The 66,378-nt window shown below is 34.9% G+C and overlaps 6 protein-coding genes across 6 annotated transcripts; 1 reads left to right on the forward strand and 5 right to left on the reverse strand.

Annotated features, from left to right (window-relative positions):
- Positions 1-3,443: 3,443 nt before the first annotated feature.
- On the forward strand, positions 3,444-21,603 carry LOC133338509 (angiopoietin-2-like). The gene is made up of 16 exons (XM_061546676.1): positions 3,444-3,647; positions 3,711-3,889; positions 3,965-3,985; positions 4,187-4,264; positions 4,552-4,629; positions 5,049-5,126; positions 5,530-5,607; positions 7,210-7,230; positions 8,085-8,458; positions 16,338-16,474; positions 16,544-16,743; positions 16,819-16,839; positions 16,945-17,019; positions 17,525-17,611; positions 20,978-21,403; positions 21,474-21,603. The coding sequence occupies exons 1-16, from the start codon at positions 3,444-3,446 to the stop codon at positions 21,601-21,603; spliced, it is 2,187 nt and encodes a 728-aa protein (XP_061402660.1).
- A 3,036-nt stretch (positions 21,604-24,639) lies between these two features.
- On the reverse strand, positions 24,640-25,128 carry LOC133338510 (uncharacterized). Its single transcript, XM_061546677.1, has 3 exons — positions 25,038-25,128; positions 24,832-24,964; positions 24,640-24,757 (listed from the first exon to the last, which is right to left on the reverse strand). The coding sequence occupies exons 1-3, from the start codon at positions 25,126-25,128 to the stop codon at positions 24,640-24,642; spliced, it is 342 nt and encodes a 113-aa protein (XP_061402661.1).
- Positions 25,129-30,680: 5,552 nt separating this feature from the next.
- LOC133338511 (uncharacterized) lies at positions 30,681-31,509 on the reverse strand. Its single transcript, XM_061546678.1, has 3 exons — positions 31,467-31,509; positions 30,824-30,998; positions 30,681-30,759 (listed from the first exon to the last, which is right to left on the reverse strand). The coding sequence occupies exons 1-3, from the start codon at positions 31,507-31,509 to the stop codon at positions 30,681-30,683; spliced, it is 297 nt and encodes a 98-aa protein (XP_061402662.1).
- A 3,405-nt stretch (positions 31,510-34,914) lies between these two features.
- LOC133338512 (fibrinogen-like protein 1) lies at positions 34,915-38,867 on the reverse strand. Its single transcript, XM_061546680.1, has 4 exons — positions 38,856-38,867; positions 35,751-35,866; positions 35,127-35,657; positions 34,915-35,041 (listed from the first exon to the last, which is right to left on the reverse strand). The coding sequence occupies exons 1-4, from the start codon at positions 38,865-38,867 to the stop codon at positions 34,915-34,917; spliced, it is 786 nt and encodes a 261-aa protein (XP_061402664.1).
- A 5,944-nt stretch (positions 38,868-44,811) lies between these two features.
- On the reverse strand, positions 44,812-45,560 carry LOC133338516 (GTP-binding nuclear protein Ran). The gene is made up of 2 exons (XM_061546685.1): positions 45,103-45,560; positions 44,812-45,031 (listed from the first exon to the last, which is right to left on the reverse strand). Exons 1-2 carry the CDS (start codon positions 45,535-45,537, stop codon positions 44,816-44,818), a joined length of 651 nt encoding a protein of 216 aa, XP_061402669.1. The 5' UTR covers positions 45,538-45,560; the 3' UTR covers positions 44,812-44,815.
- Positions 45,561-57,200: 11,640 nt separating this feature from the next.
- Positions 57,201-59,469, reverse strand: LOC133338513 (protein Vago). The gene is made up of 3 exons (XM_061546681.1): positions 59,382-59,469; positions 59,073-59,205; positions 57,201-57,531 (listed from the first exon to the last, which is right to left on the reverse strand). Exons 1-3 carry the CDS (start codon positions 59,464-59,466, stop codon positions 57,201-57,203), a joined length of 549 nt encoding a protein of 182 aa, XP_061402665.1. The 5' UTR covers positions 59,467-59,469.
- Positions 59,470-66,378: the final 6,909 nt, after the last annotated feature.

A 66,378-nucleotide genomic window follows, 5' to 3' on the forward strand; every position in this document is an offset into this window, starting at 1 on the left:
AAATGTACACAACAAAAAAATGTTGCCTGAAGATTCATTGATAATTGAAGAAAAAGTGAGCAAAAAAGAGGAAAATATTTAAAGAAGTCCCAAAAGGTCCCCTTATATGAAACGCTATAGGGTTAATTATATCCAAAAAAAAAAAATCACCATAATGTTAGTGATAATATTGCGGAACACACCTTATACCTAAAATGTACACAACAAAAGAATTCCCTTTGAAGATTCATTGATAATGGAAGAACAAGTAATCAAAAGGGGACATATTTTTAAGAAGTTCCGAAAGGTCACCTTAATTGATACGCTTAGTTGGACAAAAATATTCTCCATAATGTTGTAAAAAATATTGCCGAACACACCTAATACCAAAAATGTATAGATCAAACAAATAAGGAAAGAAAACAAAATGACTTGACCTTGAGAATTTTTAAAATTTGAAGTCATTCTTAATTGTGGTCGCTGTTGTAGTTGTTGTTGTTGTGCAATGATAAGAACCAAGGCATAAATTCTGAGATTGCAAAAAAAGCCAACAACAAATGTTGTACAACAAACAAATATTTATAGAAGAAAATATTTTCCCAGTTAAAAATTCGTATTCCATAATAATATGGGTTGGTCATCCATCAATGGGCAGCTGCAATTCGATCGAAGAGTCTTGTTTTCGCCCTCCCATGGATGGATGATAAACCAATGGAGTAAATAAGTTTTTTTATGCCCTCCCCTACAACATGGAGTGTATATTAAATATCTCATTCCATTTGCCAACATCTTGATATACTTATTTCCGATCCTATCCTAAGTATGCATATATATTCCTGATCAGAATAAAATTCCATGTGGATTTAGTCATGTCCGTCTGTTCAAATCTCGATGGAGCCGGAGCAATATTTAAGATAGAGTTTTGATATTTTGCACATATATTGCTACTGGTCGTAGGATGTTTGGTATTGGAAATGGGATATATCAGATCACATTTTGGTATTGCCCCCATACAACAGGACCTCCCACAATATTCGGGGTTATTTTTTTGAGGATTTTGGGCACGTTTTTCAGCTGTAATTTGGTATTTTGGGTAGAAAATCTTCCAACAAAATCTATTTTAATATTGATCCACTTTTTAGGATGGCCTCCATAGAGCGGTATCCCCGATATTCGGTATTTTGAAATGTTTTTGGGCACATTTTTTAATAGAATTGGTTCTTAATTGATATTCTCAAGTAACAAGCAAAATCTCCCAGACCGTTTCTCATTAGAAGGAGCTGAAATTTGGAATATCTTCCTGCTAAAAATTATCATAATTGGTTTACTTTTTAGAGTAGCCCACACCCCTGTATAACACTGCTTCGCAAATTTTGATATTTTGAGGAGTTTGAGGTTGAGCTTCAACCAAATTGTTGGCAATTTTATATTTTGAATGATTTTTGAGTAGAAAATCTCTCTACCAAAAATTCTCAATATTATCGGAAATTTCCGGGTAGCCCCCATACAATGGTACTCTACATTATTCGTTGTTTTGGCGGGGTGATTGGACACGATATTCCATCCAATTGGCTGTAATTGGATTTTTCAGCTTCTCAGGGGGTGTCACATCTCACTACCGACAATTTTAAATGTTGGTTTAAGTGTGTGTCCCGCCTATTATTCGGTACTTTGAAGGCTTCGACTGCATTTTCACATCTCTGTGGCTGTAATTTTGTACCAAAAGGTTCTTGAAGGTCCATGATTTGACATGGCCTCACATATACTGGTAGATCTCAATTTGTCGTATTTTTGAAGATTTTAAATGTATTTTTTGCATCGAAGTGGCAATAATTTGCCATTGGAGGAGGGATATTGAGGGGTAAAAAATTTAAATGGCAATAAGAATTTTATACTTTATAGGGTCTACGAAGGATCCTTCGAGGTTGTTGCAAAGGGAATAACAAATTGAAACACTACCTTTTGGTGGAGGGAATACAAAGAAAAAAAAACACTAAGGAAAGTAGTAAAGTCGGACTGGGCCGATTATATGATACCCTTCACCACTTTGGGTATATTCTAGATATGTCTCCTAACAAATGTCGCCATTTCGAAGGAACAATGACATGAAATTGAACGAACTGGAATATGTGATCTTTATGGCTTTCTAGTTCGAATTAGAGCAAACTTGATACACGCTATTCGGTAGGCCACACTCTTCAAAATTTAATCTCAATTAGACACCCGTTTGAAATCTATTTCTGAAAGCTGCGTCTGCATCTGCACCAGTTGCAACAATACGCAATAACGTCATTCTAGTTTCAATTCGATAGGTTGTGCAGAATTTCGTGTCACTCGATGCACCGTTTATCTAAAATCCAACGAAAATATATATGGGAGCTATATCTAAATCTGAACCGATTTTTACGTAACTTTGCACACATCATTCTAGACTCAATTCAGTACGCTGTGCCAAATTTCCTGAAAATCGAAAGATATATAGGAACTTTGGTGCACCATTTCCATTAAATCGGACGAAAATATATATGAGAGCTATATCTAAATATAAACCGATTTTCACGAAACTTAACACACTTCATTATGGACCTAATTCAGTACTCTATGCCAAATTTCGTGCAAATTGTAAGATATATAGGGACTTTGGTGCACCATTTACCTTAAATCGGACGAATTATATATGGGAGCTATATCTAAATCTGAACCGATTTTCTTGAATTTCAATAGGGTTCGTCCTTGGGCCAAACAAATGAGCTGTGCCAAATTTCAGCCAAATCGAATCATAAATGCGACCTGTACTTTGTTTACAATTTAATATGCACCGCCAGACGGACATGCAGATATCGTCTCAGAAAGTGATTCTAAGCATATTCTCAACAGGAACCATGGGTCCATCTCGTTTCCTTTGGCCTATATGCACAAAGAATAATAATACCCTGTACCACAGTGTGGTGAAGGGTATAATAAGAATTTTATACTTTATGGGTGCTACGACGAGGTGTTGCAAACGGAATAACAAATTGACACACTACCTTCGGGTGGAGGGGATACATAAAAACAAAATAAAATAAATAAAAAAAGAAAATTGTGTTGTTTTTATTTTTGCGGAATATTTGTTTCTGATCAATGTTTACTCATACGATTAACAAGAAGGCGAATTCAAAATCTTCATTGACTTTCTTGTTTGAAGAATAAATAAACAAACAGTATTTTTATTCGAAACAAAATATTCGTGTACAATCTTATCAATAGGCTTTGTTGAAATATATTTGGAATTTGTATCCTGTTCTGCTTTGTATTTCGCGATTAAAAAGTTGACAGCAAGCGAAGACTAAGGCTTGCCGGTTAACCTTATGAATAAACTTTGTTTCTGATAAGCCTGCCTGCCAATAAGTCAACAAGCAATGTTCGAATTGCCTCAACTCATCAGTTTGCATTCGAACCTCGATCGGGATAGAATAATCAAAATGAAAATCAAAGCAATTCTTTTATTCGTATTAATTGTATTACAAATACTAATTGGAAATAAGGCAGACGACAATGTCGTTGCCTCCACCGTCAGTACCCTCCTCAAGAACGACACCACAACGGCCACCAATGACGACACAGCCATCCCCGAAAACACCACTATCATCTCCGACGACGACACCACTACCACTGAAGAATATTATGTAATTATAATTTTAGAATCTAGAATTAGAAATATTTCAATAAATTTACAATCAACATTTTAGAATCCCTATGAAGACGAACAACAACTGTTTCTGTGGAGTGATTTATTTCTAAAAGTGAATGACCTATTGGTGGAGTCGAAGAACATGAACAGTGAAACGAAGAAAATGTACAACGAAACGAAGGAAATGCACAGCGAAATGAATAAACTAAACACCAATCTGTTGGATGTGACTCAGAAGTAAGTATTTGGAACCGAAAATTAAGTGAATTAAATTTTAAATTATCTTGATTTGATTCTCCTATTTTATTTCAGAATTGATGATTTGACCAAAAGGTAAGATACTCTACCCCACGATAAACTTTCTTAGGACACTAAGGGTGTTCCAAAAATCGAACCACATCCACCCATCCTATCCTCAAAAACTTCCAACTATAAAGAAACCAAAAATATCCAATCCTTAAAATGATTTGAGTATTCAATATCAAAATTTTATTCGAATAAGTTGACGATTAATCACATTTGTTTTATTTCCAGGCAAGGGGAACTGGAAGGGAACGTGGCAAAAATAGTGGAGCAACAAATGTCATCGATGAATGTCACCCTGATGGAGAGGTATGTATTAAAACTATTTTAAGAGACCAATGTACTTTAAGGGTTTAGGGAAAAAACAATTCAGATTTAGATATAGCTCCCATATATATTTTCGTCCGATTTTATGTAAATGGTGCAACAAAGTTCCTATATATCATTCGATTTGCACGAAATTTGACATAGCCTTCTAAATTGAGTCTAGAAGGATTTGTGTAGTTTAGATATAGCTCCCGTATATAATTTCTTCCGATATTAAGACCCATAGTTATGAATATGTTGACGATTAATCACATTTGTTTTATTTTCAGGCAAGAGGAACTGGAAGGGAACATGGCAAAAATAGTAGAGCAACAAATGTCATCGATGAATGTCACCTTGATGGAGAGGTATGTATAAAAGTATTTACAGAGACCAGTGTCTATTAAATGTGTCACTCCGTTTGCATCACCTCGAAATATTGATCGGAAATCCAAGTAGATTATATACATCCATGATCAGAATAAATGTATGTTGTCTCATCATGAAGATGGCCCGCTGGTGACATGAGAAGACACCCAGTATTCTGGCAGGTCTGATTATTGAAATGAAAGCCTCCGTTCTATGGTGGAGGGGACACCAAACAATATTTGCGTTGTTTTTTTTTTTTGGAATATTTGTTTCTGATAAGCCTGCCACGAAGTAACATGTAATGTTCGCAATGTCACCACCCATCAGTTTGCATTAGAACCTCGATCGGGATAGAATATTCAATATCAACATTTTATTCGAATATGTTGACGATTAATCACATTTGTTTTATTTTCAGGCAAGAGGAACTGGAAGGGAACGTGGCAAAAATAGTGGAGCAACAAATGTCATCGATGAATGTCACCTTGATGGAGAGGTATGTATAAAAGTATTTACAGAGACCAGTGTATATTAAATGTGTCACTCCGTTTGCATCATCTCGAAATATTGATCGAAGATCCAAATATGATCAGATTAAATGTATGTCGTCTCATCATGAAGATGGGCCGCTGGTGACATGAGAAGATACCCAGTATTCTGGCAGGTCTGATTATTGAAATGAAAGCCTCCGTTCTTTGGTGGAGGGGACACAAAAAAAATGCGTTGTTTTTATTTTTGTGGAATATTTGTTTCTGATAAGCCTGCCACGAAGTCAACATGTAATGTTCGCAATGTCACCACCCATCAGTTTGCATTAGAACCTCGATCGGGATAGAATATTCAATATCAACATTTTATTCGAATATGTTGACGATTAATCACATTTGTTTTATTTACAGGCAAGAGGAACAGGAAGGGAACGTGGCAAAAATAGTGCAGCAACAAATGTCATCGATGAATGTCACCTTGATGGAGAGGTATGTATGAAACTATTTTAAGAGACCAATGTACTTTAAGGGTTTAGGGGCACTAGGTGTACGTATATTTGACTATTCAGGCTTGAAGAACCATTTATACAATATTACAGTCAAAGCGTTGCTAAAATTCAGCCAAAGACTTCAAAATATTGAAAATTGTTCGGTAGCCTTATCTGGAAGCAGTATCAGAAAATGAAGTGGCATTTAATTTTTGATTTTGCTGAATCCCGGTTTGTTGTTTTTATAGAAAATTAACCATTTATTAGTGGGAAATGTATGGCATTGTCCGCCGATTTAATCATTTTTTGCAGGAAGTGGATATATATATATACCTAAGGGGGTCTCAGGTGAATATTTCGAGCTAATTACAAATAACCAGAACCTAGATAGTCTTCTTCGATTATAAAAGTTCGAATAGTGTCGGCAAAATAGTGGTGTTGCTAACTTAGACTCTGACTAGAATCCGATCTTAGTTAGACACTTTTTCTGGGATTCCTTGTGGTACTTATGGTAAATAAATTTTGGTTAAAACTTGACTCTGGAAGATCTACTTTTCTAACTTTTTCAAGAGTTAGTTCAAGCCGATATATTCTGAAAAGGTTGCTTGCCACTTACGATTGGGGACTTTGCAGGACATGGCAACAGATTATATATCTTACCTGGAGAACTGGCATAACTGTGCTCTACAGAAAATTGATTTACACAAATGGCGCCCAACATTATATTTGTCATCGATGACACAAAACAAAAAATGATATCACGCCTGTAGAACCAACATCAAATATTTTAAGCTATTAGAAACATGAAAATGTCTATGCTGTAGAGAAAAACAAATCCTTAAAATGCAGACTTATATAAATGGCGCCCAACATGACCAACTATTTTTATACCCTTCACCACACTGTGGTACAGGGTATTATGTCTTTGTGCATGTGTTTGTAACAGGCAAAAGGAAACGACATAGATCCATGGTCTCTTTTGAGAATATGCATAGAATCAGTTTCTGAATGGATTTATGCATGTCCGTCCGTCCGTCTGTTGGTATTAAATTGTAAACAAAGTACAGATCGCATTTATAATTCGATTTAAATGAAATTTGTCACAGCTCACTTATATGGACCAACGATGAACCCTAATGAAATTGGGGAAAATCGCTTCAAATTTAGATATACCTACCATATATGGTTTCGTCGGATTTTATGTAAATAGTGAACGAAAGTCCCAATATATCTCCCGATTTGTACGAAATTTGGCATATCGTACTGAAATGAGTCTTTTATCATGTGTGTTAAGTTTCGTGAAAATCGGTTCAAATTTAGATATACCTACCATAAATAGCTTCGTCTGATTTCAAGTAAAGGGTGCACTAGAGACCCACAGTTTGTCCGGCTGGCACACAATTTGTACAATCTACTGAAGTTAATAATAAATCAAACTGTGGCAAGTTTAGTTGAAATTGGTTCAGATTTAGAAATAGCTTTTATCCGATTTTAGGTAAATGGTGCACACAAATTCCTGGTATTGGTCGGATTGATACGAAATTTTGCACCACCAAAAATTGTTAAATAAATGAGTTTTTTCTCTTTTCTAATTTAATTTCAGAATTGATGATTTAACCCAAAGGTACGTGATATATGACCATATGGGAGATACACTAAACTAAACGATTTCTTCGAATTCCTTCGAACTCAATTTTCATGAACGTCTTCGGAATATTATTCGCAAGTACCAGGTCGTCCATTAAATTCCATGTCTATTTTATTTTGCAGGCAACAGGATCAGGAAAAGAGTATAAAACAAGTACTGGAGCACTTGTCCTGGATCAACAGAGACCACATGTATGTATGAAACAATTTACAAGCAATCACGCAAGTATCAATCGACTATGCCGATCCATGTATATCAACAGTCCCAGTAAAGGCTAACTGTATGACGCATAGATACTTGTATTGTTATGCTCATCTTTGGATTCAGACACCTTTATTTTCATACATTTTTACCATTCTATTCGCATACCCTTCACCACGCTGAACGGTACTGGATATGTCTTTGCTCCTATGTTTGTAGCAGACAAAAGGTAACGACTAGGAGCCATGGTTACCTTTGAGGATATATACAGAGAATCGTTTTTTGAGTCGAATTATGCATGTCCGTCCGTCTGTCCGTCGCACATAGTATTTGATGTTATCATATACGAATGGCAAAGAAATGATTATTTTGACTTGAACTTGACTCTGGAAAATTGCCAGACTATCTCGCTTTACCAAGAGGGAGTTAAAGGGGAGTTATTCAGAAATTATTGCTCGTCTCATGCCATTGAAAACTTCGCATGGCAGGGAAGTTAATCTGTTTCCCATTTTCGTTTCAATTGTTCGTCTGGTTTTTCGCCCATTTTTCAATGATCTGCAAGAATCAGCATGACATGCCTATGCCGTTTTCTAATGAAGCAACATTTATTTTTGATTTAATTTTCCTAGAAAACATATTGAGACTTTACGAAATTGGACAACAATTGTCAGGCGCATGAACGGCTATGTCAATTTTACCAGGAACTGGCGAGCCTATAAAGAGGGTTTCGGTAATCCACCTCACGGCGAATTCTTCATTGGCCTAGATAAATTGCATGAATTGACGACAGCCGTTCCAAACATCGAACTTAAAGTGATTTTAAGAGATTCGTATGGTGTGGAACGTTACGCCCTCTATGATGGCTTTAACATCGGAAATGAAGCCGAGAAATATCAACTCAAGGTACTGGGCAAATACAGTGGCACTGCTGGTGATTCCTTGGAATATCAGAAAGGTATGAAGTTTTCTACCTTCGATGAGGATAATGATAAAATAGATTATGGTAATTGTGCCGAGAGTTGGAAAGGGGCTTGGTGGTTTGATAGTTGTTCCCTGAGGTATAACAATCATTTTCGATTACATATTTTTTTGTTTTGTTTTGAATTTATTTTCGTAACATTTCTTTGCAGTCATCTATTTGGACCATATAAATATGGGGAGGATGAAACAGCAGGGGGCATTTTATGGTTTCATTGGAAAAATACGTATACTTATTCATTAAAATATGCCGAAATGCTCATTAGAGCAAAACCGGAATAATTATATATGTCTTAATGTATCTAATATTGAATATTTTAAATAAATAAATAAAAATATGACAATTTATTTTGACTTTCTCAGTCTACTTGCAAGAAAAACATATTTCCATTTTTCTATATATTTCGTAAGAAAAGATGAATTTTTTCAAGAATATTTTGATGTAATCAAAGTAATTGCAGCGGGGTATAAAATACTTCTGGCCCAAGGGGTTTAACGAATTCAAATCCAAATTTGTTACACGTTTGTTTTAGAATGGGGAATCCAAACAATGAAATTCACGTATGGAATTCAGGTACATTCAAAAAAAGTTCAAAAGTTCAAACAAAAAATTAAGTATACTTACTTAATTATACCCTTCACCACACTGTGGTACAGGGTATTATGTCTTTGTGCATATGTTTGTAACAGGCAAAAGGAAACGAGATAGACACATGGTTCCTTTTGAGAATATGCATAGAATCACTTTCTAAGTCGATTTATGCATGTCCGTCCGTCCGTCTGTCTGTCTGTCCATGTTAAATTGTAAACAAAGTACAGGTCGCATTTATGATCCGAATTGGATGAAATTTGGCATAGGTCACTTATTTGGCCCAAGGACGAACCCTATTGAAATTGGGAAAAATCGGTTCAGATTTAGATATAGCTCCCATATATATATTTAACCGATTTAATGTAAACGGTCCCTATATATCTTTCGATTTGCACGAAATTTAGTACATCCTAATCATTTAGGTCTAGAATGATGTCTGCCAAGTTTCGTGAAAATCGGTCCAGATTTAGATATAGCTCCCATATATAGTTTCGTCCGATTTCATGTAAATGGTGTCCCAAAGTCCCTATTTATCTTTTGATTTGCACGAAATTTGGCGTAACGTACTGAATTGAGTCTAGAACGATGTCTGCCAAGTTTCGTGAAAATCGGTCCAGATTTAGATATAGCTCCCATATATATTTTCGTCCGATTTCATGTAAATGGTGCCCCATAGTCCCCATATATCTTTCGATTTGCACGAAATTTGGCATAACGTACTGAATTGAGTATAGAACGATGTCTGCCAAGTTTCGTGAAAATCGCTCCAGATTTAGATATAGCTCCCATATATAGTTTCGCCCGATTTCATGTAAATGGTGCCCCATAGTCCCCATATATCTTACGATTTGCAAGAAATTTGGCATAACGTACTGAATTGAGTCTAGAACGCTGTCTGCCGAGTTTCGTGAAAATAGGTCAAGATTTAGATATAGCTCCCGATTTCATGTATATGGTGCACGAAATTTGGCATAACGTACTGAATTCAGCCCGATTTCATGTAAATGGTGCACGAAATTTGGCATAACGTACTGAATTGAGCCTGGAGTGATGTCTGCGTTGTTTCGTGAAAATCGGTCCAGATTTAGATATAGCTCCCCTTTTTTATGGATTGATTTTAAGTAATTGACGCACAAAGGAACCAATAGGAACAAAACTTTCTGAAATTAGTATAACCTAACCTGTGAAAAGTTTGTTTGAAATCGCTTAATATTTGGATAGAGCTTCCATATATATTTTCCGATTCCCGATTTCAAGTAAATTGGACATCAAACTCCTCATTTTAGTCATATTGACATCAAATTTTGCACAACGTACAAAATTGAGCATAGAATTAGTTGCGTTTTCTAGAAGTACAGACATAGCCCAACGGATGAACTATTTATATTTGTTTGAAGTCTATTTTACATACTTAATGGATAGATCTAGGTAGATTCACATTTAGATAAATACCACATATTTTATTTCATCCAATTTCATGTTAATAGTCCTGTTTAATATACCCATAGTGGTGAAGGGTATCATATAGTCGGCCCCGTCCGACTTTACTACTTTCCTTACTGGTTTTTTGTTTGTTTTAAATTTACATTGGCTATTGATATAAAAAAATCGACCTGTTTGCAGTTCGCTAGATATAACCATTTTCCCGCCCGGTCCGATAAATGGTATCAGCTGACAGCCCGTCATTTCTCCATCGCCACCCACCGATTTCATCATCCCTGAACGCCAAGAATTCCAGCGCTTTAGAGAACTTTCCATTCATTCTGATGCACTGGTAGCAGAAAGGCAGAAATTGCGGGACATCATTGCGGATGCAGCCGTTAAAATTATACCGAATACCAAAGATGAGACCTAATTTACCAGCAGAGGCTATTGGTCTAGCTCAGGGAACTCACGTTGGAAATCAGCAGATTCGTCGTGGAGCACACGCGAAATAAATGATTGGAACATCTGAAGAGTTGCAACATCGGTACCGGTGTCAGTTAACGGTGGGCAACGGTTAAATCGCTCTCAAACCCTGCTATGAAGAATGATGATAGGAACTTAGTCACATTAAACGACGAAACTTGGGCTGATTCGAAGAAATGTGCCAGATAGTTGTTGCATGCTTATTTAATTTAAATTAAATTCTATAACAATACCGGCAGCAACTTTCCGACTTGATATGCTTGCTTGCTGCCGGTCAGGAAAAAATGAGCCGGATACGGTAAGCTCCGAAGTGAGTTGCATATGAACAGTTGCCAAAACTGATAGCACAGTTAGTGGCGATAGTCACGTAACGTGCATCTATACAACTCTGGGAATGTGTAATAGGTTTGGGTGTACATCAAAATAAAATAAATAAACGTCGGAAAATGTGGCGAAAACGTAGAAAGGAGGGAAAATGTTGCGTGGTTTTGGCCATATAAAAAGAGGTCAAGCTAGAAAATCGCTATGGTTATTGGTGTTAGCTAGGCGTGTAAATTTTGGATTTTCCCCCAAAATAATATGAAGTCAAACTAAAAATAAGACAAATTATTTGCGATAATTTGTTGTAATTTTTATTCAATTTAGTGTTGTGGTGCATACACGAGCTTGTGCGTGTACAAATATGAAAGTGTTATTTATTGTTTTGTCAATACATTGTTTTGTTATGATGATTGTGAATTTTGGTGTTGAAACGTTATGTTCTTTTTCGTTATATTCAAGTGAACGCCAAAACTAAACTGCAAGATCGAAATAAATATACTATGCTTTTGGAAGAGGTCAGCGAAAATTCTGGGGAAACGAAGGAAGGCCCAAAGATCTGGGTGAGAAAATTTTTGCCAAGAATCCTCCAAGAATATTCCGTCTGCCATTCTGCTCCTTGGTCTACATAAAAAGAAATGGTGCATTCCTGTAAAGATTACAAAAAAAAAAACCAGTAAGGAAAGTAGTAAAGTCGGACGGGGCCGACTATATGATACCCTTCACCACTATGGGTATATTAAACAGGACTATTAACATGTAATTGGATGAAAAAAAGTAATATTTATCTAAATGTGAATCTACCTAGATCTATCCATAAAGTATGTTAATCGACTTCAAACAAATATAAATAAGTCCGTTGGGCTATGTCTGTACTTCTAGAAAACGCAACTACGTAATTGTATGCTCAATTTTGTGCGTTGTGCACAATTTGATGTCAATCTGACTAACATGAGGAGTCTGATGCCCAATTTACTTGAAATCGGTCGAAAATATATATGGAAGCTCTATCCAAATATTAAGCGATTTCAAACAAACTTGTCACAGGTTAGGTTATACTAATTTCAGAACGTTTTGTTTCTATTGGTTCCTTAGTACGTCAATTACTTAAAATCAATCTATAATAAAAGGGAGCTATATCTAAATCTGGACCGATTTTCACGAAACTTAGCATCATTTTAGGCTCAATTCAGTACGTTATGACAAATTTCGTGCAAATCGAAGGATATATAAGGACTTTGAGGCACTATTTACATGAAATCGGACGAAACTATATATGGGAGCTATATCTAAATCTGGACCGATTTTCACGAAACTTGGCAGACATCATTCTAGACCTAAATGATTAGGCTGTACCAAATTTCGTGCAAATCGAAAGATATATAGGGACTTTGGGGCACCATTTACATGAAATCGGTCAAAACTATATATGGGAGCTATATCTAAATCTGGACCGATTTTCTTGAAACTTGGCAGACATCACTCTAGGCTTAATTCAGTACGTTATGCCAAATTTCGTGCAAATCGAAAGATATATAGGGACTTTGGTGCACCATTTACATGAAATCGGACGAAACTATACATGGGAGCTATATCTAAATCTGGACCGATTTTCTCAAAACTTGGCAGACACCATTGTAGGCTCAATTAAGTACGTAATGCCACTTTTGGTGCAAATCGAAATATATATAAGGACTTTTGGGCACCATTTACCTGAAATCGGACGAAACTATATATGGGAGCTATATCTAAATCTGGACCGATTTTCTTGAAACTTGGCAGACATCACTCTAGGCTTAATTCAGTACGTTATGCCAAATTTCGTGCAAATCGAAAGATATATAGGGACTTTGGTGCACCATTTACATGAAATCGGACGAAACTATATATGGGAGCTATATCTAAATCTGGACCGATTTTCACGAAACTTGGCAGACATCATTCTAGGCTCAATTCAGTACGTTATGCCAAATTTCGTGCAAATCGAGAAATATATAGGGACTTTGGGGCACAATTTACATGAAATCGGACGAAACTATATATGGGAGCTATATCTAAATCTGGACCGATTTTCTTGAAACTTGGCAGACATCACTCTAGGCTTAATTCAGTACGTTATGCCAAATTTTATGCAAATCGAAGGATATATAGGGACTTTGGGGCACCATTTACATGAAATCGGACGAAACTATATATGGGAGCTATATCTAAATCTGGACCGATTTTCACGAAATTTGGCAGGCATCATTCTGGACCTAAATGATTAGGCTGTACCAAATTTCGTGCAAATCGAAAGATTTATAGGGACCGTTTACATTAAATCGGTTAAATATATATATGGGAGCTATATCTAAATCTGAACCGATTTTTCCCAATTTCAATAGGGTTCGTCCTTGGGCCAAATAAGTGACCTATGCCAAATTTCATCCAAATCGGATCATAAATGCGACCTGTACTTTGTTCACAAAAATACATGGACAGACAGACAGACGGACAGACGGACGGACATGCATAAATCGACTTAAAAAGTGATTCTATGCATATTCTCAAAAGGAACCATGTGTCTATCTCGTTTCCTTTTGCCTGTTACAAACATATGCACAAAGACATAATACCCTGTACCACAGAGTGGTGAAGGGTATAAACAACAACAACAAACATAATGAAACATAATTATGATTTTTCTTCTAAGAAAATCCGCTAAAACTTACTGTTTAATTTCCAATACATAATCAGAATGGCAATGGATTTTAAAACACTTATATTCGATATCGGTTGGATGTTGAGTCTCTCCAATGGGTATTGTTAGGTTATAGTCCTCATAGAGGCAAGGACGTTGTGCAAAATATTGTGTCAATCGACCCAAATTTGAATCTTTGGTGCAACATTTATTTAAAATCGGAAGAAAATATATATATGGGAGCTATATCTAAAACCGAACTGATTTCACCAAACCTGGACACATGTTAAATGTTATACAAACTTTAGTACTTTGTGCAAAATTGTGTGGCAATCGGCCTAACTAACTTTGGGTCTTAAAGTCGGACAATTTTCAGGAAACATTACACATCTCATTCTAGACTCAATTCAGTATGCTGTGTCAAATTTCGTGTAAAATTAAAATTATTCTGCGACTCAGGTATGCTGGCTGCATTTATTTATAGCAGAGTGAGGAGTCCTGAACAATGTCAAAAATATAGATTTCACTCCTCATCACAGTCAGAAACCCCCATTTGAGTTGAAACAGATTAGTGTTCGGACAAATCCGTATTTTATGGTAGTTGCAGCTTTGTCATTTAACTGTTCAACATTCGGTATATAACGGATCAAAAAAATTAACTTTAAACACTTGCCAAAAATTTGAACATGTCATGCCGATAATTGGGAGACAAACAATTTTCGAACAAGATTAACTTTATTCCACTGGGATTGAAAAAATTCATTTGTACACCCAATCATTTGTGTGTATACGTTGGAAAAAAAATGGAGAAAACTAAATTTATTAATAGAAAACAAGTGAAAAAGCGGTAAGTTCGGCCGGGCCGAACTTTGGATACCATCCACCATAGATATACTGATAGGTACTTGAAATGGAAATATAGGGAAAATACCAAAAAGTGTACCTATACCGACATTTCTACAAACCATAATACAAATTTCAAAAAATTTTAATGGATAATTATACCTTCAGCCTTATTACTAATGAGGGTGTATACACTTTGACACGGTCAAAATGTGCCTCATCGAAATATTGGTCCATTTCTTTGGACCAAATCCATTTCAGAAAATTTTGATTTCATCCACACTTTGCCCATCTTAGTATTTCTTCCAAACTTAGTTCAAGTTCGAAGATGTGGAATATCGGTCCACTCCTTCTGGACGTCCCACACAGGGGCTAGGCCTAGATCCAGGATATAGTTCATATATAGTACATTATCGAACCTTACGATCTATTCTATTTACTAATATTTATAATTTTTTGTGGATAGATTTGGTACATATTAAGAACTGAAAATACTACATTACAGCCAATTCGGTGGAAAAAATACCAAATCAAATTAGGAGGTACCGTTATATGAGGGCTACCAGCAAAAGTGGACCTATATTTATAATTTTTTGGGGAGAAATTTAATACCCAAGAAGAACCCAATGTAGCAAATTTCAGCGAAGTCGGTTGAAAAACGTGCTCAAGAACCCCAAAATACGGAAAATTGAGGGGCACCGTTATATGGGGGCTGTCCGAAAAAATTGACCTATATTTTTAATTTTTTTGTGGGAAGATTTGCTACACAATAAGAACTCAAAGTACCTAATTTCAGCGAATTCGGTTGAACAACAAGCTCAAGAACCTCAAAATACCGACAATTGGGGTGTACCCTTATATGGGAGCTATGCCTAAACGTGGACCGATATAGCCCATCTTCGAACATTTTGGGGCTCTATCTCAATTCGTTTAGACGCTAGATTGATTGCAACAGACAGACGGACATGCTTACATCGTCTTAGAATTTTACGCTGATCAAGAATTTATATGGGTCGGAAATGATTATTTTGATGCGTTACAAACGGAAAAGCAAAATTAATATACCCTCCATACTATGGTAGAGGGTATATAAAAAGAAAATTGTGTTGTCTTTATTTTTGCCGAATATTTGTTTCTCATCAAGATCAAGGTTTATTCATAAGGTTAAGGAGGAGGCGAAGTCAAAGTATTCATTGACATTCAAATGTATTGTTTGAAGAATTAATAGACAAAAAATATTTTTATTCGAAACAAAACATTCGTGTACATTCTTATCAATACGCTTTTTTGAAATATATTTGAAATTTGCATCCTGTTCGGCTTTGTATTTCGTGATTAAAAAGTTGACAGCAAGAGAAGACTAAGGCTTGCCGGTTAACCTTATGAATAAACATTGTTTCTGATAAGCCTGCCTGCCAAGAAGTCAACAAGCAATGTTCGAATTGCCGCAACTTATCAGTTTGTATCAGAACCTCGATCGGGACAGAATAGTCAAAATGAAAATCAAAGCAATTCTTTTATTCGTATTTATTGTATTACAAATAATAATCGGAAATAAGGCAGACGACAACATCGTTGCCTCAACCGTCAGTACCCTCCTCAAGAACGACACCACTATGGTCTCCAAAGACGACACAACCATTCCCGAAAATACCACTATCATCTCCGACGAAGACACCACTACCTCTGAAGAATATTATGTAATTATAATTCCAGAATCTAGAATTCGAAATATTTAAATAAAATTTAATTTACAATCAACATTTTAGAATCCCTATGAAGACGAATATCAACTGCTTCTGTGGAAGAATTTATTTCTAAAGGTGAATGACCTACTGGTGGAGTCGAAGAACATGAACAATGAAACGATGGAAATGCACAGCGAAACGAAGGAAATGCACAGCGAAATGACTAGAATGAATAGCGAAATCAATAAACTAAACTCCAATCGGTTGGATGTGACTCAAAAGTAAGTATTCGGAAATGAAAATTTAGTGAATAAAATTATGAATGCTCCCGATTTTATTCTTCTATTTTATTTCAGAATTGATGAATTGGCCAAAAGGTAAGGTACCCCACCCCGCAATAAAATTCCTTAGGACACTAAGGGTGTTCCCACCCACCTACTCTAAAATATGTTGACGATTAATAACATTTGTTTTATTTCCAGGCAAGAGGAACTGGAAGGTAACATGGCAAACATAGCGCAGCAAATATCATCGATGAAAGTCACCCTGATGGAGAGGTATGTATGAAAGTATTTGTAGAGACCAATGTATATTAAATGTGTTACTCCGTTTGATTCACCTCGAAATATTGATCCAATACATTATATGTGTGCATGATCAGAATACAATTCTATGTCAATACATGTCGTCTCCCATGGAAGAGTGTGTCATAAGAAGACACCCAGTATTCTGGCTGATTATTCTTCCACTGCGTATCACTTACATTCACAAAGAACACTGGTACTGCATAGTTAGCCACAGACTTCCTCATCGCTTTGTATGAGGTCAACAAGGTTTCCGTATCTGCACCCCAAGGGCTGCCGTCATGCGATTTGGTTCGATGTCATCCTATCGTAGATAGCTGTGGTTTGCCATTTAAAGACCACACATTTATAATTCGAACACCTGGGAATATTACAGGAATCGAATATCAATCCTCAAAATGCCTTAGGCATATTTATTTCAATTTAGGTTTGTTCGAATATCCTATGGAGTCTATTAATTAAACATTTTTATTTCCAGACAACGACAACAAGAAATCGATGTGAAGAATATACTACAGATCGTTTCGAATGTGAGTGCCACCATGAACGAGGAGGTCAGGAGGAGGTATGTATGAAATCATATAAATTATCAGTATAAATCGGTAGGGTCAGTACGGGTAAAGTGAATTGTGAATAGATTTAGATATACATATCTGCCATAAATGGGTATAACCGATTCCAAACTACTTCTGTTTTGTTGCAATCCGTTCATATTTAGATATAGTTGCCACATTTCTTTTCGACCGATTTTATGTTAATTATGCAGCTAATACTGACCAAAAGTGTGAATATAGTTCCTGATAAATATACAGTACCCGAAAGCCGCAACTCTTTTTGATTATAAATAAATGAGACACGACACCAGAGACCTTTCCTTTTGAGAGGTTATAAGACCCTGATTTTATTATTAAATATTTGTCCTTAGGTACTACTTAAACTACTCTTGCTTAGCCTAATCTCAAATACACACAATACTTATCAACCAGTAAGGAAAGTAGTAAACTCGGACTGGGCCGACTATATGAAACCCTTCGTCAATCGGCTTAGCTATGGATCTTTAGTGCACCATTTACCTTAAATCGAACGAAAATATATATGGGAGCTATATCTAAATCTGCACCGATTTTCACGAAACTCAGCTCACATCATTCTAAACTCAATTCAGTACTCTATGCCAAAATTCGTGCAAATCAAAAGATTTGCAGGGATTTTGGTGCACCATTTACCTAAAATCGGAGGAAATATATTTATGGGATCTATACCTAAATCTGAACAGGATTTCTCCAATTTCAATAGGGTTCATTCTTTGGCTAAATAAGTGACTTGTGCCAAATTTCATCCAAATCGGACTATAAATGGGGCCTGTACTTTGTTTACAATTTAACATCAACAGTCGGATAGACGGACGGACATGCATAAATCGGCTCAAAAAGTGATTCTATGCATATTCTCCTTTTGCCTGTTACAAACATATGCACAGAGCCGTAATACCCTGTACCACAGTGTGTTGAAGGGTATAATAAACTATTTGTTTTAATAATATAGTTTGTCTTATCAGAGTTCCATGTGGGAATTTAGGCTCTTATCGTAAAATATCCCAACGATCAAATCTTCTGTAATACATAATTCTGTTAAAAATATATTTCTCGGGTGATTTCATGCGAATAGTGCACCAATACTCGTAAGCAACGCCTGTCCGATGGAGATGACATTTCCCTCTAGGAAAATGATTGTTTTAAACTAACTTTAAACTAATTTTAAAGTCCTCACTACTAGTCCATATCGAAGAATGTGGGATATATTTAAACATGTATTAACATATCATTTTATTTTCACAGAAAACTGCATATGTCAGAAAAACTAAGCTATCCACACAACCTCAATCATCCAACAAAACTTAGTGCATATCCCGATCATACATTCCAAGTATATGGTTCAACCACAATTTAAATTGTACCAAATTTAGTACACAATAGTACGAATTTCCAATACTTCCTACTTAACCCAAACCCATATCCCCACAGGTATCCTAAATCCAAGTTGTAGAATTCCAAATATATCGGTTCATTCACAATTCAATTTATACCAAATTTAGTACAAAGTAGTACGAATTTCCAAAACTTCCTATTTAACCCAAACCTACATCCCCACAGTGATCTTAAATCCAAGTATCAGGATTCCAATTATATCAGTTTACCAACAATTGAAATTGTACCAAATTTAGTACACAATAGTACCTAATTCCTACACCCCCACAGTGATTTAAATCCATGTTTTAGGATTGCAATTCTAGCGGTTCAACCACAATTAAAACTGTACCAAATTTAGTACACAGTAGTTCGAATTTCCAAAACTTCCTATTTAACCCAAACCAAACCCCCACAGCGATCTTAAATCCAAGTTTAAGGATTCCAATTCAATCGGTCCACCCACAATTCAAAATGTACCAAATTTAGTACGCAGTAGTAAAAATTTTTAAAACTTGACTCCAAATTTCATGATTCTAGCTCTATTGGTTCGTCTAAAATTCAAATTGTACCAAATTTAATACCATTTAGTACCTATTAATATAAATTGCTTAAACGGAATCCTGACCCCAATCCTCCTACACCTCTACAGTGATCCTGACTCCAAATTTCATTGGTTTCGCCCCACCGGTTCATCCAAATCCAAATTGTACCAATTATTGTACGATTAAGTACTTTTCGTACACATCAGTAAAAAAAATTTCCAAAACTACGTACATACCCCATTAATACGCTCCGGCGGTAATTTTAATTTTATATTCCAGGATTCCAGCTGTACCTCCAAAATAAATTTGCACCAAATATAGTACCATATAGTACTTTTCTTATACATGAGTACACGATTTCAAAGCCACCCCTTTAAATCGACCCTACTTCTCAACCTGTTTTAAGCGCAATCCGTTCACATGCTACGAAATTGTACCAAATTTAGTACATTTTCGTACTTTTTGGATAGTAATAGTACGAATTTCCAAAAACCATTTGGTACATCCATCCTACACTCCACCTACGACCACCAATCCAAATTTCAGAGTTCTAGCTCTACCGGTTCGCCAAATACAAATGGTATCACATTTTGTACTATTTAGTACTTTTCTTACCGTTCTAGTACGAATTTCCAAAAACCCAGCCTTACCTGTCACATTTGGACCAAGAGTGACTCTCACCCAAAATTTCAAGATTCTAGCTTCAGAAGTTTCGTCTGTGCGCTGATGAATCGTTAAGTCAGTCAGTCAATCACTTTACCCTCCTATTAGTATAGAGTTTCCTTTGGACCAACTGACACCAAAGTCCCTATATATCTTTCGATTTGCAAGAAATTTGGCACTGGGTACTGAATTAGGTCCAGAATGATATTTGCTAAGATTCGTGAAAATCGGTTCCGATTTAGATATAGCTCCCATATATATTTTCGTCCAATTTAATGTAAATTGGTGCACACAAAGTTTCGCCGACCGGCACACAAGTTTGTACAATGTACAGAAGTTACTATAATTGAATGTTTTGTACCTCGAAGCATTTCTGACAACCTCTTTTATACATTTGTTCGCTGAGGACATTGTGGCTTTCAGAAATGTTGTGGTTTTTCTGTATTTGTATTAAGACTTGATGCTGTTCTGCATGTTCATGGGGATTTACGTGCCTTTGAAATGCAGCATACCGAATAGTTTTCCTCAGTTTCCTCAAATCCGTCCAGATTCACATAATTTTGTAAGATCCATATAGATGTTAAATCAATCTGATTGAAATGAAATTTTGACTAGTTTGGCAAATGACATGTGTATGGATTGATTGATGTCGGTTCACCGATCACATTTTCCATTATCATTCGCTGTCAAGAATCTGCATCATTTCGGAGTTGTCTGCTAATCGAAGTTGGGTTTCAAATTGTTTTTTTTTTCTAGAAAAAACCTTGACACTTTACGAAATTGGACAACAATTGCCAGACGCATGGACGGCTCTGTCGATTTTTACCGTGGTTGGAATGAGTATAAAGTTGGTTTCGGTAATCCACCTCACATCGAATTCTTTATTGGCCTAGACAGATTGCATGAATTGACGACAGCCGTTCCAAACATCGAACTTAAAGTGATTTTAAGAGATTGGGAGGGTGAGGAACGTTATGCACTCTATGATGGCTTCCAAATCGGAAATGAAGCCGAGAAATATGAACTCAAGGTACTAGGCAAATACAGTGGCACTGCTGGTGATTCCTTAGCATATCACAAAGGTATGAAGTTTACTACGTTCGATGAGGATAATGATAACGCAAATAGTAATTGTGCCAAGGTTTGGAAAGGGGCTTGGTGGTTCGGTAACTGTTCGTACAGGTATAACAATCATTTTCAATTACATATTATTTTTTGTTTTTCAATTTATTTTCGTAATTTGTCTTTACAGTCGTCTATTTGGACCATATAGAAAAGGAGAGAATATAAATTCAGATGGCATTGCATGGTTTCATTGGAAAAATACTTATCAATATTCATTTAAATATGTCGAAATGCTCATTAGAGCAAAACCGGCATAAATATATATTTTTTTTAATGTTTCTAATATAGAATATTTTAAATAAATAAAAATATGACAATTTATTTTGACTTTCTTAGTCTGCTTGCAAAAAAAAATTTTCCATTTTTTATTTATTTCGTAAGAAAATATGAATCTATTCACGAATATTTTAATGTCATCAAAGTAATTATAGCGGGGTATAATGCACTTCTGGCCCGGGGGATTTACCAAATTCAGATCCAAATTTCTTGCAGTTTTATTTTAGATTGGGGAAGCCAAATAATGATAATCACCTATGGAATGCATGCATTTTCTAAAAAGAAATTGAGGTAAGTATACTTGAATATCTACAATTATATGGGAATGTAATGGCCATAGAAAATTACTTTATTTGCCAACTTACGACTTTGTCGTATCAAATTTGCCAATTTATCTCGTTGCCTCTGAAAAACAACAACTTTTGTTTTTTTTTAATTAATTAAATTAATTCGAACGGTTAGATACACCCACACACACATATATATTAACTGAACTGAAATTGAAAATATTCAAACTTGTTTCATTTCAAATTTTTTTTCTAGCCAGGGTAGGGCTACCCCATGTCTGAGTCATTCATAATCCAGACCGACAGCAAGACAGCCAGACAGATCATTCATAATAAAAAAAACAAGTGAATAAGCGGTAAGTTCGGCCGGGCCGAACTTTGGATACCCTCCACCATAGTTATATTGACAGGTACTATAAATGAAAATATAGGAAACATACCAAAAAGTGGACCTATACCGACATTTCTAAAAACGGATTATGTAAACCATAATACAAATTTTCGAAATTTTTAAAGGATAATTATACCCTCAGCCTTATGGCTAATGAGGGTGTATACACTTTAACACGATGCAAATGTGCCTCATCGAAATTTGGACCAAATCCGTTTCAGAAAATTTAGATTTCATCCGAAGTTTGCCCATCTTATTATTTCTTCCAAGCTTAGTTCAAATTCGAAGATGGGGAATATCGGTCCACTCCTTCTGGAACCTCCAATCAGGGGCTAGGTCTAAATGCGGCTATAGTTCACTACCGAACCTTACGTTCTAATTTTTTATCTCTCTATCCTCCGCAGTTGAAATGATTACAAAAGGGCCTTAGAACCAAACCCAAAACGCGCAACAAATCAGATAACTATTTTAATATAAAAAAGGGGGTTATATGGGGACTACCCCAAAAAGAGGGCGAATATTAATAATTTTTGGTAGGGAGATTTGTTACCATATACGACTACAAAATTCCAAATTGCAGCAAATTCGGTTGAAAAACGCGCTCAAGAACCCAAAATACCGAAAATTTGGGGTACCCTTATATGGGGGCTATCCGAAAAAATTGACCTATATTTATAATTTTTTGTGGAGAGATTTTGTACCTATTAAGAACCCAATGTATTAAATTTCAGCGTATTCGGTAGAAAAACGCGCTCAAGAACCCCAAAATACCGAAAATTGGGGGTACCCTTATATGGGGGCTATCCGAAAAAATGTACCTATATACATAACTTTTTTGTAGAGAGATTTGGTACCTATTAAGAACTCAAAATACTAAATTACAGCCAATTCGATGGAAAAATACGATCAAAACCCCCAAAATACTGAAAATTAGGAGGTACCGTTATATGGGGGCTACCAGAAAAAGTGCACCTATATTTATAATTTTTTGTGGAGACATTTAGTACCCAATAAGAACTCAATGTACCAATTTTCAGCGTATTCGGTTGAAAAACGAGATCAAGAACCCCAAAATACCGAAAATTGGAAGGTACTGTTATATGGGAGCTATACCTAAACGTGGACCGATATATCCCATCTTCGAACTTGACCTGCCTGCAGACAAAAGACAACCCTATGCAAAATTTCAGCATCCTATCTCAATTCCTTCAGAAGATAGCGTGATTACAACAGACGGACGGACAGACGGACAGACGGACGGACATGGCTAGATCGTCTTAGAATTTTACCCTGATCAAGAATATATATACTTTATAGGGTCGGAAATGAATATTTCGATGAGTTACAAACGGAATGACAAAATTAATATACCCTCCATACTATGGTGGAGGGTATAAAAATATGAAATTGAGGAAAAATAAGAAAACATGTTTGGTTAGATTCCAATAGAGATTAGATTGTGTGGCATTTTTATACCCTTCACCACACTGTGGTACAGGGTATTATGACTTTGTGCATATGTTTGTAACAGGCAAAAAGGAAACGAGATAGACACAGGGTTCGTTTTGAGAATATGCATAGAAATTTGGCACAGCTCATTCATTTGACCCAAGGACAAACCCTATTGAAATTGGGAAAAATCGTCCGATTTTAGGTAAATAGTGCACCAAAGTTGCACGAAATTTGGCATAGTGTGTTGAATTAAGTCTAGAATGATGTGTGTTTAATTTCGTGAAAATCGTTTCAGATTTAGATATAGCTCCCAAATATATTTTCATCCGATTTAAGGTAAATGGTGCACCAAAGTCCCTGGAAATCTTTTCATTTGCACGAAATTTGGCATAGCGTACTGAATTAAGTTTAGAAATATGTGGTTGAATTTCGTGAAAATCGTTTCAGATTTAGATATAGCTCCCATATATATTTTTGTCCGATTTTATGTAAATGGTGCACCAAAGTCCCTATACATCTTTCGATTTGCACGAAATTTGGCATAGCGTACTGAATTAAGTCAAGAAGTATGTGTGTTGAATTTTATGAAAATCGGTTCAGATTTACATATAGCTCCCATATATATATATATATATATATATATTTTCATCTGATTTTAGGTAACTGGTGCACCATTCGTTCATCTTTAAAAAAATGTTTTTTTTTAATAAAATTATTTTTTTTTACTTTTATTTATTTATTTTGTTGTCGTTGTTTTTTTGTCCTACATAACAGAAAACTTAACAGCACATACAGATACACATCGAATATGTAATTCACAATCTTTGGTTATTGCTGGGGTTGATGGGGAAATGAGCGAGACAGGGGGCGGGCGGCCATAGTCAGCTCTAAATAAAATTGCTCTCATTTTCGCATACCAATGTGGGACAGCAAGCGGGATATGGTTGACGTGGATCACGGCCAATGCTGCAGGTGGCATTGGGAACTAGATTATGGCGACCACAGCTTGAAAAGGAAATAATTTATTTATTTATTTTTTTTAATTAAAATAATTTCAATTTTTGCGTTTGGCTACTCACTATTCCATGACCAAAACATAATCCGAACGGCAAAAGATACGCTCACAATGATCCTCCAAATTGATGGGTGAGAAGGATTGATTTTTGGGAATGGGTTGTTTTAGATCTTCGTAATAACACTGGTTGGGATAGTCTAGTACAGGGTAATAACAAACAACAATAACAACAACTTGTTAAAAAATTGTTGTTTTTTTGTAATATTTTACCTGGATGCACAGCATTGCCACGATAGCGAACATCTGCCACAGCATTAACAATTAACACGGCAACAACAACAAAGGTGTTAAGGAATTTCATGTTTGTTTTTTTTTGAATTTATAATTTTTTTTTTTTTTGTATTTAAAAAAAAAATCCACAACAACTTTAAGAATTTATAAAAATAAAACGTTTAATTTTTTTGCTCTCCTCCGATCTTCTTTATGCCACTTACAATGGACGACTGTTGTAGATTGAATTAATTTTTGTTGCTTTTATATAAAATTAATTACTTGCCCAGTTATCCAGTCAACAACAACAACAATAAAATAAATAAAACAACAACAACAGAAACCCACATAGATATACATAGTATGTACGTCATTTCAATTCACTGCTACTGTGGGGAATATTCGTTTTTGTTGTTGCTGCTGTTCTGACAATTACTTGGCTGTCTACTTAAATCAATGAAGTGGGTACTACTGCATTTCTAAGATAGCTGGAAACTTTGTTTGGGGTTAGATTTGAACAAGCAGGGAATCATGTGTAGTGACTCATAACCTTGAAAAAGAAAATGTGTAAAATTTCTTGAAAATCGGTTCAGATTTAGATATAGCTCCCATATATATTTTCATTCGATTTTTAAGTAAATGGTGCACCAACGACCCTATGTATTCTTCGAATTGCACGAAATTTGGCATATCGTAATGAATTAAGTCTAGAATGATGTGTGTTAAAAATCGTGAAAATCGGTTCAGATTTAGATATAGATAGCTCCCATATATATTTCCATGCGATTTTATGTAAATGGTGCACCAAAGACCCTATATATTCTTCGATTTGCACGAAATTTGGCACAGCGTACTGAATTGTGTCTAGAATAACGTGTGTCAAGTTTCGTGAAAATCGGTTCAGATTTAGATATAGCTCCCATATATATTTTCATCCGATTTTAGGTAAATAGTGCACCAAAGTCTCTATATATCATTCGATGTGCGCGAAATTTGGCACAGCGTACTGAATTCAGTTAAGAATGATGTTTGCAAAAATTCGTGAAAATCGGTTCAGATTTAGATATAGCTCCCATATATATTTTCATTCGATTTATAGCTCCCATATATATTTTCATCCGATTTTAGGTAATTGGTGCACCAAAGTCTCTATATATCATTCGATTTGCACGAAATTTGGCATAGGGTAATGAATAAGGTCTAGAATGATGTGTGTCAAGTTTCCTAAAAATCGGTTAAAATTTAGATATAGCTCCCATATATAGTTTCATCCGATTTTATGTAAATGGTCCCTATATATTCTTCGATTTGCACGAAATTTGACACAGCGTACTGAATTGAGTCCAGACTGATGTGTGTTAAATTTCGTGAAAATCGGTTCAAATTTAGATATAGCTCCCATATATATTTTCACCCGATTTTATGTAAATGGTGCACTATATATTCTTCGATTTGCACGAAATTTGGCACAGCGTACTGAAATGAGTCTAGAATGATGTGTGCAAAGTTTCGAGGAAATCGGTCCATATTTAGATATAGCTCACATATATATTTTCATCCGATTTTATGTAAATGGCCCCTATATATCATTCGATTTGCACAAAATTTTGCACAGCGTACTGAATTAAATCTAGAATGATGTGTGCAAAGTTTCGAGGAAATCGGTCCATATTTAGATATAGCTCCCATATATATTTTCATCCGATTTAATGTAAATGGTGTACCAAAGTCCCTATATATCATTCGATTTGCACGAAATTTGGCACAGCGTACTGAATTGAGTCTAGAATGATGTGTGCTAAGTTTCGTGAAAATCGGTTCAGATTTAGATATAGCTCCCATATATATTTTCATCCGATTTTATGTATGTTTATTGGCACAGCGTACTGAATTGAGTCTAGAATGATGTGTGGTAAGTTTTGGGAAAATCGGTTCAAATTTAGATATAGCTCCCACATATATTTCAGTCCGATTTTATGTAAATGGTGCACCATAGACCCTATATATCATCCGATTTACACGAAATTTGGCACAGCGTACTGAATTAAGTCTAGAATGATGTGTGTTAAGTTTCGTGAAAATCGCTTCAAATTTAGATATAGCTCCCATATATAGTTTCGTCCGACTCAAGGTAATTGGTGCACCAAAGACCCTATATATATTCTTCGATTTGCACGAAATTTGGCACAGCGTACTGGATTGAGTCTAGAATGATGTGTGCATAGTTTCGTGAAAATCGATTCAAATTTAGATATAGCTCCCATATATATTGTCATCCGATTTTATGCAAATAGTACGCCAAAGACCCTATATATTCTTCGATTTGCACGGTATTCTTTTTCAAGGTATTCTTGAAGGTGTGATTTTTTATAAATATTTAATTAATAATACATGTTGCAAGAGCTCTCTAATAATTTTCAATTAGTGCCACTTCAAAATCAATAACTTTTAACGGTTGTTGACTTTTTAACTAAACGAAAAAGAAACAACAAAAACTAAAATTATATTTTTTTTAAAGAGCTAGCAAAAAAAAAACGGAAATAAAATTTTTGTGCGGGGTAAATATGTGTCATCCAACACAAAATTGGTAATTCCGTCAAGCAGGTTATTGTCGTATAAAAAAAAAACTAAATCACTATGTTTTTAATAAACACTAAAAAAACCGATCATATGGGTTCTCCTTAAAAAAATAATAAAGAGATTTTTGAGGTTTTCTTTTTTTTTTTGCATTTATCACTGCCTAAAAATTCCAATCCAAATATTTAAAACTAAAATCACTTTAAATCAACTCACCTTGCAATTGTAAGATTTCAGTAACGTGTTTTATTTAATTATTTAAATCACAAAAAAATTAAAGTAAATCTTTAAATCAACTCCCAGCCAGTTGTTTACACTGTACTTAAGAGCTAAGGACAACAGAGAAGCAATGTTTCTATTTGCATACGATTTTTATTCTCAAGCTAAAGAAGGTCATTAATATGCATATACAAAATAAAATTGAAGTTCTAAAAATTGCAAAAAATTACAAAATTTTCGAAAATATTTTTTATACAGTAAGGAAAGTAGTAAAGTCGGACTGGGCCGACTATATGATACCCTTCACCACTTTGGATATTTTGTACATATGTATCCATACAATAACGAAATCTGAATCGATTTTTACAAAACTTAGCACACATCATTCTGGACTTAAGTAGTACGCTATGACAAATTTCTTGCAAATCGAATGATTTTCAGAGACTTTGGTGCACCATTTACATTAAATCGGCCGAACATCTATATGGGAGCTATATCTAAATCTGAACCGATTTTCATGAAACTTTGCACACATTATTCTGGATATAATTCAGTACTCCATGCTAAATTTCGTGCAAATCGAAGGGTATTTAGGGACTTTGGTGCACCATTTACCTTAAATCGGACGAAGATATATATGGGAGCTATATCTAAATCTGAAGCGATTTTTATGAAACTTAACACACATTATTTTAGACGCAATTCAGCACGCTATGCCAAATTTCGTGCAAATCGAAGGACTTTTGTGCGCTATTTACCTAAAATCGCCCGAACATATATATGGGAGCTATATCTAAATCTGAACCGATTTTCACGAAACTTAACACACATCATTCTAGACCTAATTCATTACGCTATGCCAAATTTCGTGCAAATCGAAATATATATAGGGTCTTTGGTGCACCATTTACATAAAATCAGATGAAAATATATATGGGAGCTATATCTAAATCAGAACCGATTTCACGAAACTTAACACACATCATTCTGGGCTTAATTCAGTACGCTATACCAAATTTCGTGCAAATCGAAAGATATTTAGGGAATTTGGTGCACCATTTACCTAAAATCGGACGAAGATATATATGGGAGCTATATCAAAATCTGAACCGATTTTCACGAAACTTAGCACACATCATTCTAGACTTAATTCAGTACGCTGTGCGAAGTTTCGTGCAAATCGAAAGATATATAGGGACTTTTGTGCACCATTTATCTAAAATCGGACGAAAATATATATGGGAGCTATATCTAAATCTGAACCAATTTTCACGAAACTTAGCACACATTATTATAGACGCAATTCAGTACGCTATGCCAAATTTCATGCAATTCGAAGGATATATAGGGACTTTGATGCACTAATTATCTTAAATGGGGCGAAGCTTTATATGGGAGCTATATCTAAATTTGAACCGATTTTCTTTCATTTCAATAGGGTTCGTCCTTGAGCCAAATAAATGAGCTGTGCCAAATTTCACCCAATTTGGATTATAAATGCCACCTGGACTTTGTTTACAATTTAACAAGGTCAGACGGAGGGAAGGACGGACGTGCATAAATCGTCTCAGAAAGTGATTCTGTGCATATTCTCGAAAGGGCCTATGGGTCTATCTCGTTTCCTTTTGCCTGTTACAAACATATGCACAAAGACATAGTACCCTGTATCACAGTGTGGTGAATGGTATAAAAATCCACGCCTTCCAGAAGATCTCGATAAAATATTTTTTGAACCAGTGAGCGGAGCAGTATAGTCGGACGGGGCCGACCATACGCTACCCTACACAACTTCCATGAAAATCTAAATTTCTGTGGTTCTATATTCTGAGATTGGGCAATATTTCGCGATATTTGCACACTTTTGACTGACTAGTGGTCAGCAAATGTTACTAATAATCAGTACAGCCCCTCTACATACTTGTCCAGATTCCCTTCACAGTGGCTTGTGTTGTGATGTTCGGCTTCGACTCAAAAAGTACAAATAATTAAGTTTTCGGTCCACTTCATCCGAAAAATTATTATTTGATCATCACCTTAACATTTTAGGCGTTGTCCTTGACCATAACTGGAACCTCATGGAACATTTCAAAGCGATCCGCGCTATATTTCCGACCTCCAGTGTGGTAATAGGTTATTAAATAATATCTGAATACGTAAGCACTTGTAAATATTTAAGTGTAACTCCCGCATCCGAGTACCTACGACAATATAATTGGTATCAATTAAAAGATCAACCACTCCTCTTGGATATACTACCGGTTAAATATTGACCGATTTTTATCAAAACAGGCATGCTTATTCTCTGGCCCAATCCTCTTTTCCATGCAAAAATTCGCGGTGTTTGGGCCATAATTGCGGTCTCTGGAGCGACCAGAAAAACCAACAAAAATAAAGTTTTTGGTCCATTTTATCGCCTAAATACTTAACGGTCTTTTCCAAAAAACAATAGGGGTCTTCATTGGCCAGAACCCATCCTACATGCAAAATTGAAGTGAAGATTGGTCCATAACTGTGGCCTGTATCGTGTTTACAAATTATAATGGACAGACGGACGGACGGACGGACACACATGTCTAGATCGTCTCATCTAGTCAAGATATGACGATCGTTATACTTAAAGGTGGGTCTAGGACCAATATTTCGCGGCGTTACAAACTCTTGGGGCTGCACAAAGCTATAATACCCTGACAATAGAGTTGTGTAGGGTATAAAAATACCAAGCCTTTGTTGGAACCTCAAATAAATCTTCATTCTTTGGTATTTTAATCACTTATTTCTTGTTGAAAAATATATTATTTTCAAACACTCCATTTATGTAATTTTTATTATTTAATTTTTTTTTTTATTTTAACACTTGACACAGCATGCCGGAAAGACACCCTCATAGCGTTTTTTGTTGGCACAGGTAACTGGGAATTTTTGGCAACTAAAATAATACCAAAAAAATATTTATTTTCAAATCTCACACACACTGAGACAAAACTACTTACTCGTCCACCACCGTTTGGAAGGTATCCGTACAGGTTGCCTTCTTCAGGCACTTGCCATCGCTGCCAAAGTCCACGTATTCCTCACCACGTTTGGAATAGGGTAAATATTTCAAGAAGATGGTATCATCTTGAGAATTTTTATAGGCACAAACGGGTTCGGTGACAGCTCCGATTTCTATGAAATCACAAAAAAAAAAAATTATTTTTTTTTTCACTGGCGAAGTATATTTGAATATGGTTGTCAGTGGCCTCCCTCACCCGGTAACTGGTGTAGAAAAACGCCAACCAAAAACAATAGCAAGGCGTAACAAATTTTCATTTTTTTTTTTTTGGGATTTTAGAATTAATTTCTTCAAATAGCTGTTCAAAACTAAGACGAAGCTGGTTAGGTAATTTGCTTATATAGCCTCAATTGTTTTTTCTTCACCATCTGCCGCTAAGAAAAAATAGAATGTTCCTTAGAAGGGGCTGAGAGGTAAGTGAATTTTGCAATGCATTTGCTAGTCGGAATATTTGTTGTCTTTTTGTTGTTAATTAAGATTAATAACAATAACAAAACTCACATAAGCTAATTAAAAGATGCTGATATTAAAAAAAATGAAAACTAAACAAAAATTAAATTGCAAAAAAACAAAACACACACTCACACTCTGATGAGTACTGACGATTAAACTGAACTTGAACATTTTGTACACACACACATAGGCCTCTCAATTAGATTTAATTATTCTCTTCATAATTTCAAAACCGATTCAATGGCAAAGAATTTTAAAAACTACGCTCTGTATCTCTAGCTCTCTCTCTCTCAAACTTCCAAAATCTAAAATGAAACCAGTGAGCGGAGCAGTATATTCGGACGGGGCCGACCATATGATACCCTACACAACTTACACGTATATCTAATTTTCTGTGGTTTTATATTTTGAGCTTCGGAAATTTTTGGCGATATTTGCACCGTCTTGACTAGACTAGACTAGAGGTCTAATATTCAGTACAAATATTTGTCCAGATTCACTTCATCCGAATATTATTATCTGATCATCATCGAAAATTATAGTCGTTGTCCTTGACAACACCTGGTTCCTCATGGAAAATGTCAAAGCGATCAGCGCTATATTTCCACTCTCTAGTGTGGAAATGGGTTACTAAATACTTAAGTGTAACTACGATACGATTAAGTATAAATACGATACGATAGTATATACAATATATAGTACATACGACAATATAATAGGTATCAATTTAAAGGTCAACCGCTCCTCTTAAATATACTATCAACTTCTCGGCTCTATGTCCTTCAGGAGTAAATATATATGCTAGAGAATACAAATTTTGTCAGTTTTCACACAAAAGTCAGGGTCCATTTGATCCGCTTAATATTGATCGATCTTTATCAAAACAGCCATGCTTATTGTTTGGCCCGATTCTCCTCTCTATGTAAAACTTCGCGAATTTCAGGCCATAATTGCGGCCTCTGGAGCGACCAGAAAAACACGACAGAGGGGTCTACGATCCGAAACGACCCGAGTCTTACTCGGCCAACGTCTGTCACCTCAGCCCATTGTGTAAAAGCAATAGGGCTGCTACAACAACAACAACCAGAAAAACAGACAAAAATAAAGTTTTTGGTCCATTTCATTCCTTAAATATTACCCGATCTTTATAAAAACAAGTGAAAAAGCGGTAAGTTCGGCCGGGCCGAACTTTGGATACCCTCCACCATAGATATATTGACTGGTACTAGAAATGAAAATATAGGGAACATACCAAAAAGTGGACCTATACCGACATTTGTAACAAATTCGATAGAAAAACGCGCTCAAGAACCCCAAAAAACCGAAAATTGGGGGGTACCCGTATTGGGGGGTACCCGTATAATTTTTTGTGGAGAGATTTTGTTCCTATTAAGAACCCAATGTATTAAATTTCAGCGAATTCGGTGGAAAAACGCGCTCAATAACCCCAAAATACTGAATATTAGGAGGTACCGTTACACGGGGGCTACCAGAAAAAGTGGACCTATATTTATAATTTTTTGTAGAGACATTTAGTACCCAATAATAACACAATGTACCAAATTTCAGCGAATTCGGTTGAAAAACGCGCTCAAGAACCCCAAAATTCCGAAAATTGGGGGGTACCCTTATATGGGAGCTATGCCTAAACGTGGACCGATATATCCCATCTTCGAACTTGACCTGCCTGCAGACAAAAGACAACCCTATGCAAAATTTCAGCACCCTATCTCAATTCCTTCGGAATATAGCGTGATTACAACAGACGGACGGACGGACATGGCTAGATCATCTTAGAATTTTACCCTGATCAAGAATATATATACTTTATAGGGTCGGAAATGAATATTTCGATGTGTTACAAACGGAATGACAAAATTAATATACCCTCCATACTATGGTTGAGGGTATAATTATGGATTTAATGTTTTAAAAATATTTTTTTTGTCTACACCTAAATATAGGCGTTGTTTTTTTAGATATAGCTCCCATATATATTTTCGTCCGATTTTATATAAATGGTGCACCAAAGTCCCTATATATTTTGCGATTTGCACGAAATTTCGCACAGCGTACTGAATTAAGTCTAGAGTGATGTGTGCAAAGTTTCGTGAAAATCGGTTCAGATTTAGATATAGGTCCCATATATATTTTCGTCCGATTTTATGTAAATGGTGCACTAAAGTCCCTATATATTTTCCGATTTGCACAAAATTTGTCATAGCGTACTGAATTAAGCCTAGAATGATGTGTATTACGTTTCGTGAAAATCGGTTCAGATTTAAATATAGCTCCCACATATATTTTCGTCCGATTTAAGGTAAACGGGGCACAAAAGTCCCTAAATATCGTTCGATATGCACGAAATTTAGCATAGCCTTCCAAATTAAGCCTACAATGATGTGTGCTAAGTTTCGTGAAAATCGCTTCAGATTTAGATATAGCTCCCATATATATTTTCGTCCGATTTAAGGTAAATGGTGCACCAAAGTCCCTATATATCCTTCGATTTGCACGAAATTTGGCATAGCGTACTAAATTAAGTCTAGAGTGATGTGTGTAAAATTTCGTGAAAATCGCTTCAGATTTAGATATAGTTCCCATATATATTTTCGACCGATTTTATGTAAATAGTGCACCAAAATCCCTATATATTCTTCGATTTACACGAAATTTGGCAAAGCGTACTGAATTGAGTCTAAAATGATGTATGGTTAATTTCATGAAAATCGGTTCAGATTTAGATATAGCTCCCATATATATTTTCGTCCGATTTAAGGTAAATGGTGCACCAAAGTCCCTATATATCCTTCGATTTGCACGAAATTTGGCACAGCGTACTAAATTAAGTCTAGAGTGATGTGTGTAAAATTTCGTGAAAATCGCTTCAGATTTAGATATAGTTCCCATATATATTTTCGACCGATTTTATGTAAATAGTGCACCAAAATCCCTATATATTCTTCGATTTACACGAAATTTGGCACAGCGTACTGAATTGAGTCTAAAATGATGTATGGTTAATTTCATGAAAATCGGTTCAGATTTAGATATAGCTCCCATATATATTTTCGTCCGATTTTATGTAAATGGTGCACTAAAGTCCCTATATATCATTCGATTTGCACGAAATTTGGCATAGCGTACTGAGTTAAGCCTACAATGATGTGTGCTAAGTTTCGTGAAAATCGGTTCAGACTAAGATATAGCTCCCATATATATATATATATTTGTCCGATTTAAGGTAAACGGGGCATCAAAGTCCCTAAATAGTTTTCGATTTGCACGAAATTTGGCACAGCGTAATGAATAAGCTCTAGAATGGTGTGTTTTAAGTTTCGTGAAAATCGGTTCAGATTTAGATATAGCTCCCATATATAGTTTCGTCCGATTTTACGTAAAGAGTGCATTAAAGTCCCTATAGGTTATCATATAGTCGGCCCAGTCCGACCTTAGTACTTTCCTTACTGGTTTAAAAATATTTTTTCGAGGATTTTCTTTTTCCTTAATTTTATTTACAACAACAACAACAATTATTAAAAAAAATAAATATTGATTCGTTTTTATTTTATCAGCTCATTTTCTGGGACGGATTTTCATTTCAACAAATTTCATGGAATAATTAAAACCCTTCCATGTGGCCCAGAGGATTTTTTGCATTTCCGTGGATTCACCACCCTGACGGTACACCGAATTCAAGTTGCTAAATTTTGAAATGGAAGAGAAAGGGGGGAGGAGGTAAATGATTAATATAATCGATTATCATCGATCTCCATCTACAAACTCACCTATCCACACACTGATTAAACCACCAACCACCACCATAATTCCGCGGACATAAACCCGAATTGGAATGATCCAATGTAGAGAATTTCATACCCTTATGATAGGCCATTGCATCACCGGCCGTACCACTATACTCACCCAGTTCCCTGAGGGCATACTCCTCGGCTTCACTGCCAATCACAAAATGATCATAACGGGCATAACGTTCTTCATTTTCCCAATCGCGTAGCGTAATCATTAACTCCTGTGGTCCTTCGTTCGTGGTCAGCTGATGCAGCCTTTCCAAGCCGATAAAGAATTCACCATCGGGTGATTGACCAAAACCATTACGATAATCATACCAATCACGTTGGAAATTTTCCGAACCATCCTGACGACGTAGAATTACCGTCCATTCGTGTCGGGGTGCTGAGGTGGCGGTGGGAGAAGGCGTCTTTGAATGTTTACGCATAACTTGTGCGGCGGGACATTTGTGGGCCGCCGATTTGGTCAATTTTAATATATTCGATATTTCACCAGACTGATGGGATTGACTGGAAAGCAAGGAAGAAAGGATGAGGGTGGGTGGAAGATAAATAGATGGTGAATTTTAGTGCTATACGAAAGAGCGAAGTACAGCTACATACCTATCTCTCATCTCCTGTATAAGCTGCCTTAGGGTATCAGTTTCATCGAGCAGTCGATTGAGTTTCGAATAGAGTATACGCCACAGTTCGGTATTATTGTCTTCGGGAATGGGATCCTGTTTTAGCGAAAAAAAATATTCGAAATTTAGATTACTCCGAAAGGTATCTGATATGTAGATCAGGTGATTCCGAATATCATCTACTGAATAGTAGGTGACTCCAAATGTGACAACTGTATATTGAGCAACTCCGAAAAGCATATACTGTATATTAGATGACTTCGAAGGTCATCGTTTGTATAGGAAATTACTCCGAAAGACTTTTACCATATAAAATATGACTCCGAAAGTGGTACACCATATAAAACATGACTCCGAAAATGATATATGGTATAATATATGACTCCGAATATCATTGTTTGTATAGGAGATTACTCCGAAAGTTATCTATGACTCCGAATGTCAGTTACTGAATATTATATGACTCCGAATGTCATTGTTTATATAGAAGATTACTCCGAAGGTAATCTACCATATAAAACATGACTCCGAAAATGATATATGGTATAATTAATATATGACTCCGAATATCATTGTTTGTATAGGAGATTACTCCGAAAGTCATCGTTTGTATAAGATATTACTACGAAAGTTGTCTACCATATAAAATATAACTCCGAAAGTCCCATATGGTGAATAGTAGATGACTCCGAAAGTCATTATTTATATAGAAGATTACTCCGAAAGTCATCCACCATATAAAATATAACTCCGAAAGTCCCGTGTGGTATAATATATGACTCCGAATGTCAGTTACTGAATAGTATATGACTCCGAAAGTCATTGTTTATATTGAAGATTACTCCGAAGGTAATCTACCATATAAAATATCACTCCGAAAATGCTGTATGGTATAATATATGACTCCGAATGTCAGTTAGTGAATAGTAGATAAATCAGAAAGTCATCTCTTAGAAAGAAGATTACTCCGAAAGTCATCCACCATATAAAATAAGACTCCGAAAATGGTGTATGGTATAATATATGACTCCAAATGTCAGTTAGTGAATAGTAGATAAATCCGAAAGTCATCGCTTATAAAGAAGATTACTCCGAAAGTCATCCACCATATAAAATATGACTCCGAAAATGGTGTATGGTATAATATATGACTCCGAATGTCAATTACTGACACTCGGAGTCACTGTTGATACAGAAGATTTCTCCGAATGTCATCTACCTTATAAAATTTGACTTCGAAAGTCCCGGATGGTATAATATATGACTCCGAATGTAAATTACTGAATGGTAGATGACTTCGAAAGCCTTCGTTCATAGAGAAGATTACTCCGAAAGTCATTCACCATACAAAATATTACTCCGAACGTGCTGTATGGTATAATATATGACTCCGAATCTCAGTTACTGAATAGTAGATGACTCTGAAAGTTATCATTTGTTTAGGAGATTACTCCGAAAGTCATCTACCATATAATATATTACTCCGAAACAGGTGTATGGTATAATATATGACTGTCAGTTACTGAATAGTAGAAGACTCCGAAAGTCATCTACCATATAAAATATCACTCCGAAAGTGGTGTATGATATAATATATGACTCCGAATGTCAGTTACTGATTAGTAGAGGACTCCGAAAGTCATGTATGAATTGTAAATGACTCCGAAATTCATCGTTTCTATAGTCGATTACTCCGAAAGACATTTTTTGTATAGTAGATTACTCCGAAATCCTTCTGTTGTGTAGTAAACGATCTCCGAAAATCATATACTCTATAATATATGAGTCCGTAAGTGCAATAAATGACTCCGAAAGTCATCTGCTATGTAGTATACGATTCCGAAAATGATTCTGAAAGTCATCTTTTGTGTAATAGATTACTCCGAAAGTCTTCTGCTGTATAATAGATTACTCCGAAAGTCATATGTTGTATAGAAAATGACTCCGAAAGTCTTCTACAACGAACTAAATGACTCCGAAACTCGTCTATAACGTACTAAATGACTCCGAATGTCTTCTACAACGTAGTAGATGACTCCGAAAGTCATCTGCTTTGTTGCTGTTGTTTCATCTATTACATAGAAAATAAGTCCGAAAGTCATAGTCATAATATGTTGTGTACTAGATTACTCCGAAAGTCACCTCTTGTGCAGTTGATTACTCCAAAAGTAATCGGTTGTGTAGTAAACGATTCCGAAAGTCTGTTTTTGCATAGTAGACTACTCCAAAAGTCATCTGTTGTGTAGTAAATGAATCCGAAAGTCTTCTTCAACGTGGTAAATGACTCCGAATGTTATCTACTACATGTAAATGACTCCGAAAATTATTTGTTGTGAAGTAAATGACTCCGAAAGTCAGTTGTTGTGAAATAAATGACTCCGAAAGCCTTTTACTACGTAGTAAATGACTCCGAAAGTCATAGACTACATAGTAAATAACTCCGAAAATCATCGTTTGTGTAATAGATTACTCCGAAATTCATCTACCACATATTAGATGACTCCGAAAGTCTTCGTTTGTATAGTAAATGACTCCGAAATTCATTTTTGTATTGCAAATGCGTCCGAAAGTTTTCTACAACGTCGTAAATTGCTCCGAAAGTCACACACTACAGAGTAAATATCTTCGAAAGCCCTCGTTTAGTAGTACATTACTCCGAAAGAAATCTGTTGTGTAGTAAAAGACTCGGAAAGTCTTCATTTGCATAGTAGACTACTCCGAAAATCATCTGTGGTGTAGTAAATAACTCCGAAAGTTTACTAATACATAATAAATAACTCCGAAAGTCATCGTTTGTAGAATAAATTACTCCGAAACTCTTTTTCAACGTAGTAAATGACTCCGAACGTCTTCTACAACATAGTAAATGACTCCGAAAGTCATATTTATATTAGAATGTCTCCGAAAGCCCTCGTTTAGTAGTAGATTACTCCGAAAGTAATCTGTTGTATAGTAAAATACTCCGGAAGTCTTCGTTTGCATAGTAGACTACTCCGAAAGTCATCTGTTGTGTAGTAAATAACTCAGAAAGCCTTCTACAATGTAGTAAATACCTCCGAAAGTTATCTGTGGAGCAGTAGATTACTCTGAAAGTCATTCTTAGTGTAGTATGTGACTCCGAAAGTCATCCAGTATATTGTAAATGACTCCGAAAACCTTCTACAACATTGTAAATGACTCCGAAAGTCTTCGATAGCATTGCAGATTACTCCGAAAATCTTATGCTGCGTTGTAAATGACTCCGAAAATCATTGACTACGTTGCAAGTGACTCCGTAAGTATGTCTTCTGTATTGTATATGACACCAAAGGATATAATCGGAATTTTTTGCCGCTTTTTTCAGAGCACCAAAAAAATGTTTATATTCTTCTCAACCTACCTGAGCCCTGACCAAATGCAGATGGAGCACAGTTACCCACATAAAAAATATCCAACTTAATTTCATAATTTAATTTTCAATATCGATGTTATACCATGCACTTGCAAAAACTAACTAAACTTTTATTTGCCGATGAAATACAATGTTATATACATGTTTGCAAGAACAAACAAAACAAAAAATTAAGACGAGAATAATCTAACAAAAAATTTAACAAACAAAAAAAAAATAAACAAATAAATAAAAAAGCGACGGAGATAAAATAGATGTTTGCAAACAGATTTATTTAAAAAACAAGTGAATAAGCGTTAAGTTCGGCCGGGCCGAACTTTGGATACCCTCCACCATAGATATACTGACAGGTACTAGAAATGAAAATATAGAGAACATACCAAAAAGTGGATCTATACCGACATTTCTATGTAAACTATAATACAAATTTCAGAAATTTTTAATGGATAATTATACCCTCAGCCTTATGGCTAATGAGGGTGTATACAATTTACACCGTGAAAATGTGCCTCATCGAAATATTGGTTCTAGAACCCATGTTTCTTGGGACCAAATCCGTTTCAGAAAATTTACATTTCATCTAAACTTAGTTCAAATTCGAAGATGGGGAATATCGGTCCACTCCTTCTGGTACCTCCCACACAAAGGCTAGGTTTAAATACGGGTTATAGTTCATATATAGTTCATTATCGAACCTTACGTTCTAGTTTTTTATCCCGATATCCTCCACAGGTGATATAGTTACAACAGAGTCTTAGAACCAAACCCAAAACGCGGAACAAATTGCATAACTATTTTAATATAAACCAGTAAGGAAAGTAGTAAAGTCGGACGGGGCCGACTATATGATACCCTTCACCACTATGGGTGTATTAAACAGGACTATTAACATGAAATTGGATGAAATAAAATATGTGATATTTATCTAAATGTGAATCTACCTAGATCTATCCATAAAGTATGTAAATCGACTTCAAACAAATATAAATAGGTCATCCGTTGGGCTATGTCTGTACTTCTTGAAAACGCAACTACGTAATTCTATGCTCAAATTTGTACGTTGTGCAAAATTTGATGTCAATCTGACTAACATGAGGAGTTTGCTGCACAATTTACATGAAATCGGGCGAAAATATATATGGAAGCTCTATCCAAATATAAAGCGATTTCAAGCGAACTTGTCACAGATAAGGTTATACTAATTTCAGAAAGTTTTGTTCCTATTGGTTCCTTGGTGCGTCAATTACTTAAAATCAATTTCAATTACTTAAAATCAATTTTCACGAAACTTGGCAGACATCATTCTAGACCTAAATGATTAGGCTGTACCAAATTTCGTGCAAATCGAAAGATATATAGGGAACGTTTACATTAAATCGGTTAAATATATATATGGGAGCTATATCTAAATCTGAACCGATTTTTCCCAATTTCAATAGGGTTCGTCCTTGGGCCGAATAAGTGACCTATGCCAAATTTGATCCAATTCGGATCATAAATGCGACCTGTACTTTGTTTACAATTTAACATGGACAGACAGACAGACGGACGGACGGACGGACATGCATAAATCAACTTAGAAAGTGATTCTATGCATATTCTCAAAAGGAACCATGTGTCTATCTCGTTTCCTTTTGCCTGTTACAAACATATGCACAAAGACATAATACCCTGTACCACAGTGTGGTGAAGGGTATAAAAAGGGGGTTATATGGGGACTACCCCAAAAAGGGGGTGCATATTAAAATTTTTTTGTAGAGAAATTTACTACCATATTCGACTACAAAATATAAAATTTCAGCGAATTCGGTTGAAAAACGTGCTCAAGAACCTCAAAATAGCGAAAATTGGGGGTACCCTTATATGGGGGCTACCAGAAAAATTGGGCCTATATTTATAATTTTTGGTGGAGATATTTGGCACCCAATAGGAACCAAATGTACCAAATTTCAGCGAAATCGGTTGAAAAACGCGCTCAAGAACCCTAATATACCGACATTTGGGGGGTACCCTTATATGGGGGCTATCAGAAAAAATGGACCTATATTCATAATTTTTGGTGGAGAGATTTGGTACCTATTAAGAACGCAAAATACTAAATTACAGCTAATTCGACGGAAAAATACGTTAAAAACCCCCAAAATACTGAAAATTAGGAGGTACCGTTATATGGGGGCTACCAGAAAAAGTGGACCTATATTTAAAATTTTTTGTGGAGACATTGAGTACCCAATAAGAACCCAATGTACCAAATTTGGCACCCAATAGGAACCAAATGTACCAAATTTCAGCGAAATCGGTTGAAAAACGCGCTCAAGAACCCTAATATACCGACATTTGGGGGGTACCCTTATATGGGGGCTATCAGAAAAAATGGACCTATATTCATAATTTTTGGTGGAGAGATTTGGTACCTATTAAGAACGCAAAATACTAAATTACAGCTAATTCGACGGAAAAATACGTTAAAAACCCCCAAAATACTGAAAATTAGGAGGTACCGTTATATGGGGGCTACCAGAAAAAGTGGACCTATATTTAAAATTTTTTGTGGAGACATTGAGTACCCAATAAGAATCCAATGTACCAAATTTCAGCGAAATCGGTTGAAAAACGCGCTCAAGAACCCCAAAATACCGACATTTGGGGGGTACCCTTATATGGGGGCTATCCGAAAAAATGGACCTATATTCATAATTTTTGGTGGAGAGATTTGGTACCTATTAAGAACGCAAAATACTAAATTACAGCTAATTCGGCGGAAAAATACGTTAAAAACCCCCAAAATACTGAAAATTAGCAGGTAACGTTATATGGGGGCTACCAGAAAAAGTGGACCTATATTTATAATTTTTTGTGGAGACATTGAGTACCCAATAAGAACCCAATGTACCAAATTTCAGCGAATTCGGTTGAAAAACGCGCTCAAGAACCCCAAAATACCGAAAATATGGGGGGTACCCTTATATGGGAGCTATGCCTAAACGTGGACCGATATAGCCCATCTTCGAACTTGACCTGCCTGCAGACAAAAGACGACTCTATGCAAAATTTTGGCGATCTATCTCAATTCGTTTAGACGCTAGAGTGATTACAACAGACAGACAGACGGACAGACGGACATGGCTAAATCGTCATAGAATTTTACGCTGATCAAGAATATATATACTTTATAGGGTCGGAAATGATTATTTCGATGCGTTACAAACGGAAAAACAAAACTAATATACCCTCCATACTATGGTGGAGGGTATAAAAATCAGTGGTGGCGAAGAAATGCACTACACAAAAAAATTTCGAAATTTTGTGATTGTTAACTTTTTCGAATAAATGTAGGATATTTTTTTTTTCAAATAATTTTTTAATATGCTGGAAAAAATATTAATTTTTTTTTTACATGTCAGTGCATTATCTATATAAGAAGTCACCACTCCCCCATACTGATATTAAAAGTCGTCTACCATAACTCACTTTTCTCTAATCTCTTATCATATCTAAGATGCATAAGGAGGATGAGGAGGATTTATCTCATTTGTGGTACTTATTTTTTATTTGATAAAGATGTTTGTGTTTTCTTTAATAAAAAAATTGCATTGTTTTTTGGAGAGGGATTAGAAAAAATGTTGGTCAACATGATATTAGAAAGAGCATCATAGTGTGCTGCCGCATATTTAATTTAAAACCAGCTAGAAAAGTAGTAAAGTCAGACGGGGCCGACTATATGATACCCTTCACCACTTTGGGTATATTCAACAGATGCATCCTAACAGACGTCGCATTTTTGAAGGACCAGTAAAATGAAAATGGATCCATTAACATGTCATTCTGCAACCTATACTAAATTTTTCATTTGTTCAGATATAGAGTTGCTCCTTACAATGGGACAAAATTATGTAAATCAATTTAAAGAAAATATCAATCGGAGTTATTGGGATGAATATCTGATAAACATGAACAGTTTGGTGTACCTATATCTAAATCTGAACCGATTTCAACGAAACTTGCCAGAAATTAATTTATAATAACTACAGTTCATTGTACAAAAGTATATGGCAATCGACAAACTTTCGGTTTTTAGTGCACAATTTACATAAAATCGGAAGAAAAAAATTATAAGAGATTTATCTAAATCTGAACCGATTTTCAGGAAACTTAACACACATCATTCTTGACCTAATTCATTACGCTATGCCAAATTTCGTGCAAATCGAATGATATATAGGGACTTTGGTGCACTACTTACCTTAAATCGGACGAAAATATATATGGGAGCTATATCTAAAACTGAACCTGATTTTTACGAAACTTAACACACATCATTCTGGATATAATTCAGTACTCCATGCTAAATTTCGTACAAATCGAAAGATATATAGGGACTTTTGTGCCTCATTTACCTTAAATCGGACTATACTATATATGGGAGCTATATCTTAAACCTGAACCGATCTTCTTGAATTTCAATAGGCTTCGTCCTTGGGCCAAATAAGTGACATGTGCCAAATTTCATCCAAATCGGATCATAAGTGCGACCTGTACTTTGTTTACAATCTAATATAACAGACGGACATGCATAAATCGACTCAGAAAGAGATTCTACGCATATTCTCAAAAGGAACTATGTGTCTATCTCGTTTCCTTTTCCTGTTACAAACATATGCACAAAGACATAATACCACAGATTCCCCTTCTCTTCCTCCCTCTAACCATGTTTATATTTCAATTGAAGTTGATTTTTAAATTTTGTTCCATAGTTCTTTTTTTTTGTATTTCTTTTTTTTCCAATTCACAAGAATACAAATTCATTATTTTCATATTATAGAAGAAATACTAACAGAAGAAAATAAAGTTGAAAAAAAATAACTTACAAAAAATATGTATTTATAAAGTATGTATAAAAAGGAATTTTACAAACTAAGCAAAAATAAAAAAATGAGGGGAGGGCAGAAAAAGAGCAGCAGCAGTAGTCCAAGAAATGGAAATGGTAATACAATTTTTTTTTTGCAAGGAATTCAATTTACTGAGTGTTCCACCCCTCCCCTTATCCACTCAAGCTCCTGCTCTCCAATCTCACAAGTTTTTTTGTAAAGGAAAATTGTGTTAATTTATGTTTATATTTTTTTAATTGTATTTTTTATTAGTTTACTTCTTCTTCTTTTAATAAGCTGTACTTCTTTGCTGTTGTTGTTTTTTCATATTTTTTTATTATTTAAGATAGAGTACTTAGATGCCTACAATGTGTGGTATTTTTTGTTTGTTTGTTGTTAATTACAATTAAAGGTAAAATTAAATTATGCTCAATATCCGATTGTTGTTGGTTGGTTGATTGGGCGCCACTGCTTTTTGTTTGTAGATTAAGATAGTTTTCTATTTTAAACTCCTTTTGAAAAGTAGAGTATTTTAATGGATTTTTAAGTGGGAATGGAGTTGAACAATTATTTTTTTATTATTTTCAAAATAAAATATAAAAAAAGTAAATGGTATTAATATTTGCTGTAGTATTGGCACCAATACCACAGGCAACAGAATAATAATATATTTTTTTTAAAGAGCAGCAGGAAAGAGAGTGTGTTTTACAAAAAAGGAGAAGGAGGTTTGTATGTGTGAAAGTGTGTGTTGTGTGGGTGTGTTTGTGTACTACTACTGATGCTTCTTTACAAGTCTTCATCCTCGTCGGGCAAAGCTGTTTCCTGGGCCTCTTGCAAATCTCTTTCGATTTGTAACTGCCAGTCCTTGTCCATTTTGACTTCGGGAGGCAACAGAGCGGGCATGGCAACGAATTCCAAATTGGGATCACCAACCAATTTGCGGGCCAACCACAAGAAGGGCTTTTCAAAGTTGTAATTTGATTTGGCTGAGATGTCGTAGTACTGAAAACCGAAAACAAAAACCCCAATTAAATATAAATCATAATATGAAAAACAAAAATCCTTCCACTCACCTGCAAATTCTTCTTTCTGTGGAACACAATACTCTTGGCCTTGACCTTACGATCCTTGATGTCGACCTTGTTGCCGCACAATACAATGGGTATGTTCTCGCAGACACGTACCAAATCTCTGTGCCAATTTGGTACATTCTTGTAGGTGACACGCGATGTCACATCGAACATAATTACAGCACACTGTCCCTGAATATAATAGCCATCACGCAAGCCACCGAATTTCTCCTGACCGGCTGTATCCCAGACATTGAAACGAATGGCGCCACGATTTGTATGGAAAATCAATGGATGCACCTCGACACCCAAAGTGGCAACATATTTCTTTTCAAACTCGCCGGTCATGTGACGTTTGACGAAGGTTGTCTTGCCGGTACCACCATCACCAACCAAGACGCATTTGAATGTGGGAATATCTTGTTCGGGTTGTGCCATTTTTTATTTGTTTGTTTCTCAAAATTTATTCGTATTACAAAAACAAAACAAAAATAATGCTGGAAAGAGAGAGAGAGAGAGTGTGAGGGAGAGTTAAAATATATGAAGAATTTTTTTAAATTAAAAAATATTTTTTTTACAAAATTTAAGACTCAAAATTAAAAAAAAACAACATTTTCAAAACAAAAAAAAAAAAAAAAAAAAAAAGAAAATCGACAGAACATTTAGTTTTACGTCATATGAGGCGTGCTACAACTTAATATAAGTCAATCTCTCCAAAAATTCCGAAATTTGGGAGGTACCCTATATATGGGGGCTACCCTAAAAAAATGGACCAATATTAATAATTTTTGGTAGGGAGATTTATTACCAAATGAGGACCCATAATATCAAGTTATAGACAAATCGGTTGAAAAAACACACCCAAAATCCACAAAATTCAAAAATTTGGGAAGTACCGTTATATGGAGACTACCCTAAAAAGTGGACCAATATTAATAATTTTTGGTTGGAGGATTTGTTACCCTAGGAGAAACCAAAATATTAAATTACAGCCGAATCGGTTGAAAAAACGTTCCCAAAATCCCAAAAATCGGAAATTCGGAAGGTATCGTTGTATGGCGACTACCCTGAAAAGTGAACCAATATTAAAAATTTTTGGTAGAAAGATTTTCAACCCAATGAGAATCCAAAATAACAAATTACAGCCAATTTGAATAAAAAACTTGCTCAAAATCCCCAAAATTACGAAATTTGTGAGGTACCCTTATATGGGGGCTACTCTTAAAAGTGGACCAATATTAATAATTTTTGGTAGGATGATTTGTTACCCAAATAGAATGCAAAATACCAAATTACAGCCAAAACGGTTGAAAAAAGTGATCAAATTTTCGAAATTTCTGAGGTACCTTATGAGGGGACTACCGTAAATAGTGGACCAATATTAATAAATTTTGGTAGGAGGATTTGTTACTCAATGAGAATCCAAAATACCAAATTACAGCCAAATCGGTTGAAAAAAGGTTGCCCTAAAATCACAAATTTTGGAATTTTGGAGGGCACCAGGTTTTTCATTTATTTTTTTAATTTTCTTTTTTTTATTATCCAAATTTGGAGAAAATATTGAGGGAAATTCTTACTTTATTTTCTTTGTTTTTATATTTTTCGATTCCCAATTATTTTTTTATTCGTAGAACTTTTTTTTTAGTTGTAGAACTTTGTTTTTCTATTCGGCGTCTTTTTGTAGAGGTGTGTGTGTGCGTGTATGTGTTTGTTTATTTTCTTTTAAACAGGATTTCAACCAGAAAAAAATTATTTCACTTATTTTTATTTTTTTAATTTAACTAAAACAATATAACAAATAACTTTTTCTTCGTTTCGTTTATATTTTTTCCCAGTGAAGATCCTTTCTTTAACAAGGACGAGTGATAACTGACTTGCTGTACGAAATTGCAGTGGCTAAGGTACCACTAAAACGAAGATCTCTGAAGTAGCACACTAAAACAAAGATCCCTTAAAGGATAACAAGAAATAAGAAATAAGGAAAACCGAAAAAAACAACAACAAAACAATTACATCAAAGGACAATGGCTTAGGTACAAGGACACAACACAGAGTACATAAGATTCAAGCAAAGAATTTGTAATAAACAGAAAATGTGCACAACTCGCATTAGGGGTAAATAAAAAAAACCTACAACAACAACAGCAGCAGAAAACCCCAGCTGTGTTTTCTATGCACAGGCATGTTGTGTGTGTCCTTAAAGGATTTCGGATTCCTTTGCACCTAGCGATCGCTTCTTTTTTTCGCATCAGCAGCAAATTTCACAGTAACAGCAGCAAGATGTGGAAAATTGTTGTTGTAGTTCTTGTATATATAAAAATATTATATGTGAAGCAAAAATTGAAAACTGCTGCTGCTGTGCCGGCATATGACACAAATTAAGTTGGGAGAAACCCTCACAACAATACACAAAAGGTGAGGGGTGACAGCTGTTAAAAATATAAAACCATTGAAAGCAGAATCTTGAAGACGTGGAGAAGAGTAAGTAGATTTGTAGGAATAAAAGAGTATTGAAAAACGAAAAACAAGGAAGTAAAATTGCTAAATATGAAAAACAAAAGGAATTAAAAAAAATATATTTCCAGAGAAAAATATTTTTCAACCAAAATCCAAAGAGAATTAAAAGGCTGTAGCCTCGAAATTTTAAATACCAAATAACAACTGGTAAACCAATATTAAAATTTTTTGGTAGAAAGGTTTTTGAAAACTCGCGCCTAAAATACCCAAATTCCGAAATCTGGGAGGTATCGTTGTATGGCGCTTGGACGAGTGGACCAACATTAAAATTTTTTGGTAAAATATCAAATTACAGGCATATCGATTGAAAAAACGTTCCCAAAGTTCCCAAAAATCGGAAATTCAGAACGTATCGTTATGAGAACCTAAAAAGCTGAATTACAGGCCAATTCGGTTGAAAAACACGACAAAAAATCACCAAAACTCCGTAATCTGGAAGGTACCGAGAAACCAAAATACTAAACCCCCCCACATTCTCGATTTTAATTTTTCAAGATTTTCAATGGGCTGGTAAATGAATACAAATGCTTGTTAAGGTTTGTAACTTTGCACATATATCCCACTCCCAGAGAAACGTTGCAAAATTTGGAACCGATTGGATTATTAGTTTTTGAGATATCGTGCCCACAATTCGCAAAAAAAATGTTTAGAGAAAAACGCGTTAAAAGTTTAAGAAGCCCTTCAGCCGTCACTTGATGCTGACACAATAAACCGGCTATATCTTCAAGAATTCTTGAGATTTTCACTTGAAAGTTTGTAGAGACATTCTTTAATCAGTGTAGATTCGAATTATATCAACAAAAATGTTGACCCCGAGAATGGGAGGAGGGTCCCCTTAATGATAATTTTTGGTAGAAAGATTTTCTAAGCTATGAGAACCCAAACAAAGTACAGTTAATTCTGTTGAAAAACGTGCACAAAACCTTAAAAAATCGAATATTGGGGAGTGTCGCAATATGGGGTCTACCCTAAAAAGTGGACCAACACTGAAAATTTTTGGTAGGAAGATTTTCTACTCAATAAGAATCCAAAATATAAAATTACAGTCAATTCTGTTGAATCAAGAGCACAAACACCCCCAATTACCGAAATTTGAGATGTAGCTTTAAGTCGGAACTACCCTAAAAAGTGGACCAATACTTATAATTTTTGGTAGGAAGATTTTCTTTGCTATGAGAACCCAAACAACCAAATTACAGTCAATTCTGTTAAAAAAAAGTGCACAAAAGCTTCAAAAAATTCAAATATTGAGGAGTGCCTCAAAATGGGGTCTTACCCTACCCTAAAATGTTTTCTACTCAATGAGAATATAAAATACTAAATTATAGCCAATTTGGATGAAAAACGTACCCAAATTTACGAAATTTATGATATAGCCTCATATGGAGGCTACTTTAAAAAGTGGGCCAATACTGATAATTTTTGGTTGTGAAATTTAATATCCTACGAGAAACCAAAATACTAAATTACAACCAATTTAGTTAAAAAGCGAGCTCAAAATATCTCAATTACAGAAAATTTAAGCATACCCATATATGGGGATCATACCAAAACATGGACACATATTTCCTATCTTCAATACCAAACATTTTGGTAAGATTTGCTACGCAATGAAAACCCAAAATATTAAATCACAGCAATTTTAATTGAAAAACTTTGCAAAATACCGAAAAACGCGAGGTACCACATTATATGGGGACTACCCTGAAAATAAAACCAATGTTGGTAATTTTTGCTACTGAGATTTGCTATCATATAACAGCCCTAAATGCCAAATTACAGCCAAGTCAGTTGAAAAAACGAGCTCAAAGTAGACCAACTAAAGAAAATTTAGGGGTACCCTATATGGAGGCTACGCCAAAACATGGGTCGATATAATCCATTTTCAATAACAAACATTTCGGGAAGATTTGCTACCCAATGAGAACCCAATATACTAAATCACAGCTAGGTTGTGTTTTAAGCCTCGCAAAATGCCGAACACGCGAGGTTCCATTATATGGGGGCTGCCCTGAAAAACGAACCAATGCTGATCATTTTTGTTACTGAGATTTGCTAGTTCAAAATATCCCAATTACCGAAAATTTGCAAGTACCATTATATGAGGCCTACAACAAAACATGGACCGATATATCCCATATATAATTGACGTTCGTTATTATACCCTTCACCACACTGTGGTACAGGGTATTATGTCTTTGTGCATATGTTTTTAACAGGCAAAAGGAAACGAGATAGACACATGGTTCCTTTTTGAGAATATGCATAGAATCACTTTCTGAGCCGATTCACGGACTGAGGGACCTCAGTCCGTCTGACTGTAGATGTTAAATTGTAAACAAAGTACAGGTCGCATTTATGATCCGATTTGGATGAAATTTGGTACAAGTCACTTACTTGGCCCAAGGACGAACCCTATTGAAATTCAAGAAAATCAGTTCAGATTTAGATATAACTCCCATATATTTTTTCGTCCGATTTAAGGTAAATGGGTGACCAAAGTCCGTATATATCTTTCGTTTTGCACGAAATTTGGCATAGAGTACTGAATTAGTTCCAAAATGATGTGTGCCGAATTTCGAGAAAACCAGTTCAGATTTAGATATAGCTCCCATATATATTTTCGTCCGATTTAATGTAAATTGTGCACCAAAGTCCCTATACATGTTTCGATTTGCACGAAATTTGGAATAACATAACGAATTGGGTCTAAAATGATGTGTGCTAAGTTTCGTGAAGATCGGTTACGATTTAGATAAGTAATTGGATCATCAATCTCCCTATATATCTTTCGATTTGCACGAATTTTGGTAAAGCCTAGTGAATTAAGTCTATAATGATGTGTGCAAAGTTTCGTGACAATTGGTTCAGATTTAGATATAGCTCCCATATATTTTTTATTCCATTTTATGTCCTTGAAAATCATTCGATTTGCATGAAATTTGACATAGCATACCGAATTGAGTCTAAAATATCGTGTGCTAAGTTTCGTGAAAATCGGTGCAGATTTAGATATTGTTTCCATATATATTTTCGTTGGATTTAGATAAATGGCGCACGGAGTGTCATGAAATTTTGCACAACCTATCGAATTGAGACAAGAATGACGTCGTTGCGTTTTTTTGCAACTGGCGCAGACACAGCTTTCCGAAATATTTTTCAAACGGGTGTCTGATTGATATTGAATTTTGAAGGGTTCAGTTTTCTCTAATTCGATCCAGAAAGTTCATAAAGATCACACATATTCATGTTCGTTCAATTTCATGTCAATGTTCTTTCGAAAGGGCGACATCTGTTAGGAGACATATGTTGAATATACCCAAAGTGATGAAGTCCGACTTTACTACTTTCCTTATTGGTTTCCTTATTAGACTACTACTAAAATATTTAAATTTGTTATATTTGTTGTTACTACGTTGTTTCAATACTACGCCCATATAGTATGTTTTTCAGTAAATGTACACGTACATACATTTTTTAAAACCAATTACTGCTTTGAAAAAAAAATAAAATAAAATAAAAAATTAAAATTATTTGTAAGTAGAAAAAATTTGTTTTTCCTTATAATTATTGTTAGTTTTAAGATTTTGGAGTAGTCTATATTTTGTTGTTTTTTGAATCGCTCTTGGCCCTTTGGGCTAGGTTTTCGTATATAAAATAAATTGAATTGATTTTCGCGATCTACTATTCTTTATGGTTTTCTTTTGCTTCTCATATTTTTGCCTTGAATTTGCCACAAAAAGAGAATACTATATCAGAAATTCTGGCAATATTGAAAATAAGAAATTTTCAAATTTCCAGAATTTGTGATATAGGACACTACTCCTGAATATTGTGTTTAAATTCCTCCTTGAACATATTTTAATAAATATATTATTAAATTTATTCCTCAACAAATGGAAACATTTGCTCCAATATTATTTGTTGTTGTTTCAATACTACCCCGTATTAGATGATTTTCAGTAAAGCAGGAAATACAACTTCCAATAAATGATATTTGATTATTCTAATTAGGCATCTTCTAATTGGATTATTGTTAAAAAAAAATAATTAATTTTAAGTTAAAAAAAATATTTCAATATACTTTTTCCTATAAGTGATTGATTTTTTTGCCTATGAGGGCCTTTATCGTTTCGTTTCCTCTTATTTTTTTGCCATGATTCTAATATGTATTCTTCGTAAAAGACTAAAAAGATTAAAAATTTAATTACAAATATTAGAAAATATTTTTATTTTCAATATTACCCAAATTGGATTTATAGTAAATATACTCCACACTACAACTCCTGAGAATTGATATCTTCTTTTTGATTGCTATTCTACTAGAAAAGAATTTTCTTCTTATAAAAATTTCAAATTTCTGAAATTTCAAAAATAAAATTATAAACATAATTATTTGATTATAATAAATAAAAATAATTTCAAAATACTTGTGTTTTTTTAATGGCATTCTGTCTTTTCCCCATATTTCTGCTATGAATCATCATCCATTGCTGATAGAATGCGAGAAACACATGCACGCACACACATCGAATTAATTCACAATATTGCTTTCAATAACGTGCCAGGGCATGTTGTGGTTGTCGAACGACCAACCAACCGGCCGGCCCATGAAGTTAAAGTAATAAGAAGAACAGCACACAACATAAAAACCTAGAGCAAGCTAACAATTCTGGCGCCAAAAACTTCTTACAACTTTTTTGCTTTCATTCGGATACGAAATGACGAAAAACAACTGAGGGTTAGGCAAAGCGTTGAAATATCTATGGACAATAGTAATGGAGGAAGTGCGACTACTTAAGTAAATTTATAAATATTTTTAAAAAAATATTAATTAACAAATATTTTCTTTTTTTAATGGATTTCTAAGTTATACCAAATAACAGAGCCGCCCCTGAAAAAAAAATACAAGCAGGCTGGCAAACAAAGTTGAAAAAAAGGCAAGCCAGCCAGCCAACAAAAAGACAATTGAGGGTCGGCGGTTGGTTCGTTGTGCAGCACAATGCCAAAAACTAAACCTAACCTCAAAATTCAATGAATGACAACCATCATCAAAAAAGGGGCAAACAAATTCTCAATAAACTTACAACAAATATAAGAATTTTGAAAACTTCTTTTAAATCTTTATTTATAAAGAAATTTGCATCTTTTGTTTGGTTTTTAAACTTCGGTGGAATTTGCATTAAATAAAGCCGAAAAAGCCCATGCATTGGACAAACACATGTTTTCCTCATTTCTTTCTTTTTTTGAAATAAACGACAAGCTTTGTATGCGCTGACGTCAACGTTGGCAGAGCTGGCACTGACACCAAAACGAAGTTGGCTGAGGCGTACTGGTGGTTTTGCAGCAATGCAGCATTGTAATGACAATGAAACAAGAAAGAAAAAAATTGGCGTCCATGGCTGCCACAACACCACGTACAATCATGTCAATAAATATTAATTGTGAATTTCATTAAATTTTGAAATTTCCAAAATCTCTGAGAAAAAACAGACACCTCAAGCACTTTTTTGTTGTTCCATGGAATATTCTACAAAGTCGCCGTCGTCTTCGTTTGCCTGCTTTTTTCGGCAAGCATTTTTTGCACACTCACACAAACACACACAGTTAAACACACCGCAACACACGATGAACTCCACGCCGTTTTGCCGATGACTTAATAACTTTTTTTCTTATAAAGAAAATAACTTTGTTTTTTGTTAATTATTTATAAATAAATTATTGCACATACTTTTTTTACTTTTTTAGATATTCCTCCTTTTTGTTGTTGTTGACTCTGCGAATTCTTTTTGGCCAACAAATAAAAAATGCTCCTTCTTGGACTTCGTGGAAACACACAACTTTCAATGGACTTGACTATGAAAATGACACAAAAAAAGCTTGTTCTCCTCGTTGACAATTTGAACGGTTTGGCCGTTGTTACACAACGGCTGTGTAGTGTTTACATGAATAACTGATAACCATGGGGGGGCTAACAGTGCATGGTGAATGCCAAAAACAAATGAATTCACAAAATTCAATAGAAATTTAATGCTTTTAGTGAGTGTGTGTAAAAGGGAATGGTATAATTATTGTTTTATAAGTTCATAGGCTCCCTCTCCCCTTTCTCTGGCTCTCTTAAATGTCGTTAAATAATAAACAATACAATTAAAAGAGAACAAAATGTCCGGCTACCATTGCAATGTGGATAGTCAGCCATTAAAATTAAATATTAAAAGGCAAATTAATGAATTTTTTAAACAAAAAAAGGAAGAGGAACATTATTTTTATTATTTCGTCTTCCGGCCACCTCCTTCTGACATACATCGAACAAATAATATTAATAAAAATGCATATATTTTCTTATATAATTTAATTACTGAATTAAGCAACGTATCGTAATGAAAACCTAATCATAAATGCTCTAAATGTTCTCTAAAAAATTTATTTAAAAAAAAAAATCTACTCCTAATTTTTATATGTAAGAACGAACTATGCCTAATGTTCTTCACAAAAATCCTTAAAAAATTTACTGCTAATGACCTAATTTTCTTTAAAAATGAATCTTTACAAAATTTACGCCTAATGGCCTTAATTTTTTTTTTAATTCTTTAAAAAATCTGGGCCTAATGTCCATAACCTTCTTTATAAAAATCTACTCCTAATGTTCCTAATCTTCTTTATACTTTTTTAAATGAATGCCTAGAGTCCTAAATCTTCTGTAAAAAATCTACAACTATTTCCCTAATCTCCTTTAAAGAAATCGGCGACTATTGTTGCTAATCTTCCTTAAAAAATCTGCACCTAATGTCCCTAATCCTCTCCATGAAAATCCATGCCTAGATGCCTTAATCTTCCTTTAAAAAATCCATGCCTAGATGCCTTAATCTTCCTTTAAAAAAATCCATGCCTAGATGCCTTAATCTTCCTTTAAAAAAAATCCATGTCAAGATGCCTTAATCTTCTATAAAAAACACACCTTAGGACCTTGAAATGCTTTAGTAAAAGCCTTTAAAAAATCTACGCCTTAGGAACTTATCAGGCTTTAGTAAAAGCCTTTAAAAAATACAGGCTTTTGGCCCTTAACATGCTTAAGTAAAAGCCTTTAAAAAATCCAGACTTTTGGCCCTTAACATGCTTAAGTAAAAGCCTTTAAAAAATCCACGCCTTAGGACCTTAAAATGTTTGATTAAAAGCCTTTAAAAAAATCCCGCCTTGGGACCTTAAAATGCTTTTGTAAAAGCCTTTAAAAAATCCACGCCTTGGGACCTTAAAATGTTTGATTAAAAGCCTTTAAAAAATCCACGCCTTGGGACCTTAAAATGCTTGATTAAAAACCTTTAAAAAATCCAAGCCTTAAGACCTTAAAATGCTTGATTAAAAACCTTTAAAAAATCCACGGCTTATGACCTTAAAATGCTTTAACAAAAGCCTTTAAAAAATCCACGCCTTTGGACCTTAAAATGCTTTAGTAAAAGCCTATAAAAAAAACCACACCTTGGGACCTTAAAATGCTTTAGTAAAAACCTTTAAAAAATGCACGCTTTAGGACCTTAACATGCGTTAGTAAAAGTCTTTAAAAATCCACGCCTCAAGACTTAATCTTCACTTGGAAATTTATTTAAAAAATCCACGCCTTGATACCTTATATTCTCTAGAAATTTGGTTTTAAAAACCACGCCTCGTAACCTTAATATTCTCTAGGATTTTTTTTTAATCCATACCTTGAAAAATTAATATTCTCTAGAAAGTTTATTAAAAAAATCCATGCATTGATACCTTAATATTCTCTAGAAATCTTATTTATAAAATCCATGCCTTGAGACCTTAATATTCTCTAGAACATTTATTTAAAAAAAATCCATGCCTTAGAACCTAATTCTTCTCTAGAAAATTCATTTATAAAATCCATGCCTTAGGACCTTATCCTTCTTTAGAAAATTTATTTATAAAATCCATGCCTTAGAACCTTATTATTCTCTAGAAATTTTTTGTAAAAAATCCACTCTAGAAGCCATAGTATTCTCTAGAAAATTCTACAAACATCCTAAGATTAAAGGCCTTATTTGTGCTTAGAAAAATTATCTAGAAGCTATTATAAGCCTCTTATCGACGATAGAAGCCTGTATAACCTTTTATAGACAATTGAAGAACTTATGGGTCTTTATATACAGTAGAAGCCTTTGTGGGCCTTTAGCGACCATAGAAGCCTTTGTGGGCTTTTAGCGACCATAGAAGTTCTTGTGGGCCTTTTATAGGCGATATAAGCCTTTATATGCCTTTTATCGGCGATGGAAGCATTTATAAACCTTTATATACCTTTTATCGACTATAGAAGCCTTTCAAGACCTTTTATGGGCAATAGAAGACCTTACAGGGCTTTATGTACGATAGAAGCCTTTGAGGGCCTTCATAGACGATAAAAGCCTTTTGGGTTTTTTGTCGGCGATATGAGTTTTTGAAGGCATTTTTTCGATTATAGAAGACTTACGGGCCTTTATATACAGTAAAAGCCTTTGTGGGCCTTTAGCGACCATAGAAGCCTTTATGGCTTCGTTTAATAGGCGATATAAGCCTTTATATGCCTTTTATCGGCAATGGAAGCATTTATAGCCCTTGCATCGACCATAAAAGCCTTTAAAGACTATAGAAGACCTTTATAGATGACATAAGCCTTTATAGGGCTTTATTTGACGATAGAAGTTTTTGAAGACCTTTTTTCGATTATAGAAGACCTTATGGGCCTATATATGCAGTAGAAGAATTTCTGTGGCTTTTAGCGACCGTAGAAGCCTTTATATGACTTTTATCGGCGATGCATGCATTTGTAGCCCTTTATAGACCTTTTATCGACGATAGAAGCCTTTAAAGACCTTTTATAGACGATAGAAGCCTTTATAGGGCTTTATCGTCTTTAGGGTTTTATAGTTTTTGTAGGTATTTTATCGACAATAGCTCTTTCGGGGCTCGATCGATTATGGAAGCCTTTTATCGACGATAGAAGCCATTGTGGGGCTTTTATCGATGATAGATGCCTTTGTGAGACTTTATCGATGGCCCTGAGGTCCCGGACACATTTGATAACCTGCCTTTGAAAGAAGCTTTCCGCAAATCCAGGTATATATCTGCCCCTTTCAAGTTCAGTCATTTGTATTATCCGCGTCTTTTTGTCCCGAACTGTTTTAGTAGTTAATATAACTTGTGGACAAAAAATTTAGGTTATGTGTTGGTTCCACAATTTTAATCCTGGATTGTTATAATGTTGGGTATTTTCTATTTACAGTTCGGTGGATATGCCAAAACTTGTTTTAATGGGATTGCAACTCTGACGGATTTTCACCCTCCTGCCAAAAGCGGTTGCTGCTGTAGTATATTAGGGATCTATAGATCGTTTCTTGCTTTTCAATAAGGGCGGATTTTCATCAACGATTTAATTACTGAATTAAGTAACGTAACAAATTCTGCGAACTTTTGGCAGTTACAAATTCAAATGCAAAAATGAACTATATATTTTTGGCAGATCTTAAAAAAAAATCCCCCTTAAACATATATTTTTTAAAGCCCCAGGTAAAAATATCACACCACCAACAAATATTTCTCTTATACTAATTATAATTTATTTGATATTGATTATCTCGACGATTTGTATTCATTGCGACATTTGATGGCCTTGAATAGTCTCGTTTCCAACCATCAATGTGTCGATAATTTTGTACCATCGGTCGCGGTGCCTCAACCATTATTTTTAAACTTTGTGTTATATGTTCCTTGAGTAGCCGACCGTAACGATCATAGATTCTCGTCTCATAGGTATAACTGTTATCATCGATGCTATATTTGGTACACTCATAGGTCGGACAACAGCGTGGATAATCGAGAAATTCATTTGCCACCGGTACACGGGTACAATTGCCCTCCAATTTGGGTACTTGACATCTGTGAAAGGGAGGAAAAACAAAAACAAATACGAAATTAATTGCGAAGGTAAGGCTATGACAAAACGTGGTCCGAAGTGCCAAATTCAGATGCTTTATTTGAGAAAATTGTCCAAAATATCAGAAAAATCTTTGTAAAAACCTGTGGTCTCAATACAGACCAAATGGTTTTTTATAAAGATCTGTGGTCTCTATTCCGAGCAATTGGTCTTTATAAAGTCTTATGGTCCCTATACAACCCAATTGGTCTATTATAAAGACTGTGGTAAATATTGTATATACCGATTTTATTTGTTCTGAGACCCATAGTGAAATTCGATGAAGAACATGATCTCCATTGACATCAAAGCTCTATAAGGAGGTATTGGGGGAAATATTGGCCCCTAGACGAAAAATTCTTTAAAACTAAAATTTTTAATATATTCAAATTCAAACCGATATTTTTTAATGGTAAATAATATAGATACCGATTTTATTTGTTCTGTGACCCATAGTGAAATTTGACAAAGAACATGTCCTCCATTGACACCAAGCCTCTACGTGGAAGTTTTGTGGGAAATGTTGGCCCCTAGACAAAAACCCTTAAAAATAGAGGGTATAAGTTCAAATATATTTCTATACTCATTCGAAGTGCTTTTTTGTGCGGACACCCAGAGGGAAATTCAGTGCACAAAATCCCTGAGGACTCTATAAATGATCGGCATTAAAGAACCTTTTCTTAAAAAAATCGTTTTCGATCTACAGAACCCTGACATTCGGCGCCTTTTGCAGATCAATGATAATCACAAGAAATGGAATATTTATCTATAACAAATCCATCCTAAGATGTTATAATTATGCCTCCATGAGGCATCCCATCTAAAAGTAAGTAAAAAGAAGGTCTAGAGATAAAAAAAATTGCCTACAAAATTCTTTCTTATTTTAAAGGTCATTGCGGAACACTTGGAATATGTCTTCTATCCAAAAGGAAACAATAAGTTCCATCTGCCACATAATACATTGTATGTTTTAAAAAGTTATTAGGGGTTGTTCCAGCCACGCGAAACATGTTATTTTGGACCCGCTGGAGCCCTTCTGAAAGACGTCTTCTATCCCAAAAGAAACAGCAATAAATAAGTCTTTGAAAATTCTGGGGGACCAAAAGATCAACCATAAAGCCGAATGATAGCAAAAGAATGTAATTGAGCCGGGTCTTAAAATTCTGTATCTCTGAGGTATCTTTCAGCAGGCCTATTGACAACGTCTAAAATTGAAAAATGTTGAACTTATCAAGACTCTATTTGAAGGTGTCGTCTCCGTGGGATATTACATCTCTCTTAAGGACTAAAATCAGATTTTAAAATTCTGTAACTGGGACCTGGGGAGTTTTGTAAAGCTCTTTCGAAACATCAGAATGAAATCTATCGGAATGTCTTCCAAAATTCTGGATAATGCTAAATCCTGTTCCAAACATCATTATGAAATCTATTCGAATGTCTCCTCGAAATCATGTCAGGTAAGTCCGGAAACAATTAAATCAAACCACATTCACTGATCACTTACCTATCTTCCCATAGTTCCAGTGTATCCAAACATTGTACACTTATACAACGGCCAGATCGGGTAAATGAATCACCAACATAAAGTTCACGACCCGTTTCCGTATCAACACATCGTGAATTCGAATTGAAGCGATCTAAGAGGGGCGGAAAAAGAAGAACATTTGAGGCAATGATAACAGCAAAAGAAGACGAAGAAGTAGAAGGGGCGGCGCTGGCGGGGTACGCTTAAAATTTAAAACGCAAATTATACAAACTATACAGCTTGACGCCAATTCAGCCAGCCAGTCAACCAAAGAAACCCTGTACTTACCACGACCATATGTTGACCTTGGCGGAAGGCCAAATATTAAAATATTGGAATTTACAAAAAGTAGCATTAGAATAAGTAGATACATTGTTTTTTTATGATCCTTTAAACAATGGTTTCAAGTACAGGTTTATTTTTCTTTCGGGGCTTTTCTTCCAAAAATTTAACCAAAAATAACAAAAATTTCTGCTTCCGCCACTTGTTTCTTCGTTAATCGGCAATTATAATTCAACTAAAAATTAATTTTGAAATTTCTCGAGGTATTCCTGTCATAAAACGCGCTTAAGTCGAGATTATAAATGTGACTGGCTAGCTGGCTGGATGGCTGTCGGTCTTTCTGTCTGTCTTTGCAAAAACAATGTGTGATTCCTTATCAATGTGCGCGCGGTCATTTGGTTTTGTTGCTATTGCTGTGTTATTATTATTGTTATGATCTCTCTGTGGGCCGAGCAGCATATTCATGAATCTTGTGTTTTGTTTACATTTTCAATTTTTTTTCGTTTCGTTTCGTATTCTGTTGAATTTCAAAATATTTGCAACAGATAAGAACTGTATAGAAGTCAGCAGCAGCAGCAGTCGCCAATAGAATCATCATCATCACAATCAATTGGAGGCCCTTAATTTGATGAGCAACAGGCGGGAGGAGGGTAGATATTTTATTGATCTCTTAAGAAGATCTTTCAAGAATATTTTATTGATAATTTTATTTGCTTTAAAGGTCTCCGATCTTTATAAAGATCAATTGGGCTGTAGACAGACCAATTCGTCTGTATAGAGATCACAAGTTTTAATATCCTCTATTTTATAAGGGCTTTGTCTAGGTGACAAAAACTTCCACGTAGAGGCTTGGTGTCAATGGAGTAGCTGTTCTTTGGCGAATTTCACTATGGGTCTCAGAACAATACAAATCGGAATCTATAATATTTACCTATAATAATCTATAATATTTACCCTTAAAAAATATAGTTTCGAATTTGAATATATGAACAATTTTTAATTTTAAACCTTTTTCGTCTAGGGGCCAATATTTCTCCCAATACCTCCTTATAGAGCTTTGATGTCAATGGAGAACATGTTCTTTATCGAATTTGACTATGGGTCTCAGAACAAATAAAACCGGTATGTATAATATTTGCCACTAAAAAATATCGGTTCTAATTTGGATGTATATTTTTTTTTAATTTTAAAGGTGTTTTCGTCTAGGCGCCAATATTTCCCCCAATACCTCCTTGTAGAGCTTCGATGTCAATAGAGGACATGTTCCCCGTAGAATTTCACTGTGGGTGTAAGAACAAATAAAATCGATATCTATAATATTTACCATTAAAAAATTTTGGTTCGAATTTGAGTATAGAAATAGATTTGTATTATTCCCTCAATTTGAAAGGTTTTTGTTAAAGGCCCAATATTTCCCACAAAACTTCCACATAGAGTCTTGGTGCCAATGGAGAACATGTTATTCATCAAATTTCACTATGGGTCTCAGAACAAATAAAATCGGAATCTATAATATTTATCGTTAGGAAATATTGTTTCGAATTTGGATAGATATGAAAACGTTTGAATTTTAATGCTTTTTTGTATTTTTTACCCCAAGACCTCCTTGTAGAGCTTTGATGTCAATGGAGGACATCTTCTTCATCAAATTTCACTATGGGTCTCAGAACAAATAAAATGGGTATCTATAATATTTGCTATTAAAAAATATCGGTTCGAATTTGAGTATAGAAATCTATTTGTACTAATTACTTCTTTTTATAAGAGTTTTTGTCTAGGGGCCAAAATATCCCACAAAACTTCCATGTAGAGGCTTGGTGTCAATGGAGGACATGTTACTAATCGAATTTCACTATGGGTCTTGGAACAAATAAAATCGGTATCTTTAATATTTATCATTAAAAAATATCGGTTCGAAATTGGATATGTAAAATAGTTTAAATTTTAAAGGTTTTTTTTGTCTAGTGCGAAAATTTCATAGAAAATTTCATCGTAGGCTGTTGGTGTCAATGGAGGACATGTTCTCCACAGAATCTCACTATCGGTGTCAGAACAAATAAAATCGGTATCTATAATATTTACCATTTAAAAATATCGGTTCGAATTTGTGTATAGAAATATATTTCAACTTATACCCTCAATTTGCAAGGTTTTTTTAGGGCCCAATATTTCCCAGAAAACTTCCTCGTAGAGCCTTGGTGTCAATGGAGGACATGTTCTTTATCGAATTTCACTATGTGTCTTAGAACAAATAAAATCGGTATTGGTAATATTTACCATTAAAAGTATCGGTTCGAATTTGAGTATAGGAATATATATGTACTTATTCTCTTTATGTTAAAGGTTTTTATCAAGGGGCCAAAATTTCCCACAAAACTTCCTCGTAGAGGCTTGGTGTCTATGGAGGACATGTTCTTTATCGAATTTCATTATGGGTCTCAGAACAAATAAAATCGGGATCTATAATATTTATAATATTTAAAAGGACCTAGTTGTCGAAAAAGAGACCAAAGGGCTTTGCAAAGACCTAGTGGTCGGTGAAGAGATTACATTATCCTTATTAAATTACATTCTTCTTCATTTATTTTTCTTTATCCCTTAGCGGTGATCTTCGAAATTGAATTCCAAATGCAGCCCTAGAGAAAACTTCGGAACACAACTTTTCTAATTGATTTCAAATTTAAATTATATGAAACGAGCTCATTCTGTGATTATTCTAGGAATGCCAAAGGATACCCCTTTTTTGGAAATAATTTCGGAAATGTGTATGTGTGTGTGTACGAGTACTTTGCAATAGCCGGAAGCGTTAAATTCTGTTGAGGAAGATGATGATTATTCCATATAGATATCATCACATGGATGAGGCTACATGTGTGTGAGTATGTGTGTGTGTTTTCGTACATTGTATCATAATGTTAATAATGTTTTAATATGCAGACACAACAACAGCAATTGAAACAATTTCTACTCAGACAAATGTCCTGAAGATAGAAACCAACCACCTCCATCTCCAAAAAGGGGGAAAAGAAGAGGCGCCTTTCCCAAGCATCTTAACAACAAAGGACTATGAACAAGAAAAAACAACAACAACAACAATAAGATAATAAAAAAACAACAAAAACACTTCCAAGTGTAAAAGGCAATAAAAATACGTCTCGCAGGCATTGTTATGTGCGCAAAATAATAATATCAACATATTGAGAGGATATCAGACAAGATGAAGCATGCCGTCTATTGTTGGCAAACAGTGTTGGGAATTAGTCAGCTAAAAATACATATTTTGTTAAAGAAAATTTCGATTTTTGTAATGAAGGTTGTATTTGAAAACTTGTGTTGAAGTGACAAATTTATTTATCGATACCATTTCTTTCGAAAATTTATTATCGATAACTTTTTTCCAAAAAAAAGGTCATCTACCAAATTTTGTTGTTTCCAAACACTGTTATTGCCTTAAATTTGCATAAGCCTTTACATGCTTTTGCCAGATATTGTCGTCCTTTCTATCTTCCCCCTCTCTGTAATACCCAAAGACCTTTTTTCAAGTAAATTTTATTTATTTATGAAGTTTATGGGCCATATGGGTGTTAGATTTTATGGCACCCGATAAACTTTTAAATGTTTTTGGTGTTATATATAAAAAAATTCAATTCAAATCAATATTGAATTTGCCACTTAATTTGATAAAATATGGAGAAATTGATTTGGAAAATATGTAAATTTTCACAAAACAAAATTTAACCCAAAAAATCTTTTTTAAGCCAGTATGACAATTGATTGCCTAAAGATTTAAATTTAATTACTGTGTGAGGTTATGTGTGACTTTTCTTTGTTTCATATATATATGAAAAAAGTTTGTACCAATATTTCCCCCAATACCTTTATGTAGAGCTTTGATGTCAATGGAGGACATGTTCTTTATCGAATTTCACTATGGGTCTCAGAACAAATAAAATCGGTATCTATAATATTTACCATTAAAAGATATCGATTCGAATTCGAGTATAGAAATATATTTGTACTAATTACCCCAATTTGTAAGGGTTTTTGCCTTGGGGGCAAAATTTCCTACAAAACTTCCACGTAGAGGCTTCGTGTCAATGGAGGACCTATTCTTATGGGTCTCAGAACAAATAAAATCAGTATTTACGGCTGTGTACAAGCTTGGTGTCAATGGAGGACCTGTTATTTATTGAATTTCACTATGGGTCTTAGAACAAATAAAATCGGTATCTATAATATTTACCATTAAAAAATATCGATTCGAATTTGAGTATAGAAATATATTTGTACTTATTACCTCTATTTTTAAGGGCTTTTGTCTAGGGGCCAAAATTTCCCACAAAACTTTCACGTAGAGGCTTGGTGTCAATGGAGGACATATTCTTTATCGAATTTCACTATAGGTCTCATAACAAATAAAATCGGTATCTATAATATTTACTATTAAAAGATATCGATTTGAATTCGAGTATAGAAATATATTTGTACTAATTACGCCAATTTATAAGGGTTTTTGTCTAGGGGCCAACATTTCCTACAAAACTTCCACGAAGAGGCTGGTGTCAATGGAGGACCTGTTCTTTATTAAATTTCACTGTAGGTCTCAGAAAAAATAAAATCGGTATCTCTAATATTTACCATTAAAAATATCGATTCGAATTTGAGTATAGAAATATATTTGCACTTATTACCTTTTTTTATAAGGGCTTTTGTCTAGGGGCCAAAATTTCCCACAAAACGGCCACGTAGAGGCTTGGTGTCAATGGAGGACATGTTCCTTATCGAATTTCACTATGGGTCTTAGAACAAATAAAATCGGTATCTATAATATTTACCATTAAAAAATATCATTTCGAATTTTGAATTAAAAAAACTTATATTTTTTTCAATTTTTAAAGCTTTTTACGTCTAGGGGCCAATATTTCTCCCAATACGTCCTTGTAGAGCTTTGATGGCAATGGAGGACATGTTCGCCATAGAATTTTAATATGTTCGTCATTGCCTGTAGATTTAAATTTAATTTTTGTTTGAGGTTATGTGCGAATATTTCTTTCTTTCCGATAATTGTGGGGTGGCCAATTACAAAGCAAGAAAAAATCCAGCTGCAGGATATTAAAATAAAGCCACACACAAATCAATATAGAATAGAGATAAATGTAATATCGTTTAGCTTTGCTATAATTTGATTTGCTGTCCAATTTGTCGCAGAGAATTGAAAGATAATTGGTTTTTATTTCCATTGCGGCTGCTTTATCCTTTGCTTTGGTCGGATGGATGCCTTCTGTCCCCAGTTAAGGCCATTAATGGTAATAGAACAAACAAATTTATTAACAATTGAAACAAGTGTTGAGAAGTCAAATAAAAAAGTTATCGATTTCATTACGCTTCGTCCCTTAAGGGGCTCCAGTCATGTAAAACAATAAAAGAAGCAATAATGAAAAAGTAAAACCAGTAAGGAAAGTAGTAAAGTCGGACGGGGCCGACTATATGATACCCTTCACCACTATGGGTATATTAAACAGGACTATTAACATGTAATTGGATGAAAAAAAGTAATATTTATCTAAATGTGAATCTACCTAGATCTATCCATAAAGTATGTTAATCGACTTCAAACAAATATAAATAAGTCCGTTGGGCTATGTCTGTACTTCTAGAAAACGCAACTACGTAATTGTATGCTCAATTTTGTGCGTTGTGCACAATTTGATGTCAATCTGACTAACATGAGGAGTCTGATGCCCAATTTACTTGAAATCGGTCGAAAATATATATGGAAGCTCTATCCAAATATTAAGCGATTTCAAACAAACTTGTCACAGGTTAGGTTATACTAATTTCAGAACGTTTTGTTTCTATTGGTTCCTTAGTACGTCAATTACTTAAAATCAATCTATAATAAAAGGGAGCTATATCTAAATCTGGACCGATTTTCACGAAACTTAGCATCATTTTAGGCTCAATTCAGTACGTTATGACAAATTTCGTGCAAATCAAAAGATATATAGGGACTTTGGGGCACCATTTACATGAAATCGTACGAAACTATATGTGGGAGCTATATCTAAATCTGGGCCGATTTTCTCGAAATTTGGTAGACATCATTCTAGGCTCAATTCAGTGCGTTATGCCAAATTTCGTGCAAATCGAAAGTTATATAGGGACTTTGAGGCACCATTTACATGAAATCGGACGAAACTATATATGGGAGCTATATCTAAATCTGGACCGATTTTCTCCAAACTTGGCAGACATCACTCTAGGCTTGATTCAGTACGTTATGCCAAATTTCGTGCAAATCAAAAGATATATACGGACTTTGGGGCACCATTTACATGAAATCGTACGAAACTATATATGGGAGCTATATCTAAATCTGGACCGATTTTCTCGAAACTTGGTAGACATCATTCCAGGCTCAATTCAGTACGTTATGCCAAATTTCGTGCAAATCGAAAGTTATATAGGGACTTTGAGGCACCATTTACATGAAATCGGACGAAACTATATATGGGAGCTATATCTAAATTTGGACCGATTTTCTCCAAACTTGGCAGACATCACTCTAGGCTTAATTCAGTACGTTATGCCAAATTTCGTGCAAATCGAAAGTTATATAGGGACTTTGAGGCACCATTTACATGAAATCGGACGAAACTATATATGGGAGCTATATCTAAATCTGGACCGATTTTCTCCAAACTTGGCAGACATCACTCTAGGCTTGATTCAGTACGTTATGCCAAATTTCGTGCAAATCAAAAGATATATACGGACTTTGGGGCACCATTTACATGAAATCGTACGAAACTATATATGGGAGCTAAATCTAAATCTGGACCGATTTTCTCCAAACTTGTTAGACATCATTCTAAGCTCAATTCAGTACGTTATGCCAAATTTCGCGCAAATCGAAAGGTATATAGGGACTTTGGGGCACCTTTTACATGAAATCGGACGAAACTATATATGGGAGCTATATCTAAATCTGGACCGATTTTCT

This window comes from Musca vetustissima, unplaced genomic scaffold (assembly GCF_032173495.1).
Source record: "Musca vetustissima isolate MV318-11 ecotype Yass unplaced genomic scaffold, APGP_CSIRO_Mvet_v1 utg15782, whole genome shotgun sequence".
Taxonomy (NCBI): Eukaryota; Metazoa; Arthropoda; class Insecta; order Diptera; family Muscidae; genus Musca; species Musca vetustissima.

Coding starts and splice junctions, on each gene's coding strand:
- LOC133338509 (XM_061546676.1), top strand. CDS start 3,444: ATGAAAATCAAAGCAATTCTTTTATTCGTATTAATTGTATTACAAATA. Junction 5,127..5,529: donor AATGTCACCTTGATGGAGAG/GTATGTATAAAA, acceptor TTTTATTTACAG/GCAAGAGGAACAGGAAGGGA. Junction 17,020..17,524: donor AAAGTCACCCTGATGGAGAG/GTATGTATGAAA, acceptor TTTTATTTCCAG/ACAACGACAACAAGAAATCG.
- LOC133338510 (XM_061546677.1), bottom strand. CDS start 25,128: ATGAAATTCCTTAACACCTTTGTTGTTGTTGCCGTGTTAATTGTTAAT. Junction 24,965..25,037: donor TGGCAATGCTGTGCATCCAG/GTAAAATATTAC, acceptor ACCCTGTACTAG/ACTATCCCAACCAGTGTTAT. Junction 24,758..24,831: donor TATGTTTTGGTCATGGAATA/GTGAGTAGCCAA, acceptor TTCCTTTTCAAG/CTGTGGTCGCCATAATCTAG.
- LOC133338511 (XM_061546678.1), bottom strand. CDS start 31,509: ATGTTCAAGTTCAGTTTAATCGTCAGTACTCATCAGAGTGTGA. Junction 30,999..31,466: donor CAGTACTCATCAGAGTGTGA/GTGTGTGTTTTG, acceptor GTGATTTCATAG/AAATCGGAGCTGTCACCGAA. Junction 30,760..30,823: donor TTCCAAACGGTGGTGGACGA/GTAAGTAGTTTT, acceptor GTATTATTTTAG/TTGCCAAAAATTCCCAGTTA.
- LOC133338512 (XM_061546680.1), bottom strand. Junction 35,658..35,750: donor ATACAGGAGATGAGAGATAG/GTATGTAGCTGT, acceptor CTTGCTTTCCAG/TCAATCCCATCAGTCTGGTG. Junction 35,042..35,126: donor TTTAATCAGTGTGTGGATAG/GTGAGTTTGTAG, acceptor TTCAAAATTTAG/CAACTTGAATTCGGTGTACC.
- LOC133338516 (XM_061546685.1), bottom strand. CDS start 45,537: ATGGCACAACCCGAACAAGATATTCCCACATTCAAATGCGTCTTGGTT. Junction 45,032..45,102: donor ACAGAAAGAAGAATTTGCAG/GTGAGTGGAAGG, acceptor TTCGGTTTTCAG/TACTACGACATCTCAGCCAA.
- LOC133338513 (XM_061546681.1), bottom strand. CDS start 59,466: ATGTATCTACTTATTCTAATGCTACTTTTTGTAAATTCCAATATTTTA. Junction 59,206..59,381: donor AAGGTCAACATATGGTCGTG/GTAAGTACAGGG, acceptor CGCCCCTCTTAG/ATCGCTTCAATTCGAATTCA. Junction 57,532..59,072: donor CTGGAACTATGGGAAGATAG/GTAAGTGATCAG, acceptor TCCCTTTCACAG/ATGTCAAGTACCCAAATTGG.